The 72,089-nt window shown below is 47.0% G+C and overlaps 1 long non-coding RNA gene across 1 annotated transcript; it reads left to right on the top strand.

Annotated features, from left to right (window-relative positions):
* Positions 1–33,862: 33,862 nt before the first annotated feature.
* LOC139059033 (uncharacterized) lies at positions 33,863–65,006 on the top strand. The gene is made up of 3 exons (XR_011513819.1): positions 33,863–34,091; positions 62,636–62,736; positions 64,904–65,006. It is a non-coding gene; the product is annotated as an uncharacterized lncRNA (long non-coding RNA).
* Positions 65,007–72,089: the final 7,083 nt, after the last annotated feature.

Here is a 72,089-nt window from a genome sequence, read left to right as displayed (position 1 = left end):
TCTGCGAGTACGTGAACAAATGTAGAGCATCTTTCGTAACATCCGCGAGAAGCATCCTACAGTTGCAAGTCTGCTCAGGTTTCCTGCTTTCGCCGTAATCAGCGAAAATTTCGCGCACTGCTTCTTTACACAGGTCGCAAAGTAACATGGGCAAAAAAATAAAAAGCAAGTGCAATAGACACAGTAAATGAAGTTCTCGTGAAGCGTGTTTTGTGGGTGCCTCGCGCTCTCTCTCGAAGCCACACGGCAAAGCCCACTTTGCTACGCTTTCAGCAACTTCAGCTTTTGTGTCGTTCGTACCGCGTTCCTCAAAACAATGGCCGCTCGGGAAAACGCACACTTAGCAATATTTCACACGCAGTGGCGACTCTTCCTCACCTAGAGAGTCGTCGCTGCGCTGTTGGACGTGACATGTTTTATTCAGACAGTCGGCCAGCGCCGGAGAGCTCTGAGCCGGCTGCCACCGTTCCAGGCCGTTTTCCCGCAGTGGCCGTTCAGCACGCCGCCCACGGGGAGGCAAAGTCTATCGCGCACCTTCCATTGAAATATTGAAGTGCTCGGCCGTTCAACACTGGAGTTTCACCACAATGCGGCTACAGGTCCCCCAGCGTCTGCGACTTCGAATGGCGAAGCTTAACGCACAAAGGACCCCTGGTCCGAAGGACCTTCAGCCGAAGATGCTGCTAAAAGTATGGGAGTCGCTTTTCTTGTGACCGAGTGTTGCAACGACAGACGATGGTGCTTACGTTAGAAAAAAGACAGAATGTAGAGAAAAGAAATAAAGAACACCTCGTCTTCTCTACATTGTGCTTCTTCTTTAACGTAGATGATGTCATCGCCGTTATGAGGTTGATGTAGAAATATGGACGCTTTATATATGTATGAAAGGACTTCTGGGGATATGCCTCACTCCTCTGTGACGTGTGATGCTTGTCCCGGGCACTGCATGGTGATTTTGGTACTGATGCCCGTCCCTCCTTGTGTGATCATTAATATTTCGTGTGTGAGTGCTGTTTGCTGATAATTTTTCTCGCCTTTGTCGTGTTTCTTGCTTGGGTAACGAAAGTATAATTTGGGACAACCGACTATAAGGAAGCCTACCTTTACATTTTCGCACATCCTAAATAAAAATAAATAAATACAAGAATTGATTATTTGTTTGCAGTGGCACTAAGAGAATGCCAGGAGGGGTCTATATGAGCGAATGATACATGTTCGAGAAAACACTGAAAGACATAGAAGCTTCCTGAGTCCGGAAGGACCAACACGAACTAGGAAGAGTTACTTCCCGTAACATTGAAGGCAGGTGAGAAATCTAAAAGGCTTTCGTATAGAGCGCTATTTTCGACGTGCAAGTTAATCTGGCTTTCATAATCATGCCTACAAAGCACCTCCAAGACATTGAAGGTAATCAGTTGCACGCTATAGGCACCGGGCGCCCGTCGTAAGGCGCCAACAGCGCGACGGCGTACAGCGCCCCGAGCGGCAGCAGTAAGAGCATTGGCATTGATGCAGATGACGTGGCGAAGGCGCACATGGTGATTACAGTGGTTTTGAACTGCTGTTTGTAAGGCCTGATCAACTGAAAAACGCATTTTTGTACTTGTACTCTTGAGAAAGGCAGCCGCCTGTACGAAGCAGTTCACTCAAAGAAGAAATCAAGCTTATATACATTGGCGCATGTGTGTAATAGCGTTCTCAATTAGTCGTCCAGATACTTGAGAAGCTTATAAGCTATAAGCAACACCTTTCGATTATCGGGGACATGACGGGCCATTACAGTGCGGAAACAAATAAACAGCATGTTACCAGGTGCCCGTGCATTGTTGTGTTCGCTGCAGAAGAAAAATACGATATTACAGAATCGCTTATTGCCTTGGATGCAAATATGATCCGGCTGACCTAATAATGAATCGTGTAAGGAGGAAAATGCGGCTTTTGTGTTTTCGCTGGCTCCTTGGGAAAAACAACGACGACGATGACCTGTGCACTGTTCGCGAGACATCTTGTGCTGTTCGCCGACACTGTATGCGTCCTTCAGTGATTATCACAGTTGTAATTAAAACGCATTATTGTATGAACAAAACTAGTATATAGGCTTCGTCAGCAAAGGTATTCACCGCTGCTGTCGCCTCGGGCACGAGCTGCACTTATGCTCTTCTTGAGGTGATGGAAAGCGGGTGAACGAAGCCTCAAGGAAGGCAAGTTCTCACGTCCAAGGCTATATATAGCTTGCCTTGAATGCCGAAGGTTGGTCTCCTCCGAGTCTCCATCCTCCAGGGAACCTCTTGTCCTTTATATTATGTTCCTTTTGTCACTTTGGCCGCCAATTTCGCGGTTCTGCCTGCATACGTTCTTTACCCGAACGTTGTCTTTCCCATGTGGTTGCCGGCACTTGTCAGTTATTTTCGCCTGTGGCACTCTCTACGACATCTATGAGGAGGCGAAAATATCACACAGAGAAAGAAAAAAATGATGAGGTGAAGGAGAGAGAGAGAGAGAGAGAGAGAGAGAGAGAGAGAGAGAGAGAGAGAGAGAGAGAGAGAGAGAGCAAAGTTTGCCAAGCGTCTGCCTGGAGGGCAAACTCGGTCCGAAAACGCCGCACTCTTTCGCCTCGCAGCAGGCTCGAGGTAAACATTTTTTTTTTCTGCGTGGGTGTGCTATGAAGCGAATAAACACTAAATACGTGATTAAAGCGGGACCACCCGCCGTGGTTGCTCCGTGGCTATGGTGTTAGGCTGCTGAGCACAAGGTCACGGGATCGAATTCCGGCCACGGCGGCCGCATTTCGATGTGTGCGAAACGCGAAAACACCCGTGGACTTAGATTTAGGTGCAGGTTAAAGAACTCCAGGTGGTCGAAATTTCCGGAGTCCGCTACTACGGCGTGCCTCATAATCAGAAAGTGGTCTTGGCACGTAAAACCCCATAATCTAAAGCGCGACTGGTTAGCTGAATTTTTCGATGTGGATATCACTGACTTGTTATTTGGATGTGAAATTTCATATAACGTTAAATTATTACGTGTTAATTGTTTCTTATGCTTTTTACAATTCTTGCAAATTATATCGTTGAATCTTTGGGGAAAAAGAATCCACCATTGCTACCGGCCGACTGCAGCCGCTGAATAAGCCGAATGCATAGGCCGCTAACAAAAATGACTGCCATGCTCTACGCTTCAATGAAAAGACAAGTGAAAAAAAAAAGAAAGACGCTTATTGAGGGCATATTCAGTGAAGGCCATGAAGCAAATCACTAAGGTTGCGGACTTGGCACTTCCTTCCTCTTTCTCTCTCTTGGTGTTATACGGCCGGCCTCTGAGCAAGATACACTTAAAAAAAATGATTGTAATACCTCTCTAACTTTGACTCGGTGTAGCTCTTAGATCAGTCACTGAGTTCATTTGCGGCTGTGCTCGTAGCTCAGTCATTGTGACAGCCGTATTGCTGCGAGTTATAGACAGACTATATTTGCTTGATCATATTTTACAGTTATAATCATATAATAGCTGTGAAACACATGATATGGTCCTATAGAAATCATCTCCTATATATGAACTTCAGCTCGAACCATGCTCAACTGCTAAAGAATTATAACAATCTTTAGAATTATTAGATGTTGCAAGTACTTGTAACACTCGCTTGCCTCGTGTACTTACACGAGGCGAGCGAGCCAAGGTAGAGCCGCTTATCAGGTCACCGTCAAATATTCATTGTCCTCACTGAAGCATCTGATCATGCATTCATTAGTGACGTTAATTAGTTTTCTCAGCGTCCAAAACAGTTTCCTACAGAAGAGGCATGATATCGCTTTCTTTTTTCTTTAAGGACTCTCTCGCGCTCTCGATCGTTATACGCTTCTCCCACTCCAATAGAGTGGCTGCCGTAGGTGCCCTGTCTGCAATGCGACACAACGCGGTCAAAATGGCACTGAAGACTGTGCCGACGTAAGCCTGTACTGCGAAGTTATTTGTCCGTGGTGTGGCGACAGCAGGGAGACAGGGGAGGTCTGAATGTCGCGTGGTCCTCGGAGATAAAGTACCGTAGTTTCCGCCCTACAGTCTTCGTACACGATCCATAAACGTGGAAGTTTGAAAGAAAAAAAGAAAACTTTTTGTTTGTCCCCTGAGAAATCTGCCCGTGCTGACTACAAAAGAATTTGTTAATTATCGGCAGTTAACGGCAGTTAACGGCAGCTTGTCCACGTAATTTTGACGTATTTATATAGCTTGCATACTGCCTTCAGCAAGACAGGAAAATACAAGTAAGCGATTGATTTTCCACGCCCGAACACCTCCCCCTCACACACACACCTGCTTTCCTTGTCTTAATTATCTGTTGGTTTCATGAAGTTTTGTTTAACAAAATCGGGCCGCCAGGCTTCCCCTCCTGTTTATTTCATTGCGAGGATCTCAAATCCGAGAGGTTTGGTGCATTCAGGTAGCGTGCGAGTGCTTATTAGTCAGCTGCTTGCTCAGAAAATTCACATACTACGTGGCGCAGTCGGTCAGAAGGATGTTCCATATTCACCGCGGTGGCCTGAGTAGTGCTGGCTAACATCCCCAGGCTTAAACACGCAAATACCCAAGAATGTGGGCGTTGCAACTGTCGCCGCCGTAGCACAATCGGCAGTACATCGCAATCGTGATGCGAAGGTTGTGGGTGCGGTTCTCACCGGCTGCCAGTTGTCTTTTTTTCCACCTTCATTTCGCTTTAGTTTATGATCTATACCTTTCAACTGAAACTACAAATAACTTCGCCTTTTATTACCTCTACTCATTTCCCTTTCACAGGGTATAGCCAACCACCGGTTGTTACACTGGCTAACCTCCATGTATGTCACTTGTTTCCTCCTTTTCTACTCCTTCTTTCCCTACGCTTCCGTTCGCTTCATGTGACTCTATATATATCGTACTTTTCCAATTTACTACCGTGGACAAAACAGAGGGGGCTGCGGACTGTAGAGAAGAAATTACGGTAAATGTTCAATAATGCTCTGCCCTGCGGCAGTCGTCGGGCGTGTTTTGGACAGCATCAAATTGACAAGCGTGAAAATACTCGAGTATACCAGTACGAGGCTGAAGTGGCAACTCGTCCAAGATTGCCGACAGCGCCAAAATGTCCTCAGGAACTGGCAATCGTAATATGGCGTACCATCGCTTTAACACACAGATAAAATAGTTCTACGTTCTCTCGTGGTGTTACCACCCTGTATTAAACGGATATTCGCACCGTGTGCATTGCTCGTTTTTTGGACGAATATTTAAGTCACATTGCCGTATTGCGATGATGGTGAAGAAACGGTGAGTGTCGACAGGCTGTAAGTCACAAATCTAACTGCCTTTTTTAGGGAACATTTGTACAGCAATACAAGTAACATTCGGAGCACAATGATAGCGGTGAGCACGTCTGCCAGTCGTCAAAACCCGATTCATGGATCAAGTGCGCTAGCTATTTGTAAACAACATGTGTACATCAGAGCGTGAGTTCCATAATGTACGTCAATATTCGCATCGCACGCCTAATCTGATTAGACAAGATTCTTTCGTATAGAGGATCGATGACGACATTCGGGAATATTCTTATATATGCAGGTGCGTCTTCCGCCGAGCGATAACCTTGTAAGAGTGGTTAGTCCATGAAAAGCAGTCCACCGAATAGCGCCAAACAGTGTTACGCGTGGTAACATGACTATTCAGCCCATTATTACGTATTATTAGTCATGATTATGTTTCTTTTTTCTTTTTCAATAGCGCTGCGGATATGGCATTACGTGAACGAGTTTTAAGTCTCGGCTGGAATCTCACCCACTGTGATCACATTAAACCAAACCACTGTATTTCCAACGCAGAAAATGCGCATGCAGGGTGGAACTAGGGGGTGGGGGTAGGATGTCGTGCTGGATGGCACGGCATCCAGATGGATGGAAGGATGGCTGAACGCCTGGAACACACACACACACACACGCACACACACGCACGCACACACATACACGCGCACACACACGTGTGCACACGCACGCGCGCACACACACACGCAAACACACACACGCGTGCACACGCACACAAACACACGCACACACACACACACGCACACACACACGCACACACGCACACACACACGCACGCCGCACACACACATACGCACACACACGCGTGTACACGCACACGCACACACACACACACACACACGCACGCACACACACACACATGCACACACGCACACACACACACGCATCCACGCGCGCGCACACGCACGCAGACACACACACACACAAGCACACACACACACGCACGCACACACACTCACGCACACACGCACACACACAAATACACACACGCACACGCACGCACAAGCAGACACACACACACACACACACACACACACGCACACACACGCACGCGCGCACGCATGCAAGCACTCGGTTCCTCATGCCTTTCCTATTCTGTGTACCATTGCATTGCACCATTGCACTTTAACACTATTGAAACCCGAGTAGACGGTAATGCCAGAACTGTTGCCCGAATAGTTATGCTAAAGCGTGAACCCTTGCTGAGCCTCGAACACCCTAGGATCTTCAAAAGACATTTTTGTCGAACAGCCCTGCGCTTCTGGTGGCAGAGCTTCCAAAGTCACGTGTGTTGCTGCTGTGGAAGGCCTTACTGCGCGAATGAGAACTTACGCGTATCCTCTTCGAGTGTCGACGCCGCAGAACTATGAGCCTCATAAATCTTAGGTTTGCTCTGAGAGCGGGCTCGGCTCGTAATTATGAAACAACCTACTCAGCCTCATCATTTATTTATAGTAAGGTGAAACATTTTGCGCCTTTCATTTTGCGAAGCGGCTGCAGTGTCCGTGCACCGCTGTGGCACAGATCACACAAGTTCGAAAGTCTCTCGTGTGATCCATTCCTCGACTTCCTGCGTAAAGGCATGAAGCATCGGCCGAAAGAAAGAAAAAGAAAAAAAAAACGGAGACAGGATACTGCGCCTGGTTTGTCCAATATGCGTCGATTCTCTTAGACATCTTTCTTTTTTCAGACTTAAGGAATTTCAATCTCATTTGTCACGCAGATAAGGTAAGCTTCTGAAAACAACTTTTAAAAAACTATTGTATCTTGCCTCATTTGTCGCAGTGTGCCTTGTAGACGCCTGAATTCATTAAATACAGTTAAATAAATTGAAAAACTCGGTTAGTGACTTTCATACAGCACACAAACAGAAGCTAATGAACTCGGATATAAGTTCCTTGCGTTTTCACCGCGTCTCCGGGCGTTTAACACAGTTTTGCTAAAGCACTCGGGAGCTATGCGTAGCTCTCACGAACGGCCTCCACAGATTTAGCCCGCACGTTCATCTAGCCGTGTACAAAGATTTCGGAGTCCTAAGCTTTGTGCCGAAGGCGTGGCAAATTCTCTAAAAAGATGCGTGACGCAAAACACTATTTTCAACGAAGTCTACGGCAAGCTTTCAAGACCAATTAGACTAAATTAAGACTGATTATGCAATTAGGCGGAATGCAGAAAAATTATCTCAGTATTTAAAAGCGACGCCAAACGACATTGCGTTGGTTTTCTCCAGCTGCGTGGCATTTGCATATCTTAAAATTCTGGTCTGTGATGGGTGGGACACCCTGCATAATGGGATGATGCGCCATGCCATTTCGACGGCGTCTCGATGGAAAGGCGCACGGTGAGCCATTTTAATCATTCAATCGTGCGCGTCTCGTTCTCGCGCCGGTTCGACGGCGTACGTTCACTCTGCACGTGTTTTCCGCATGCGCCTGGAGCACGCGCTTCTCGTTCTGCGGCGGCGAAGAGGCTGAAGTGCAAAGTAACGCGCCGAAATCACGAGCGTTGAATATCATAACGTCATTTCGAATGCTGTTAATATGCTTCAAGATGGGGATTTTTTGGTTGTATCTTAACGCTCCTCTAATATTGCGCAATGGGCGATGTGATATTGTCAAATAAATAAACAAGCAAATAAATAAAAGAACGTCACGCATACATTCCTGGACACTTCTGTAAAACACGCAGTGCGTAATAGCCTAATGTGAGCAATGCGTATTTGAAACAATCTTCTGCAAGATAGCTGCAGACGGGAGAGCACGTTGGCTGCGCCAAAATGTTGTCATCAAGCTGCTTCTGTTTGAAAGAGGTGTGTTTTGTTTGTTTGCCTTTCTCCCCAACTTGCGGAGAACTGGTCGTCTTGTGGAGTAAACGCGGTGAGAATTCTGAAAGAAGCTGTCGCATAATAGGACAAATTATGGGGCCAACGGTAGGATTTGTAGATTTAAACAAGGTTTTCCCAAAACAATAACCTTATGCTCTACTAACTAGGCATTGGCGACATTAATGAATACACAATCTCGACCTTACCACTCGCTTTTCCACGCAACGTTTAACAGCCTTCGGTATCGGCCCACGTCGCAGCTGAACTGGTTTTAGCATTTCTTTGTCGGAATACATAAATATGTTGTCATAGGAATTTCGCCAGCATAGTCGTCGTAGGCCACCGTAGAAGTGGTGGCGTAGCCTTGCCGCAGTTGCCACGCACACGCTCGCTTCACGCTCAGAGTTGTTCGGCTCTTACGCAAATGTAGTACCATCTGGCAACACTTCGCGAAATTCCCAGACGACGCTGTAGACAATCATCTGTACCTTCAAAACGCATTGCAAAGCGTTGTTTCCCCACAATCTCTATGATGCAAATTTCTAGAATGACTGGGAGTTCTCACAGTGACGGGCTCGACTTTGTTTCTTGCGTAAATTTTTGCGCAGCTCTCACGTTGAGTCGAGTACCCAGTCAAGCTCACCGAAGGAATTCAGAAATGCCGAGGTCTATTCTATTGTCTCCTTATTAGTGCTGAAGAGGCGACGACTGTGCTAACACTTTTCCAAACGTAATCATTTGGTGTCTGGTGACGACATTGCGGATTTCTAGGAAACTGGATATATATTTTACAGTATATGCGCTACATCAAGATCATCCCAAGTAGTTTCGGCACCAACATAGCTGTCGTGAGATAGAAGCTGCGTGAGCATCTTCTAGCTAACGAAAACTCCATTTATTGTGGTATTTGTTTGCGACGCTACGGCACTCAGTTGTTGGGTGCTTCCCAGAAAACAACGAACTGCGCTTAGACTACATGTGGCACGGAGACGTGGTCATTAAGCTTCGGTCTGTGAATATTACTGCATTTCTTGAACCGCTTGAAAGTTTGATAGAACGGTTGCATTTTCTCCCCTACTTATGTTAGCATTTAACGAGTTCAGGCGCCTGCTCAAATAAGGAAAAACGCGCATATATAGATGTTCTTACGTAAAGGGAACACAATGTTTTACCATTTACAGGGCGTATTCACACTGGGATGCGAAGCTCACAGCCAAACGGTGGACAGCTCACCCACAGAACGACACCACTCTCCTTGTAGTCTTCGCTACAGCGATGGCTCTCTCCTTTCGACATCAAAAGTCGCATAGTACTACCACCCGGTGGTGCAAGCGTCATCTCGGTTCAGCTAAACATGTTGGTCAGTGGCATAGCGGTGGGCCTTGAGCTTGCGACCACTGAACGTGATCGGAGAGGGCGTAGTCGGCGAGATGGAAATGACCTTGCAGTTGAATTACTTGACTACACGCACGACATAGTTAAGACCAATTTACCGGGATAGCCGCTTCTCTGGCAGACCCACACGACGGAAAGAGCACCACAGGAGAGCCAAGCGACCGGTTGAGAAGTGGATGTCTCGGTGCCGGTTCTCATACGGGCGCTTCTGGTAGACATGCGAGGCCGACAGCCGAGGGCAAGCGATTTGCCGGGTGTGGTTGGCATGAGCGATGTTATCATGTGCATGCTCGCTGGTAGGCGTTGCCGCAGCAGTAAAGTAGTTTGTCCAGTGGTAACGCAAGTGTACGGCCAAAAAGCTTGTAGAAAGGCGATTCTCCAGCGATGTCGTGGGGTGATGAATTACAGGCAAACCTCACGTAGGGTAGAGCAAGGTCCTAGTCAGGGTGGTCTGATAAAACGTACATAGAGAGTATGTAAGCGAGGGTGGTAACTAAGCGCACGGTAAGACCGCTTGATAAGTGGTAGTCAACTTGTGGCGCGTTGAGAAGGGACGAAAGATGTCCTCGGTGTCTAGGGACAAAAAGGTGCGACCGCAGCAGTTTGTGAGAAACTGCTGTGGGGTCCCACTGTGTAAAATAGCGCTGTGTCGGAGAAAAGCGCAATGTCCCTTAGCAGAGCTGGTAGGGAATGTTCGGGTGATCGTGTGTCTGGTCGCATATTCAGTGGCCATGGCAGCACACTTGTTGCCGGACGCTGATTAGGAAAAAAATCCAGAAGGTCCAAGCGAACACGAAAAAAGGGTTCGGTCGGTATGGCGATCAGCTGAAGGGGTCCAGCAGAGAGCGTGGTGGGTCGTTTCCGGTGTGCGTTTAGCGCAAGTGGTGACGTCACGTCGAACGCACCAGGTGAGACGGCACCAGCAAAAGCGCCGCCGTACCCGGTCGTACGTGCCAGATACGCCGAGGTGCCCAGCGGGTGGTTGGTCGTGAAGATGATGTATAACAGTCCAATGCAGATGTTTAGGTATGACGAGACGTAAATCAGGGCCGCCGGGCAGGATATTACGGAGGTGTGATGCGCTATCCAAGAGGACGAACATGCGTAGCGACGCGTCGTTAGGCGCAGATTCGAGGCGTTCGATATCGCACGGAAGCATCCGGGCGTTGGGCGTTGGAAGGACAGTAGAAATAAATCCTACGCCGTTGTAAACTGTCTTGCGCTGATCCGTACTGCTGGGCGGAGATGTGCTACGGGCGGCCTTATTGGCGTGAGTAGAAGTTTCTTTGGTGCCGATGGCAGCCCGTCATAACTAAGCGAAGTATGCACCCTGAAGATAATCGGTTGAGCTCTCAGGTCGGGCAAAAAGATCGGCAGATAAGCGCGCACAAGGAAGCAGACCGCTCAAGGCCGTAAAGGAAACTCGTCGGTGAACAGCTGCGGATGTCCCATGCTGACTCAGAACATCGGCGCCGTTAGAGCTTGAATCTGCTTTACTGCTATCTTCGGAATCATAAATAGAGTCCTCATCCCTAAATTCAAGTGCGAGTGCTGCATAGTTTCGAGCAGGACACTTTTGTCGTGGCGCAGCCGCGCCGGATGACGCCACGGGAGCGACTTTCGATAACTGCGCAGAGACCCCGGACGCGCCCCTTGCCGGGATTTAACGAGAGAAGCGTTACCGAAACTCTTGGAAACTGGTTGCAAAAGCCGGGTATACATGTTGGACATGCGGCGGACCTTCAGAAATACCCTTTAGTGGAATCAAACGAATCGGACTCCAAACCAAAGCTCACTAGTGAATAGGTGGCGTCATTTTCGGTTAATTATTACCGCTCAGCACTGTCCGGTAGCAAAGCCGGCGATATAATTTAATTGTTCCCTTGCTGGGAGTCATTTGATTACTAAATTTCGATGCTAGTGCAGCGTAATCGGCAGCGGCATGTTTTTTTTCTCGAGCGCGGCAGAAGGGGACAGCCACGCCTGTTGTCACTAAAACATACGCACATTAGTTCGCAATAAGGTCTGTCAAAAATCTCAACATCACCGGAGTGCGAAAATTTAAACTGATTCTGAAAGTTCAGTGCCTGTAATAACTAGATGGCCTTAAGTGGATAAGAAACGGCTCCAGCATGCCGAAGTCGGTGATATAAAGCATAGATCACCGGTGATTGATTTGAATGGGCATGGTGACGAAAGAGTTAAAGATCCCACTGATGGGGGGCATCATGTAAGGGGTGGGTGTACAAAGGTGTCAGGTTGGCCATATAAAGATGAGTAATAAGGTCGCTGAGATTGAATGAAAGTATGCACGTTGGTGAAAGCAACGATGTGGTAGGGAAGACCGTTCCAGTCTACAGCGCTGAGTGGGAAAGAAGAGAAAAGCTGACCGTACTTGTTTGAGGGCGAGCGAAAGTATGACCTGTGCGAACTGATTACGAACTGGTGGTAAGATGTAAGGTACCTGACTGAGAGAACTGCGGTATGTTTTTTATGAAATAGAGATAGGCTGGCGATCCGATGGCGACAACAAAGGGGGATAAAACCGGTCTCTGCCAGTAATGATGATATGATCAGGTTGTATGTATACAATGAGTGGACGAACCTAGTAGCTAGATTGTGCACCGACTATAGAGCATTTATAAGATAAATTTGATTACGTTTGCTGACTCCGCATGCATATTCAAGTTTAAGGCAAATTAGAGGCTTGTATGCAATCAGTTTAACATGGAGAGGGGAATTTCGTAGGTGACATCTTAAGATACCTAAGGTATTGCTGCTAGATGAGACGGATTAGATACATGCTGAAGCCAGTTAGGATCTTGAGAGATAGTCACACCTAGCTATATGATGGAACTGACCGCTTCAATAGTATTGTTAGCAGTTTTGTACGGGATGAAGAGGGGATTACGACAACCAGTAACCGACATTGTTTTACATTTAGGGGGATTTAAAGCAATTAGCCAGGGATAGCAACAGGTTAGGATATTGGTTATGTTGTTCTGCAGTGTGACCTGGTCGTAAGCATTTGGTAATTGATTGGTAAATAACGCAATCATCTGGAAACATTCGAATTGGGCAAGAAACCTGTAATGGTAGATCATTAATGTATACAGGGTATCCCAACTATTGGGCACCGATATTTAAAAAATATGCAATTGCCACGTAACTGGGCAGAACCAAGGTAAAGTTGTTTGCCATCGCTTGGAGATACTCAGATTACATGTTCTTGAATTCCGCCTAGTTACATAATTAGTCTTAATTAGTGAACTTCTCAAATATTATAATTAGATGTAAAGTGTAAATGAAAAAATGTAGAGCAACATAAACAATTCCCGATACATATTTATTTTTCGCAATATGTGCTACATAAAAAGCATTTTTGCGAGCGTGAAAGAAGCCCGCGAATGCACGCAAAGTCCCTCGAGCGGCCAGTCACGCGGCAGTTTTGCGTGCATTCGGTCTGCAAGACTCTTGGACAACGCCTTTCCGCAGCATTTATTGAACTTTCTCGTCGATTACTTTTCGTTCTGCAGGATATACATGGTACGGCTTTTGCCGAATACCCTGTAAAATAATTTACACCCTCAAAAGTGAAAAAGGGTGTAATTGTGTCTATAACTCACACCCTTGTTATCTATACAACTGACACCCTAAGCGTGTGAATTAGACACATTTACACCCTTTTTCACTTTTTAGGGTGTAAATTATTTTACAGTATAGGCGTCGCTTGGCCCGTGTTTATGCGATGTTGCGTTCGTGAGTCAGGAAGCGAAATCGGACGCTCGTCTTGCGCGAAATCGAATACTGGCGCATAGCGGAAGAGCCCCTTTTGCAATTCTTCCCGCTGTGAAGAGGATAGCGACTTTTTCGTCATGCGGTAGGATTCCAGGGTGTAGTCGCGATTTGCTGCCCTCGCGTCGGCATATAGAAGCATCAACGGCATCAATACTGACAATCGTTTCTGAGTCAAAGGTTGCCAGTTTAAGTACTGTCGGCAGTAAAACTTGCTCCAAGGACGTGCTCACCGTCCACACGTGAGCACGGCCATATACAAATTCTATAAGGGATCAAGAAACCAGCAAATTCTTCCTCAACATGGTTGGGCAGTAGGGAGCAATTAAACCATGGCAGTGATGCGGAGGGTAATCCGCGAAAGTCACCGGAACAAATACCGCAGTCTGAGCCTGTGAAACGACACCATGGGACAAAAATATATACTCTCTGCTTGCCCCATTAGATACTGCTGGTATGGGTGTCATCAGCTGACTTCGAAGAGAAATTTCCCCAGGCCCACATTCTAACGTTGAACTACATTCACCAAGAAAGTAAATCCCAAGGATGATGTTGTGAGCGGTGTGTTACAAAAGAACAAAGACTCACTATAGCAGAGCAAGCACCAATGGGCCTCAGAGGTTAGTCCCCAACTCCACGAAAAGTAGACTTTTGGTCCCACGCAAACATATGTTTGTGTACAAGACCATATTTAAACAAAACACCAATTAGCGAAACTGTAGCACAGGTATCCACCAAGGCATCAGTATTTGAACCATCAACACAGACCTACATTTTATTTCCGAGCTCCGCAACATGTACAGGACTACGGGATCGCCCGCGACCTGACCTCCATCGGTCGCACCAGTTGGTTTTTCATTTTGGATGGTGGTAAACGTGAGCACCGGCGTAGCGATGGCGAACGGCGATAGCTAGACGGAGGTGGAATAAGAGTGCGCTCGGAAGCTGGAGACTCTCCCCAGGATACACGTTCAAGCGGATGTCGTCAAACAGGCGCAACGGTCTGTCACGACGCGCTCTCTTGGCCTCCAGATTGGTAATCGGGGATGACCGAAATTTGCTGCTGCCGTCGGCGACAATACCTGGCGATATGTTAATGGACTCCGCAGCTAAAGCAAATAGGTGGCTCGCGGTACACAAGGTAGTCATAAAAGGCGGCTGAGGCTGGTTGTGTCGGGGAGGAAGGCATTGAGTTGGTGTGGCCTGACGGCGTTCGAAGGTACGCGAAGGGGGCTGGAACTCAGCCGTGTCGACGCGGACGCGTTCTTCATGCAAAGACCGAATTTCGCTGTTAGTTTGCAATAAGCAAAGTACCGGCTGTCCGTGACAGCGCACGTCAAGTGCGCATTGATGACACTCCCGTCCTGCGTCCCTTCCTCCACCTTGTGCTTCAAAGTGCGCCAATTCTTCTTTAACGAGTTGGCGTACTAACAAGGCGATGCCGTGGGAGGTGGAGATGTCCACGCTTGCGACCGTGGTCACGTTGTCAAGTTTGCCAAACTTTGGGCAGTACTCGTCACTTCTTCGGCGCCTCAAAAGCACGGCAGTGACGTATTAAATGAGATGCAGGTCTTCCTTTGATATAAGAAAATTGGAAGCATCTTCAGCGATGCCCTTCCGGAGATGTCCAACCTCATCTTCATCTGACATGCCCGTGTTCAAAGTTCTGCATAGTTTCAATACTTCTTCAATGTAAGTTGCACATGTTTCCCCGGGCAACTGTGCTCCGTGCGAAAGCGTATGCTCAGCCATTTTTCATGTTGAAAGTGAGTCCACGAAGCAGTATTTATTTTCTCAACGAGCTTTTCCCATTTTGTCATCGTGCTCGTAATTATCAAACCAGAAAAGTACGGTTCCGGTGAAAAAGAAAACGACGCTGGCAAGTCGCGACGTTGAGTTCCAACCATTGTGACCGCGTTCCCTTTGATAATACTTCAGCCAGTAGTCGACATCCTCATCAACTTTGCCGAAAAAGGAGTGCGGTTCTTTCTGAGGTACCCAGCAGATGACTTGCCCAACGCGCTCACTGTTGTCTTGCCTGCTTGTGTCATGGCTGCCGCCAATTGCTTGCGGTTCGTTCATGTCCATGTCTTCAGGCGGTAGTCCGACCAAGCGCCGGCTTCGTCGAAGGGTGTGCAGGAGATGGTTGTCCAGAGTGATTACCCATCAGCTCCCCCAAAGTTGCTACGGATGAAGGTGGTTTATTTACACGATGATCGAGGGGCTGTAGAGGCGAGATTGCAGGCAATCAGGCATTTCATCTTCTTGCTCTTCTCTTATTCGGTTCCGCCGTGTAACGTAACAATAGCATTACCTACTTTGACAGACATTTCTTATCTAATTGGCTGAAAAGAAGCGAGGAGTGCACAGAAGTGTAGAGAGTTTCGTCGGGGCCGAGCTAGCGCAGTGAAAGTAGATTACTTGATGCGGAGGGTGGCACCGGCGTCTCCCACTGGCCTGCTTCCGCGCTTGCTTAGCTTGCGGTGGTTGGCCAAAAATTGCGGCAGTATGCAACGGTTGGTTAAAAATGCCACTAAGACGGATCTTCAGTGAAGCTTCTTCACTGAAGATCGAAAGGCCTCCTGAATGTTGTACTGACACATACAAAATTTTTACTACAGGCACCGGGCGGCCGTCATAAAGCACCGACGGCGCGTCAGCGACGTGCTGGCGAACAGCGCCGCGAACGGCAGAAGTCAAAGCACGGGCATGCGGGTTTTAAGATCCGACGTACTGGAAAACGCATTTTCGTGTGATTTTCAGAAAGGTCGCCACTTGTAAGGGGCAGGCCGTATTCACGGCACCATGTAATGCATAATGCAGAAGGTCAGTGCAAATTGCGATGCACATGCTGCCCACCAGCAGAGCTCGCGGCGGTAAGCTAAGACGTGGAGCACCAGCATTAAAATTCCAGATGCTATTTTGCTGTTCACGTTAACATTGTCGAGTTCTTAATCATGTAAATAGGGGAAGACCAAAAAATAAGAAATCACCGACGATGTGTGAAAATTGTTTATAATACATATCACCGGGTATGTATCCATGGGGCTGCTGGCTGTGTGCCACTGGGTAAGTGCCACTGGGTAAGTGCCCCATGCAGGGGCCAACGGGCGCCTGCAACTCTTGAATAAACCTTTTTGGACGTCAACTTGAATCACTGCAAGTGTCCCAACGTCATCCCACATACGTGGTGGCATTCAAGTAATGCTATTTTCCTTGCAAATGAGGGTCGACGTCGATTGTGTGTTTTTTTTTTCAGCTCCCAAAAAGCGCGTTCTTGCCAAACATAACCTTGAACATCGCGTTTGTGCCTTTTGGGGGCTTTACGTAGGAGATATTGAGCTAAGAGACTTTTTCTGCTACCGAAGGTGTCCATGAAGGCTGCTCGGATTTTCTCGTTAATCATATATTGACGCAGTATTTGTTAGGAGACCAGAAAGGTTACCAGAGCGACTGCGGTGATTACGAGGGATAAGGTGTAGGCTTGCGCGAGTAACGATCGGCGGCATTACCCGTGCCAGAACTGCATGGTCCTCTTAAGCACCGCTGCACGATATTCAAACCGTACGCGAAACTGCAGTCGAGCACGTGTTGAACGAACGCGTCTAGCGTGCAATGTCTCTGCCCCTGTTACTGTGCAAGCTGTGCGCTGCGCGACCTGTACAACGAAGGATTCCGGAGGTCCAAAGTACTTCGTTATAAAGGTGTTCGACTGTATTACACTTCTTTGACACGATGGACACGTATACATCAAGTCCAACATAGCACGAGCTAGAACACTTGTGTGCGCTTTAGTTTCCATTCGGACAATATAATCAATTACTTTCTAACTTGTGTCACGAGCGGGAGCATGTCAATTTCTCCCATTCTCGCCTCGTGACAGATAATGCTTGGGGACGCTGTTTTAAACTCGACCCCCGCCTTAGGAGTCGGCTCCCATTCCCCACTCATTTCCACGTAGCACAACGCTACGAAAATGCCGCGGGATATTGTACCACGTTTGGGGTCGGCCCAGGTAGTACCGTTTCTTTCTGTAGTAAAAAAAAAATCACCGACGATTACGATACTCCCTAATGCGAAATATATACGTGTTTTCACTTCGCGATATATTGGCTGGTGTGGATAATCTCTCTCGTGCGTACATTGCAAAGGGAGCGAAGCTTAGCACGGCGACCCCGCTAATCGGTATGTCGCGAGAGGCAACGAATGGGTGGCGTGTGGGCGTGATTCACATAAGGCGCAGCAGACAGACCTCTGCTCATGCAATGCTTTGTTTCCATATATGGTATCGGTGGATGCACTCTCCGAATTCCTCTCGAATCGATCACCACCAAATCACCTACCACCAAATCTCTCACCGCCTCAAAAAGGTGGCTTAAAAATGTAAAGCACCGGTGGTTTTCACGGCGCCCAAGAAACTGGCGGGCATGTGCAACATTGTGCAGGGAAAGGAAAAAGGAAATGAATGTGGTATCAAGCACGTTGACAGGTTCGTCCCATGCAGGATAGGGGTAGTGTACCAGATAACCCTCTCTTGTGGCAAGAGCTACATAGGGCAGATGGGACGGTGTCTAAACGTCAGACTGCAGGAGCACCGCGTAGGGATAGAAGGATTGGCGGGGGGTGGCAAATTGGCTGACCATTGTCGCAACTGTCGTAATTGCACGCCTAGGTTTCGCGACACTAAAGTCTTGAAGATGCTTGCGTCACTACTTAGCCGAGAAATCTATGAAGCTTACTGTATAAAAATGCAGTCTGGAACGTGCGTAAGCAGCTCTTCAGGGTCACTGAGTGAAAAAGAGTTTAAATATTTACATGCAAATTTGTGCCACTCACGCCCGCATGCCAACGTCGAGTGATGGTTGTCTGATGATTAGCAAGTGTGATTATGATACATGTACAAATGTGGGATTTCCCGTAGTAAATCCCAGTTGAAGTTCCGCGCCTGTCCTGTGTGTTTCCTTCTTTGTCCTTTCTTGTTTGCGTGGTTACATGATGCATTTCAATACCGACCACCAACTAGCCCACCTATCCCTGTTAAGTATTAGTGTTCAATGTATTATAACTCACTGTTTTTTCTAATAGCTTCGTTCTTTGTTTTATCGTCCCTTTTTCCTTGTCTTTCTACAAGCTGAAACTTGTGAGCTTTGTCTATTATTATCATGCTTTCAATCCGAGTATGAAACTTACACCTGCGTGAATCATTGCACTTCAGTACTAGAGCTATTACTAGCCTTTGGCTACTGGTCCAAACAGTTCATCAAAATTAACCGTACGGGCTTTATCAAATAAAACTCAATTTAATTCAATTTATTTGTTCAATTTATATTTAATTGCTGTATATTAGCGCATCTCTTACGCTGCATTTTGTTGCATATGTATTCACATATGCATTGTAGTTATTGTATATTATAATTTTCTCAAGGACTGCTGCTGACGAGGGCTAAATACCTTCGTGTAATTATAATAACCCTAATAGGACTACTTCCGAAAGAACAAAAAAAAGAGAAAGGAAACGGCCCAGAAGGCTATACTACGAGAGCTATGACTGATAATTTTCTATATATATAAGTATTCATCTCATCTATGGGATCGCATGCGCGCGTTGTTGCTTTGTCTCTGCGTGTATTAGTGAAGAGAGCCAGTTTAAGGGCGGAGAAGAATGAAGGAAAGGAAAGCAATATTGCAGCGCCGTGGTTTTAAAGCGCACCCGTGGTAGAGAAACGGAAGGCGATATAAGCGTGCGTGGCTATTATACGCACACGATAGCACAGCAATCAGCACTCGAATATAATTAAAACTCTAATAATAATTGTAAATATTCATCTCATCTATGGGCTCTAATGCGCGCGCTGTTGCGTTGTCTCTGCGTGTAGTAGTTAAGAGAGCCAGTTTAAGGGCGGAGAAGAATGAAGGAAAGGAAAGCAAAATTGCAGCGCCGTGGTTTTAAAGCACACCCGTGGTAGAGAAACGGAAGGCGATATAAGCGTGCGTGGCTATGATAAGCACAAGGAAAACTGCCCTAAAATATTCCTCGTCAGCAGCAGTCCTTGAGATAGCTATTCTGGTGGCTAGCTTCCCACGCTATGCGTGCCGCCCTCGCACCTGTTTAAGCTTTTCCTAGACGCTAGAGCTATAATACTATGTCCGCGCAACCTTGAGCGATCGGAAAACGCGTTTTCTCCTCTTAGCCAGCGGAGAAGGGAGGCTTCGTTCCGGCCGCGAAGCTCCCCACATCTCAGTAAGGTGCCTGGTGGTGGTATCGTGCTGACGATGCCCTCTCTCGGTGAGCGCATATTTCCCCCCCCCTCATCTTTCCCCCTCCCCATTTTCCCAAGAAATTATGCCTGTTGCGGACAATATGACTGTTGCGGACAACATCAGTCCCTTTCCACGTAAGTATGAGGCTCGGAGCAAGAGCTATGGCACTTGAAAGTAACCTGGGGCCTGACGAACCAACCGACAGCTATCTTTCCGGGCAACATCCAAGAGTCATTAGTTCAAATCACCTGTCATGTTACTTCCCCCCCCCTTTTTTTCTTTCTTTTTAATGTCTGTTCTTTCATTTTATGACTGTACGGGAACCCTCCTAAAAAAATTATATACATCCTCAATTAGGTATGACGACACATGTGCAAGTCATAAATACCAGGTTCTCTAGCTGAGTGCCATCCGTGCGGTATAACCGAGCTCAGATTGGTCCACCTTGACTGATCAAATAGGGCACCACTGTAGGTTAAATGAGGCATACCACTCCTGCGGGACCCGCCGTGGTTGCTCAGTGGCTATGGTGTTAGACTGCTGAGCACGAGGGCGCGGGATCGGATCCCGGCCACGGCGGCCGCATTTCGATGGGGGCGAAATGCGAAAACACCCGTGTACTTAGAATTAGGTGCACGTTAAGAACCCAGGTGGTAAGAACCCCAGGTGGTCGAAATTTTCGGAGTCCCCCACTACGGCGTGCCTCATAATCAGAAAGTGGTTTTGTCACGTAAAACCCCATAATATAATTTTTTAATTTAACTACTGCGGGGACGGTAGAGTATCTGTCTCCCGTGCAAGAGGACCGTGGTTCAAATACCAGTGCCGCGCAATTCTCCACCGGAAAATAAAAAACAAACCGTGTGTTGAGAAAATTGCACAAACAGGCCTGGAGTGCGGCCTGATCCCGGCGACCAGAACCGGTAACGCACTCTCTCACCAGAGCAGGATTGGCCACCCTGGTGCAGTATATGGCCACAACCTCCCATATGAATACAACAATCAAACCCCGGCCCTCGGTCCCCAGCAGCCGCGAAGCAACTGACCACGGCGGCGGTCAGATCTGTGACGCTGCAGAGGGTGCTAAGAATACCTGGCTCCGGACAGGCCGCCATTGGAATCTGAACCTGGCAACGTTTAACGTTGGAACGTTATCTAGTGAGGCGAGTCTAGCAGTGTTATTGGAGGAATTAGAGGGTAGTAAATGGGATATAATAGGGCTCAGTGAGGTTAGGAGGACAGAAGAAGCATATACAGTGCTAAAAAGCGGGCACGTACTGTGCTACCGGGGCTTAGTGGAGAGACGAGAACTAGGAGTCGGATTCCTGATTAATAAGGAAATAGCTGGTAACATACAGGAATTCTATAGCATTAACGAGAGGGTGGCAGGTCTTGTTGTGAAACTTAATAAGAGGTACAAATTGAAGGTGGTACAAGTCTATGCCCCTACATGCAGTCATGATGACCAGGAAGTCGAAAGCTTTTATGAAGACGTGGAATCGGCGATGGGTAAAGTCAAAACAAAATACGCTATATTGATGGGCGACTTCAATGCCAGGGTAGGCAAGAAGCAGGCTGGAGACAAGTCAGTGCGGGAGTATGGCATAGGCTCTAGGAATAGCAGAGGAGAGTTATTAGTAGAGTTTGCAGAACAGAATAATATGTGGATAATGAATACCTTTTTCTGCAAGCGGGTTAGTTGAAAGTGGACGTGGAGGAGCTCGAATGGTGAGACTAGAAATGAAATCGACTTCATACTCTGCGCGAACCCTGGCATCATACAAGATGTAGACGTGCTCGGCAAGGTACGCTGCAGTGACCATAGGATGGTAAGAACTTGAATTAGCCTAGACTTGAGGAGGGAACGGAAGAAACTGGTACACAAGAAGCCAATCAATGAGTTAGCGGTAAGAGGGAAACTAGAGGAATTCCGGATCAAGCTACAGAACAGCTATTCGGCTTTAACTCAGAAAGAGGACCTTAGTGTTGAAGCAATGAATGACAATCTCATGGGCATCATTAAGGAGTGCGCAATAGAAGTCGGTGTTAACGCCGTTAGACAGGAAACCAGTAAGCTGTCGCAGGAGACAAAAGATCTGATCAAGAAACGCCAATGTATGAAAGCCTCTAACCCTACAGCTAGAATAGAACTGACAGAATTTTCTAAGTTAATCAAGAAGCGTAAGACAGCGGACATCAGGAACTATAATATGGATAGAATTGAACAGGCTCTCAGGAACGGAGGAAGCCTAAAAACAGTAAAGAAGAAACTAGGAATAGGCAAGAATCAGATGTGTGCGTTGAGAGACAAAGCCGGCAATATCGTTACTAATATGGATGAGATAGTTCAAGTGGCTGAGGAGTTCTACAGAGATTTATATAGTACCAGTGGCACCCACGACGATCGTGGAAGAGAGAATAGCCTAGAGGAATTCGAAATCACGCAAGTAACGCCAGAAGAAGTAAAGAAAGCCTTAGGAGCTACGCAAAGGGGGAAGGCAGCTGGGAAGGATCAGGTAACATCAGATTTGTTGAAGGATGGTGGTCAGATTGTTCTAGAGAAACTGGCCACCCTGTTCTGATCCTAATCCATAAGAACGGGGACGCCAAAGGCTTGAAAAATTATAGACCGATCAGCTTACTGTCCGTTGCCTACAAAGTATTTACTAAGGTAATCGCAAATAGAATCAGGAACACCTTAGACTTCTGTCAACCAAAGGACCAGGCAGGATTCCGTAAAGGCTACTCAACAATAGGCCATATTCACACTATCAATCAGGTGATAGAAAAATGTGCAGAATATAACCAACCCTTATATATAGCTTTCGTTGATTACGAGAAAGCGTCTGATTCAGTCGAAACCTCAGCAGTCATGGAGGCATTACGGAATCAGGGTGTAGATGAGCCATATGTAAAAATACTGGAAGATATCTATAGCGGCTCGAGAGCCACCGTAGTCCTCCACAAAGAAAGCAACAAAATCCCAATAAAGAAAGGCGTCAGACAGGGAGATACGATCTCTCCAATGCTATTCACCGCATGTTTACAGGAGGTATTCAGAGACCTGGAGTGGGAAGAATGGGGGATAAAAGTTGATGGAGAATACCTTAGCAACTTGCGATTCGCTGATGATATTGCCTTGCTTAGTAACTCAGGAGACCAATTGCAATGCATGCTCACTGACCTGAAGAGGCAAAGCAGAAGGGTGGGTCTGAAAATTAATCTACAGAAAACTAAAGTAATGTTTAACAGTTTCGGAAGAGAACAGCAGTTTACGATAGGTAGCGAGGCACTGGAAGGGGTAAGGGAATTCATCTACTTAGGGCAGGTAGTGACCACGGATCCGGATCATGAGACTGAAATAACCAGAAGAATAAGAATGGGCTGGGGTGCGTTTGGCAGGCATTCTCAAATCATGAACAGCAGGTTGCCACTATCCCTCAAAAGGAAAGTGTATAACAGCTGTGTGTTACCAGTACTCACATATGGGGCAGAAACCTGGAGGCTTACGAAAAGGGTTGTGCTGAAATTGAGGACGACGCAACGAGCTATGGAAAGAAGAATGATCGGTATAACGTTAAGGGATAAGAAAAGAGCAGATTGGGTGAGGCAACAAACGCGGGTAAATGACATCTTAGTTGAAATCAAGAAAAAGAAATGGGCATGGGCCGGACATGTAATGAGGAGGGAAGATAATCGATGGTCATTAAGGGTTACGAACTGGATTCCAAGGGAAGGGAAGCGTAGCAGGGGGCGGCAGAAAGTTAGGTGGGCGGATGACATTAAGACGTTTGCAGGGACAACATGGCCACAATTAGTACATGACCGGGGCAGTTGGATAAGTATGGGAGAGGCCTTTGCGCTGCAGTGGGCGTAACTAGGCTGATGATGATGATGATAATTTTGAGGGTACGGTCCCCCCTTACACAATGGCTGTAATGTACCTTTACATAAAATAATTCAGCTATGCGTTCGACGCAACTAGGGTCTAGAGATGGCGTGAAGACACGCGACAGCGAGCCCGAGTGATATTGAACCCCTTTGACCACGACGGAACCTGTTCGTCGCTATAGGGAACACAAGCGGTGGAGCGTTCTCCATCTACGAGTATACAGCGGTACAGCAGGCTTCAGGGGCCTTGCCAGGGGAGGGGCTCATGGGGTTCTTGCACATCCCCCCGCCCCCGCGAATTTCTTTTGTCGAGTCATGCGCAGCCGACCAAAACAACCCCCGGCGCGGGAAATCACTGGATTTTGTCTAAAATGTGTTTCTCACGCCCGAAAAGACATTTCTGCGCGAACATCGCGAACTGGGGCCTAATATCGTGGCAACGCCCGTGCAACTGGAGTCGCATAACGCCAAGGAGACCCATCCGAGCACAAAGTTTCAAGGGCGTTTCGATGGCGGGCGGGCTCGTCGCGACATCTTGCGGAGACCGCTGAATCTACGGAGCGCACGGATTTCAATTCGGAAAGTTTATGGACATAAAGTTGTCATAAACTTTTGATGCGAAAGGTACACTGACGTTCCCAAAATCGCGCTTTAGATTTTCAATTCCGTAACTTCGTGGCGCTTAATGTTACTATAAAGATTTGACGCCAAAGGTGCATTGACTTTTCTAAAGTCGTACATCGGACCATACAACGAGACAAGCCACATCAACACGCTGTCAGAGAAGTTGACAAAGCACGCAGCGAGGTTCGACGAGAAGAAGCGTTGGGGTGGTTCATTTGTGCCATCATGTCACAGAAAATAATATCGAAATTTTTTTTCACCTGCGCCAAAGCATCCATGTCAAGAAAGTAATGCCAGCAAAGACAACTACGTTCTTATTTATTTTCTTTACTTTGAGTTTTATTTGCGAGGACACATTGATCCCCTTCAATTTTCTTGTTTTTGCTACCTGCGGGTTGCCAGAGCCAGCCAGAGCGCATGCGTTTTTCTCGTGTTGCCCCGACCACCGCGCAGCGCACATCAGCGCGCGTTCGTTTATCTATGGCAGAGTTCTGGACACTTTCTGGCTAGCATACGACAAAAAGCAACAATGGTCTCTCGCCACCATCACTGTGGAAACTCGATGGACTGCAACGTGTTCGCTTAAGGGCATCACCTTGCCTTCGACGTTATCGCAGCCTTTCCGGAAAGTATTTGTCTCGCCGGTGTAGGATACCGAACAGTATGCGTATGATTCTCTGTGGACCAAGGGTCTCACGTTTTCTTCGATATTCCTCCGGCAGCCGCATTAGGTGCCCAAAGTAGGTATTCGTTTGGGCCCAACATGGTTTCCGTTGCGTTTTTTCATTTCGATCCCCCGCCCAACAAAAGAAAAAAAAATGACATTGTTGCGGCGCAACGACTTGTTTCATGGTTACAGCTCGGTTTTGTTACTCCTGCTTCGTTTGCGGAAAGTAATGGGCCATGGGATTGTTACGTTGTTGCGATAGCAATTATATAGGCATTCCAGGCGCATTCCTGCCGTGGTCGTCGCCGTGATGTTCCGTATAAAGTCCATGGGCGCTAACGTCATCACCATGTGCCGCATGCTGTATGTGCGAGAGAAAAAGTAAGGAAGGGGGGAATAGGTGAGCTCACGATGGTGGCCTAGTCTTGTGTGCGCAAGGGAAAAAAGCGGCGAGGAAGCGCGCCGCTTTCCGTCACGCGTGATACAAAGGGGGGGGGGGAGTGGAGGGAGGAGGGGCAGGCCTTAGGATTCTGTGATCTGTCAACCTGTGATTGCGCAACATGTTTATTTGCCTTGTTTGACGGATTATATATATAGTGACTTTTGCTTAGATATTATTCGAGACTTATATTTAAATATCTTGTTGCGAGGGTTTGTGTACACATGCAGTGAACTTTGTTTCCAGTGACACTTTTTTTGCGCTTTATCAAGTTGTACTAATTTGTGCATTCCACTGTATGTTCGCATTTTTAATGTATATTTTGCAGAACTCCTGCTTTTGATATGTGCTCTCTGTTGCGACTATAATTTCGGGGCAAATACTGACAATACGCGACCGGTGACAGCTGCTCCTGCGCGATCCACTGGAACGAAGGACAGCGTCATTGAGATTTTTCCCTGGCCATTGCATGTGTACAAAAATGTAAACAAGGCTTCTTGTACGACAAAGCTTCAAAAAAAAAATATTTGTCTTCAACTTGATGATTTCATCGACTTTACGTTTTCATATCAGCGGCATGCACTGCTTTGCTGGTTTCGAATTGATATAGATCTCATGGTCGTGTGATATTTTTATTACTTAATAAACAGAAAGAAAACGTGGAAGCATTGATAACAGTTATTTATGGCACAATTTTTGCGACGCACGACTATATTACTTTATCAAAAAATACATATTGTACTTCTCTTGACAGTGCGTAGCATTCAATTTTCCATAGAATAAGCGCCAAAAAGTGACAGCACACAAGAAGAAAAACAGACAGGACAAGGCGCTACTTGCAACTGTTTATTAAAAAGCGGTGGTGATTCCATATTCTCCTAAAGTGGCGCATAATCTGAAACAAGTCGCCGCGAAATACAAAATTCATGTTGTTTTTTCCGGGCCGCGAAAGCTTGCTACTTTGTGCCGCCTGATTGGTCCGGATGACTCTAAAAAAGTAGGGTGTTCTATTGAACATACAAACCCTTTTGTTAAATGTGAAGAAGGGGTAGTATACCACATTCCATTGAAGTGTGGAAAAGAGTATATCGGCCAAACTGGCCGATGTATCAGCGTTGCCAGATTGGAAAGTCGGCACGACACCAGAAACTTGCTAAAATTTCCCCAGATTTCACCAGAAAATAAAATTGCCTTAAAATGCAGAAAAATGACCAAGAATTAACATTCGTCTAGCACTCATCTTATTATTTATATAAAATCACGATGAGAAGCCTTTAATCATCCCTTGGAGCATCGTAGATGCCTGAACGAAACCTGCGTAGCATATCGTCTGTGATAGTGAACTTCGCGCAACACCCCTCTCTGGAGGTCAACGTTGTGCGAATTCGTACAATGGAATCCAAAGTTTTCAGCGACATTTTGTTCCTGTACTTGGTCTTAACATGCGTGACCTTACTGAAGACACGCTCCACCACTGCATTCGACACTAGGCAAGATAGACATGCCAGTGCATACAATGCAAGTTCCTGGTAGAGCTTTTCCCCCATGGCATTTTTAAACTTGAAAATTCTAGCCCAGAGTGTTGCAGAATCCTCAGGAAGTTTCCCGTCGAAGACGGCCCGCGCAAGAGGTTTTTGTGACAGCGAAACGAGCGGAGCGTCAGCACGTGTGTTGGCTGGCCACTTGACGCATTGCCGGTGGCCCGACGTTGCTCTTCCCATGCTTCCCACGGTAAATTCATTCCTCCACTAGACAGCCGGTGCCGTCTATTGAAACGACTTATAACTATATGTGCGTTGAAACCTAGCGCTAGCATCACACGCTAGCACAAACCTTAGCTGCAGTAAGCTTTATATAGTTCACTGTACGCTAGCAGTAGCACAGCAACACAGGGATTTCATGAGGAATAAACAAATACAACCTGCGGGAGCATATACAGGAACACTAAATCGTGGCGGCCGCAGGCGCTACCTAGTGTTAAATGTTTGGATGAGCAGCGCGGGTAGACGGTAATTTCGGTAGAGTGGTTTTCCCCAGATATCCCCAGATTTTGTCTGGTGTAGTAGTTTGTTGGCCTGGTCACCAGGAGCACTACATTTTCACCACATTTCCGAAATCTGGTGGCCAATTTCACCAGATGGCAACGCTGCGATGTATTAATGAACGCCTGCGCGAGCATAAGCTTTCATTGAAAAATGGATATGGTACTAACTTGCCGCTGCATTGCAAGGCCTGCGGAAATGAGGATGAGCGGGTATGTGAAGCAAGGCTTCATGATACGACAATCATGTATAAAAGTAAAGATTCTGTTGCGCGTGAATTGTTGGAGGCCAACGAGATTAGGAAAAGAGGGGACAACTGTGTCAGTACCCCGTCTTTGAATATATACACGAATGAAAGCATGTTTTTAGATAAGTTTTATATTTAGATTAAGCGTGATTTCCTATATCTTTAGTGTTCTCGCACGTGCGCATTCAGATATTCAGTGTCCCTCTTTTTTCATTCTCCTCTCCTCATGGCTATATAATCAGCCACTTGTCATTTCAATAAACAGTTGCAAGTAGCGCCTTGTCCTGTCTGTTTTTCTTCTTGTGTGCTGTCTCTTTTTGGCGCTTATTCTATTGAAAGCTATGCACCAACTAGCCCCACAACGTGTTTTACTGTAGCATTCAAGAATTCTCTTGCAGTATCTTTGGCATGACAATGCAGGTATTATTCATGTTTTAGATTCCTCGACAAATTATATAAGGAGGAGGCCGAGCTGCAGTGTGAGCCCCCCCTTCGAATGAAATTGCTGGCTACACCACAAGCTCGAGTGGCGCAGGGCAGTTTCGGGTGCTCCTAGTAGCGTTGTCATTTCTATAGCCTGTTGCCCAACACCCTCTGAAAAACTAATTGAGCCTGCCATGGAGGCCGCACGGGAGGAGCTGCTCCCTGTGGCCATATAGGCGGCCCCAGGCTCGGGCCTCCCTTTCGCCGGATTCCATATAAAGTTAACTTGCTCGCTCGCTCTACGAATAGGGAGTAGGTGTGATTCCAAAATTAAACCATAAGACCCCTGTACTAGCTGTAACATAAGTTAAGCATATACAGTAAGCTTTCTAATACGCGAATAAAAGGAACCTACGTACTTAGTTACGTCATTTGTGTATCCCCTTGTGCCCATGCACCGTCTGCAGCACACACAAGAAGTTTCGCGTACCCCACTGAGGCTCTATTGCCGATACAGCCCACGCAATATTTTCTTTTTTGATACTTTATTTCATAAACCTTTTCTCAGAGCATCAGCGGCTCCGTCAAGAACCACAAAGGGATGCTAGTTGTTAGAAGCTTACCTGAGTCGGTGCTTGCTATTGCCTCGATGGGAGCGAGAAATTAGGAAATCGGAGGCACAGTAGGATGATCAAATTATAGAATTTAACGCCTCAAAACAATTTGCGGGCATGCACAGGCGCCGCATCTTGGGTACTATTCGCATTACCATTTTATCTTAGAGCTCTCTACGAGATTTAGTAGGGGAATACTCGAAGAGGTTCGCATCGTAGATAGACAGGTAAAGGGGTGACGCGAGCCTCCTCAATTGTTCCGTAGGTTGAGGTGCAACGTGGAACACCGAGACATGTTTTCAGCATCTGCGCCTGGGCACTTTCCAGCGTACGCAAACATGACGGGCTCATACTTGATAAAACTGGCAGGCTATACCGAATGTATCCGACGTAGAGAGCCTGGTACAGCCGGAGTAGCGAATGCTCAGATGGACCCCATTTCATACCGGCCAGAAAGCGAAAAACTTGAGCAAGCCCAGTTAATTTTTTCTTCAACATTGCCACATGTTTCGACCATGAAACACCGCGGTCAATGACAACGCCGAGGTATTTGTGGTGGGTGACATATGGGATGGCATTTCCATTGATCATAATTGGATACGAACACATAAGCTTCCGTGTGAACGCTATCGCAGCGCACTTGTCTGGGGCCAGTTGCAGTCCTTGGCACTGCAGGTACTGAGACGTTAAAGAAACAGCTCGCTGCAATCTGGCACGAATTTGTGGTCGCGTGACTGCGGATGCCCATATGCATATGTCGTCTGCGTAGGTACTGATGCGTACTGTACCATCCTGCGACTGCTTTGCCGTCACGGACGTCATCCCTTATCGAAACTACCCGATACACGGCCGGACTCCACTTTTTCAAGAGCCGTTAAATGCCAAGCATCTGCCATACCAGCATACTTTGCCCCGGCTGACCTTCCACATATGCCCCCATGGGTAATGTCCAAAATACCGGTACGTCTATCTATTCCCGGAATCTCTAAAAAATCGCGAATACCTACCGTCGGCCTCAGACATTTCTCACTTGAATATATGTCGAAAGAATATGACTCCGCGGTGAGCGTGTATACAGACGGCTCGGTCTCGTCGTATGCGTCTGGTGCGGCTTTCGTCGTGCCTGCGCATCAAGTCATTCGACGGTTTCGTCTGCATAACAAGACGACTTCAACATCTACGGAATTAGTGGCAATAAGAGAGGCCGTTAAATATATTGTGCGACAGCCTCCTCAAATATGGACAGTTTTCAGTGACGCAAAATCGGCTCTTCAACTACTTAGAGTGGCGTTGAAAGAAAGCGCTTATAGAGTGTTGGCTCTTCAAACTGCCGAGCTCTACACTTTAGCGCAAGAAAACGGCCACCACATCACATTTCAGTGGATCCCTAGTCACTGTGGTATACAGGGCAACGAACTGGCCGACGCCGAAGCGAAGAAAGCACTCGAAGAACGAGAGTCCCTGCTTTCAATTCCCTTTTCAAGAGCGGACGCCAACTGTCTCCTCTCCAGTGTCATCCGCAAATTGACAGCAAAGCACTGGGACAATCCAGATAATCGCCACAGACGACTCCAGAGATTGGACCCCACCATGAATTTTAGGCTACCACCGAAAATTCAACGAAGCGATGCCAGTCTTCTGCACAGACTAAGGCTGGGGGTAGCGTTTACGCGCGGATACGTGCACCTCATGCGACGCACCGAGTCTCCACACTGTGAGGTGTGCAATGTGACTGAAACTATAGGTCATGTGCTTTGTGACTGCCCTAAGTTCGTGGAAGAGCGTGATAGGTTGGTCAAGGACCTTACGCGTCTCGACAGTGCACCGTTGTCGGAGGATATTATTTTAGGCTCTTGGCCAGACGCTCAGTCGAGTTTTAAGGCCATCAAGGCATTACTGAACTTTTTAAAAATTACAGGCCTGGACTGCAGACTTTGAGCATGCCCAATTGCTTGCCATATTTTCTACATCTTCCTTCTATCGTCATCGTCACCCATCATGCACCTCTTTCTTCCCTCTTTCTTTCCCACTTCCCCTTCCCCCAATGCCGAGTAGCTGGCTAGAGGAATATACCTCAGGCCGACCTCTCGGCATTTCGTGTCATTAAACTTCTTTCTCTCTCTCTTAGTAGGGGGAAGTGGCTCTAGTGTCTACTGGAACCTCAAGTATACGAAGATTTGGTAGTTTATTAGTTTGCCTGAAATTTGTTTCCCTCTGGCTCGAAACGACTTAACTTTTCTATATTGGGTCATTTTGAACAAAATATTGCATCGTAAGTGCAACAGTTAGCTATGATTGCGCACGTATGCAGAAACGCAAGCCTTCGGGCGTTTATAAAGGTATCATATACATGGAAATGTGCAAGGAAAGGTAAAGCGCAAAATAATTTAAACGACAAGAACGTCTGAAGCCAGGAGCACGAATGCTTTACAGGTACACGTGTTCCCAATCTTTGCCATCCTATTGAGAATGACCGCAGCACGAGATTTTCTCTCAGAATAACTGAATACTGGCGAAAAAAAAGATAGGCTACGTGTTTAACCACCTGGTGATCTGTAAATACTAGCCAATGCAAGGTACATGAGTACTCACTTTTATTGTCAAGCGAGCACTCGAAAGATGATTAACGGCTATTAAGGCACTATGCTATGGCTTGTTACGGATATGTTATGGATTGTCAATCACCCCGTCCTGGCGTTCCTTTATCGTTTGTCTTTTCGTTGCGATTTAGAAGTCTTGAAGATGAACGCTATCTCTTCGTGGTGGACTAGTTGGTTCTGGATCGTGGTGATCGTTCAACAGCGTTAACAGCCGAAGGACAATACGACTTGAGGACGCTCGTCTGTTCGTCTTGCCTTTAGTCTGTCCGTGCTGCTAAGCATTCACGGTGATCTAAGACGTTAATTACGAACGTAGTCTGGCTTTGCCGTGTGCGTATCACGGTTGAAAGTAAAAACGCACAAATAAAAAAAGAAGGTCAACTGTCATCGCAAAATATTTGGAAAGTTCTTTCTAGAAAACATCAAATGAGTATTGTGCTCGAGAGAAGTCAAGTTGCTATCGGACACGACGTCCAGACAATTCAGTTTGCCACTCGGGAATGATAATGTGGAAAGGTATATAAGGCGTGAACAGTCGATGAGCTGCTTTTTGTGAGACGCACAGGGCACTATAGGCAAGTTTGATTCGAATAATAATGCATAACATGACTTCTGCTTTCTTCCTGAAGCCTACGTGGAAACTGTAAATGGTTTTAGTAAAAGATGTATGATATAAATGACTTCGCTGTGGGAAAAATAAAGAGTAATAATTTACCAGGCGTCCTTCACATGCACGCTCTAGCGCATTCTCTTAAATACTTCGCAATTATCTAATGCTCGCTGCCAAGGCACTATTGAATAATGAGGACAATAATCAAACGGGAGTGCATCTTTTCTAAATGCTTTTACATTCATTCGCAATTTACTTAGCACGACAGAGAAGCTGAAATGATGAGGTAGCGAATCCATGAAGAAGACTAAAGAATTGGGCGCTTGCTACTGCGTAAGAAGCACAAAAAATGAAATCATTTGTTTTGTACTTACGTCGAAGGAACATGTATGCTTAAACAAGCTATTGCATGGCATATGAAGCAAAAAGATATCGCGGGAAAATGGGAAACAAGGCCGGTGGACGTGCATGTCCAGGTAGATAATAATTTGTCGTAGAAAATGGCGAAGGCAGAGCATCAGATGACGTGGCGGAGAGGGAATGCTACGACAGTCATTTTGTTGTTGGAGGGCGGTTCATTATTCATCCCAACGATCCGTACATAATGCACACACGCATATGCCGAGATCTCTCGTGCCAGATACGAGAATTTCCATAGCAACAGGGCTCGCATCAGCAGCTGCATATTAGCAGAAGCTGTTCTCCCCGTTACTCAGTGACGCTAGGCATTTATCATTGCCGGAAGGCGGGAAAACCCCCTTGTCACATTTGTAACGAGAAGCTTGAAAGTACGCCGAATGAAGGAGGGACTGCAGTGCGATGTATGAGAGAGTGGTACATAGGCGTTGTAGCTGATTGTGCGGTAGCGGATAATGCCTTCAGAGTGCTACGATGTTTCTATCCACTTCCACGGGCATGTTAGTAAAGAACGTAGTCAAGCGATGCCGCTGTCGCTTTCGCATCACCTTCTCCATGAGGTGGCCCAACGATTACGAAACAATTCTTGGTCAGTTCGCTAATGCACTGTGTCGATAGGTTTATCATAAGTTTACCATACAAGCGAGAGTTAAGTTCTCGGGCAACCGCTCATGTCCTTACACAAAGGTTCTTTCTCTAGCATTCGAATTCCAGCGAGTCCTGATGCTGGACGCATAATTAGCGAAAGCGGCCGGACAATGCTAAACATCATTTACGATGCGTAAACATCACTTACGGAAAGGTCTGTGAATTGAGTCCCTGGAGGGCTATGCATGATGCCGCCGAGTTTCTCGCTCGCCCGAGTTTGCTCGGCGGTGGTCAGTGAACACAGGTGGTACGGAACGCGCGAAGGCAGCGCATAATAATTTATCGAAATAAAGCTGCACATGTCAACGTGAGCGTACCCTGCGCGCACTGCTTCCTCGTTTCGATCAAAGAAGACCGGACAATTTTACGCACCAGCGCTGCCTATTGTTATCAACGCAGTATCGCAATACCGTAAAATACAGTGACTGTCCGGGTGTACGAATTATAGGTGCAAGCCGCTTGCCATGCCTTTCTGGTGAGGGTCACGGGTGTGTCTCCTATTTCGGACATTTATCTCTTTCCACCGTCGAACGCGAACAGTGCAGACATGGTGCATTCTTTCGCCAACTCTTTGGTTCCATTAGAAATTTTGCACTATAACTTGCTTGCACTGGGTGGAACGATAAACAAATAAAAGAAGGCACCGGCAGCTTGACCACGTGTCTTATTCTTCAGACACCCACACATGAGGTAACGGCGAAGCGCACATCGTAATAATCCTAGAGTGAATCTAGATAAGCCAACGAAACTGGAGGCGTGCCGAGGTTTCAATATTTAAGTCCCTCCATTAGCAAACATTAGCAACCCTCGGAAGGCGAGTGCTAGTTTCTGTTTTCGGTTTCAAGGAACATACGTGCTCCAAGTGGTCGCCGGACATCCTAACCACATCCTTATTATTTTTTTTCTCATATTGCGAATTTTAAATCGGGCGAAGCGCAGGAAGTGGTTGCCTTCGTGCGTCCGTCGAGCTTACCTCCGCTCACGCTTGCCACTCGCTCAGCGATATCAAAAGTCGGATCGCGCTTGGTCATCTGCTTCTGTTGTCGTCCCAAGTATGAAGATGGGAAAGATAAGGCAGAGAAGCTTGATCGGACGTGCAAAGAACGGAAGACGCAGGGAACCAGGTCAACCAAGCATTAGACGAAGGCAGCTAAACGGGGCACCGGATGTGTTGCGCGGCTCTGTGGTGTTTCGTGGTGTGGAATTCCAGTTCTGCGAAGCTTTTCAGGTTTTCTAATGACAGCAGGTAAGCGCAAGTATTCGACTTTATTTTCTGGGCAGGTATTTGTTTTGCATGAGTAAGCCAATTCTGTGCAAGCCTCAGTGGTCTGACAAAGGAGCAATGTTCGCTCGACCGATTCGTCAAGACAGCAGCCCATCTGCTGTCGGTGAAGTACACTCGCTCACAAAATATTGCGTGTTGCGCGAACGCGTGGCGAAACTACCCTTCTCCCCTGCTAGCGGGGAACCCCTGGTGTTGAGACCGACGCCTGCGAGCCCCTCCGAGACTGCAAGCGAGCATGTTTCCGCGCTTCCTCCTTGCGCGCCGACGATATCCGAATGCAACCACGAGGTGCCCCTCTTGCCTTCGGCGCTGTGGTGGCTTCGACGGGCACAACTATGTGAAGCGTGTTTAGAAGCGTGAGCTTGCGCGCGCCGCTGCGGCCGCTTTTTGTCGAGTCACGAGCGCTGACGCATAGGGCCCGGTGGCGAACGTAACAAGTCATTTCTTGTCTGTGCTGCACCTTTTCGTGGCCAATCTTCGTTGTTTCTTTCTTTCTACGAACGAGGCGTTCTCCCGCAGAAGATCGTGGCCGAAAGTGAGCTCTGTAGAAGGAGACAGGCAAGACGCAAATGAACTTTTGATTCCCGTCGTCTAAACGAAGTTTTTCCCGTCGAAGCCGCCACAGCGCCAAAGGCAAGAGGGGCATCTCGCGGTTGCATTCGGATATCACCGGCGCGCAAGGAGTCAGCGCGGAAACATGCCCGCTTGCAGTCTCGGAGGGGCGCGCAGGTGTCGGTCTCGACACCAGGGGTTCCCCGCTAGCAGGGCAGGAGGGTCGTTTCCCACGCGCTCGCGCATCCCGCAATATTTTGTGGGCGAGTGTACCTGTACTGAGGGGCTTGAGTGCGTGTTTGTTGGCCTATACATTTTGTGCACTCTTTACTTTGTCGACACATACAGCCAAGGCTAAAGAAAAAAGAAACAGCTATGTTGTTTTATCAAATTTCTAGACCAATGGTGGCAAAAAGATGCGCGCACGTAATTTATTGTTGCGTTTTGATGCACCATTACTAAGATATCGTACTGCAGAAAGTAGAATCTCGCTATTTTATCTGAATTTTGGAGCGTAGACGGTACCGTATACGCTCAGTTACCTTGCTTTAGGCACAGCTTCGGTGTGTGCAAGTTTTTGAGCACCTGTATTATAGACGAGGCGCAGTGTTATTTGTTTTGCCGGCAAAATGTATTTAATAATAGCAGAAATACAAGCATAGACTATATAATGCAAATTAAGTACGAACTGGTAATCCCCCTTGCGATGAACGGCGCTATGAGGTTTTTTTTATGATTGGTTGGTTGCTTGCGTTGCTGTTGTGTCAATGTAGTGTCATAATACTCGCCGTGCTTTTCTGTATATATGAATACGCCGCAATGTATGACGACTTTACTTGTGTTAAGTTTTGGCTGACTGAGAAGTCGGCCAGCTTTAGCCGATGAGTCTGAGCTTTAGCCGAGGTGAGTCTGAGTGAGTTCCGTTAACTTGCCGACCTAGAAGGTCGTGTGCGATTTAGGAAAAGTGCGTATTTATTAAAAACCTGCAGGCATTTCCTGCCTGTGTTTCTCCCCTGAAAAGCATAATGCCGGAAATACTTCTAGCGCTTTCGCCGCTGTTGTCGAAAAAAAAAATGGCGTGAGGTGTTGTGTATTATTTATTTTATGCGTCAAAATCGCAATGTAGTGCAACGTTTGTCGTGTCGAGATAACTGGTCACCAGCTGTTAAGGGGCCTTCTTGCACGCGTTACTTCCACGAGCTTAATCTTAACCCTTTCTAAGCCCGCACACATACTTTCATGTACAGCTTATTTCCCCGCACAATAGAACTATGGAATTCCTAACCTGGCTGCCTTCATTCACTCCCGATAAGCGAATTCGTAAGTGCTCTCTATGGAAACCAGTATGTGCAACTACTTAAATTAGGTTTAGTTTATGCTTTATGTGTGCATATCGTTGTGTCGTTTGCTTTTTAAGAATCGACGAAAACGATTTGTAAGATGTTGTAAACGACTGTAATGATGTTGTAAGAGTCATTGTTGATTTCACTTTATTTTTGTTCACCACTGTTTTTAACCACTTCTGCAGTAGCCCTGCTATGGGGCTGCAGTATGTACAAATAAAATAAAAAATACATAAATAATGCGCACTTTTTTACGTAGAAAACGGCAACAAAGATTTACTCGGTGCACGCAGACATGAAACCAAAACGGTGTATGCAACCACTGTTAGAGCCAACGTAATTTGTCACTGCTTCACAAGAGGGCGACAGAACAAGTTCTCAGGTACGATGGCGATGATGACGACAACGCGACGCTTTCTGTCCGATTACAGAAGCTCATTCAAAGGAAGTGAACTTACATGCTATATAAAACTGTACGCTGTCAAGCACATTCATGCATCTGTGTCTCTGTTCTTGTCTTAGCTCTGTTGTCGGTGCTGCATCTTATTGCGTCAGTGGAATGAGCGTTCCACTTGAGGTCCGCGCTATAAGCAAGAGGGAAAGAGAGCAAAAAATTATTTAAGAAATGGCGGTGAGGTCAGCCTTAAAAGATGATTGATCACGGACTGAAAAGTAACGCAGCGCTCGAAACAGGTATAGCCCAGCAACGAACATTCGCCCTGAAACTGACTCCTCTAGACTGCTGCCGAGCACCAGAATAAAATTAAGGGGATAGAAATAAGGTTATGAGCGGCGGCGATGTGGATTGAAGGAAGGGATAAATAGTCTGTCAGACGCACCTTTCACAACTGCGAGTCGAGCACAGTGCTGTGTAGGAATGCGAGCAATGCACCAGCTGCTCTGCGACCAAAGTTGCAGCCTGGCCAATGTTCCAGCAGCACGTCTTCCGTGAGCGGTGGATTCACGACGTTGTGTAGCGAATCAGCCAGCGCCCGCCTTTCAAGGCTATACTTCGTACGTGGTTCACTGCTTCCGGTATGAGACAACAATCACTGTTGGCAGACTCGGGACTAAAAGTAGTTGCACAGAAGATATTAATGAGCACGAAACGAACACGAAAACGCAGGTAGAAACACCTAGCCAGGATGGACTCTCGCGTTCATCTTGTTTAGACGTTTAGTTACCTTTGCTTTCCTTTTCATTTCTCACTCATTAGTCTTTTCACTGGACACATACCAATTAGCCCAGCAAGGAGAAATCTTGCAAAGTATAGATGTGTGTATTGTCTGGTGAATGTCATAGCTCTATAGTTGTGTAGTCCTTCAACAACACAAACAAGATTTCCCTGCAGCCCATGCGCACCATTCTCAACGACGTAGTATACGCGCATGCGCTCGCACGTGCGGAGCTTCGGCTCCTGTGTTACTACGCCAAGTTATATATATATAGTGGAGATTTTTTTCTGGCAGTTTATAGGACAAGGAAGACCAGATGTGGATACCAGAAAGCCAGGAAACTAGGAACAGCAAGAAACCGACATAATTTTAATTGCTATGAGGCAAATCTTGAAAAAAAGAAATGAACATGATAAGTGGTATTGTTTGTTTTACAGTACGTACCTTACAGTTGCTTACATCCGCTGAATACATGCAGACACGTCGTAAAAAAATAAAATATGTGTGATTCGGCTCCGTTGCTTTCCCTGCGCTGCCATAAAAAGGTTGTCGCCGGGCGTAGATGAGGCGCCTGCGTTCAGGTGGGAGCCTGTTGCTACCACAGGCCATGGAGCGGCCGGCACCCTCGCGCCCCGGCCTCCATCTTGCATCTCCCGTCGTGTCTTCCACGATCGCCGGCTCGTCTTGGAATGCCCTTCGCTTCTTCATCTCCTACTCCTCGTGGAAGCTGCGGATTGGTTCCTCATTCTCAGTAGCCTCGTGTTTTAGCTTCGTGCCAACTTCTTGCAAAACACATTATAGTTTGTTCGCGCGCGCGACCATCCTGCGCCGTCGTCTTCATAGTGTCGACACCGCATTGACCCGCGCACATCAAGACATGCAGGCACACATACCGATAAGTGTTTCGTTAGCTTTTAGAACAGTTTCTTCAGCGCCATGACATTGTGTATTGCTGTCCTAAAATGTTGCTGAAATAACACAAAACAACAACAACAATAACAACAACAACAACAACAACAACAACATAGTACACATGCCACCTTTACGTTCCACGTGGAGGCAGAGTTCCTGTACAGGCTCATTGCGTTTGAGACATGCTTACTAGCCAACTTTATGGTCTCCAATTATTGCGGATGCACAATGGACGAATCATGAACACATAAATGTCTGGCAAACACGTGCCCGACAACACACGATCCACCGACGGCACTCTCTAAATCTGCGACTGAACTACGCCATTATATGAGCAATCAACTCTCTAAACGTTGAAGGTTTTGGCAGAACATAAGCTGGCGGGGGAATCTCCGCGCTCGCGGCGTTCTCCCACAGACTCTGCACAAACTTTTCCAGCAACCATTTTTCAATGCAGTATTATTCGTCCGTCGAGTACACGCAGGGAAGGACGCGCCTGCCGTAACTGCTACCTGCCACCGCTTTCCAGATCTCCCCCGTACTGTCAGCGCCTGCCGCACACGCGGTAGCGTGGCTTCGCAGGAACCGCTTCAGTGAAATCGTCGAGCGTTATTTGTTTCGTCGGCCGAGCCGCTGTCTCGCAGCGGCACCCGCGTACGCGACGAGGGCAGAGCAATATGCAGACGGTTGCATTTCGCCCCGCCTGACTGGAACCTCAGTGCTCTTCGCACGATACCGCCAGAGGGCGCCACGCATAGCTAGAGCTCCCGGATCTGGCGCGCTACGTCGGAAACTCGCCGCGAAGCGGCTGTCGCCGGGCCGGGAGGAAAAGGATGCAGCATCACTCGATCACCGTTGCGTAAGCTGGCGGTACGCGGTAGGAAGGCTGCCTCCCTCGATGTCTCTCTTTCTGTGAACGGAAACAGGATGTCGCCGGAGCCAGTTCACCGCTCTCATCCCCAGGAGTGGCTGCACTAAATTACGCTCTGCGACGATAGAACGAACGGCGTGAACACGCGTGCGGTAGTCGGGAGGACACTTCTGAATGGCAGTCGAGCGAGAATTGAGCTGCATCGCGGATAGTTGTGGCCTTTGGTGCTTCTTAATAAGCAGGTATGTTTGTTTTAAAAGAATACCCGTTGGAGGCGCTATCACTTAACGCATAAAAACGACGCAACTTCCCTGTATTGCTTAAGCGTGGTTGTCTGAATCATAAGCCTCTGGTTTAAATCAAGTTTGTAAACAGGGATGAAGTGCCTCAGACAAGCTGGCCAACGTTTCGATAGGAGGACCTATCTTCGTCAAAGGTGGCCTCGTCATCCTCGGCGTGTTAGTTTTAAAGCGTTAGTGCAGTGAAGTCACGTGCGGGTGTTGCCGCTGGCGGCTGGTTTTAAAGAGAGAGATTACAAGAGGAAACAAGCGCTGTCGTCCGACGTCTGTGAGCTTCATTCTCAAGACGAGAGGACAAGAGAGAGGACTAGAGGACTAGTGAGAGTGGGCACGCGGGGAGAAAAAAAAAGAAATAGAAGCAGAAAAAGAGGAAAAAAAAGAAAAAAAAGGGGGGGGGGGGCGGGGAAAGCAAGGGCGGCGCCAAGACAGGCAAAAAAGGAGGGAAGTGAAAGAAAAAGAAAGAGAAAAATGAAATCTTTAAGAAATACGGGGGCTTGGGAGCGTGTTGGGGATGCGAAAGGTTAGGAGGTGTTCAGGGGGAGTCGTTGGCGGCATGTTTTTGAGGCATTAAAACGGCCGGTCAAGCGGTCAGCGCGCGAGTAACACAAAAGACAAAAAAAGGGGGAGAGAAAGGAGAAAACCCAGACACACACACACAAAAAAAACATAAGTTGAAAGTTACTTGAGTAGCATAGTAGTAATACGTCGAGTAATTTTGAAATAGTTAAGGTGGTGACGAGGAGTCTGCGGTGCAATGTATGGGGTGACTGAAAGGCAGTCACCGGCAGGCGCCGATCAAGGCATATTGACTTCGGAATGTGTTGTCGAGGGGATTGCAAGAAAAAAAAGATTCCGAAGTCAATATGCCTTTTTCGGCGCCTCAACCCAGAGTATCGCCATCTCTGGATGCCGCCGTAACGACACCTACGTTAAGCGCGTGGGGCAGTGCCCCTTGAAAGACCATGCCGCTGCCTTTCAGTCACCCCATACATTGCACCGCAGACTCCTCGTCGCCACCATAACTATTTCAAAATTACTCGACGTATTACTACTATGCTACTCAAGTCACTTTCAACTCATGTTTTTTTGTGTGTGTGTGTCTGGGTTTTCTCCTTTCTCTGCCCTTTTTTTTGTCTTTTGTGTTACTCGCGCGCTGACCGCTTGACCGGCAATTTTAATGCCTCAAAAACATGCCGCCAACGACTCCCCCTGAACATCTCCTAACCTTTCGCATCCCCAACATGCTCCCAAGCCCCCGTATTTCTTAATTGCATTTTCTCTTTCTTTTTCTTTCACTCCCCCCCTTTTTTGCCTGTCTTGGCGCCACCCTTGCTTTGCCCACCCTCCCTTTTTTTCTTTGTTTTCTATTTTTTTTCTGCTTCTATTTCTTTTCTTTTCTCCCCGCGTGCCCACTCTCACGCTCTTGTCCCCTCGTCTTGAGAATGAAGCTCACAGACGTCGGACGACAGCACTTGTTTCCTCTTGTAATCTCTCTCTTTAAAACCAGCCGCCAGCGACAACACCCGCACGTGACGTCACTGCACTAACCCTTTAAAAATAACACGCCGAGGATGACGAGGCCGCCTTTGACGAAGATAGGTCCTCCTATCGAAACGTTGGCCAGCCTGTCTGAGGCACTTCATCCCTATTTACAAACTTTATACCACAGTGTGCTCTTCCATCTGTCAGCCCCTTTCTTGTTTTTGGGTTTAAATCAAAGCATTCAATGGCAATCTAGCCGAAGCTTGCACACACGATCTTAAAAACAATCCACACAAGACGGAGGTTTATCTGAAGATGGAGACTAAATAAATGTTCGATAGTGGTCGAACAAGCGATGACTCGGGAGTCAACGTTTCGATATGGGACTTCTCAGTTGGCTCCTGAGACATTTCTTGTTCGATCACCATTGATCGTTAAAACAGTCGAGTAGCATTAGTTCTCTTGTTCCAGCAGCAGTATTCGCTATATATGTTGAACTTGACATGCAAGGAGGCTTTCGGAGGTCTAGTGCCGAGCACTTATCTTTTTCCCTTTGACGCATGCTTAAGGCAGCCTCTTATAATTTGATTTGAAGTGTTGTCGACCCATGTCTTGTGGCAAATATTCGTTTATTAGTAACGTGTTTAATACATCTGGAAGGCATCAAATAAGTTACTTCGACAGAGCGTGGTTGTTGGCGCAAATAGCAAATATGAAAATCAAAGAAGAGATTAATCATGTTGTCTGGAAACGACGAAGCCTTCAGGTTCACAATCAATTTTACAGGGAAGCTGTAAGCGTCTCGGTGGTCGGCATTTTTCGTGTCCGCGTCGGTCAGCAAAAATGCGGGCCGATCCCGGCTGCAATGCAGGGCCAGGAGCAGTGGCTCGTACCCCCGTAAGACAGAGGCTTCAAGCAGCGAGCCCATTGAAGCGAACACTGCATACATTCTTTGGAATCACGCGTACAACATACCGTTTCAATAAGGAACAAGCAAATAATAATAATCCGAACCACATATTTGATGGCAAGGTGCTCATCATAACAATGCGAAGCACGTAGCGCTCCCCGCATACGTTTCCCGATATGGACTACTGCTGCGCCAGCTGCCGCGGCGACGGCGGCTTGCGAGGTGGGGAGTGACGTCACTAGCCTTTCGTATATCAGCGAAGAAGCCTAGCAACTGATTTCAATCTTGTTGCAGCACCGTTATAGGGGGCGGCATGCTTTCAAAATTATTATTACTCCCTTTACTACTATTGCTCTAAATTACTATTACTACAATTACTATATAAAGCGTTGCGTACACCCCTCAGCAGTTGCAGTGGTGGTTTTCAACTGCTTCGCCGGACATCCACTTTCCCAGGGCCCGGATGGCGAGTCAATTCTTTGATAATATATTATAATACATTTAGGTATGAAATATGTACAGAATAAATATATGCTACCATCCAGTTATCGAAATACTGCAGATTAATTGTCGACATTCAGATACATTAAAGGCAGAGCAGACCTGACGATGTCGGAGTGCCACGTAAAAAGGATGTGCAAGACCCTACTGTTAAGGGCAAAATTTTTACTGGCAGTTTTTCACAACTCGCAAGAGGCCGAACGGGCAAATAAGAAATACGCCTTCAGGTCAGTGTAAGCGTCCAAATGCAAACATACACTTCTACCCGGAAATGTCAGAAAAACTGAAATGCAACGCAATTTCGATATTGTCTTTTTTCCCCTCCTCTTACGTAGCTCCTCCCCCGAACTGTCGCCTTTGGTTAGGAGTTGCCTTCACAAAGGCATACTCTACATTATTTGGAGTGACCGACAGTGCAGCATGCGAGGTATGCGGCACTGAAGAAAATATCGACCACCTGCTGTGCCACTGTCCACGATATGCCACAGAAAGACAAGAACTTACTAACACTCTCCAAAAACTGGACAGTCGGCCGCTTTCTGTGCAGGTGCTGCTGGAACACCGCCCCCATCGCTCGTCGGCCAATAAAGCGGTGAAGGAGCCTTTGTGCTTCTTGAGTACGACGGGCTTCTGCGAATGTCTGTGACTATTAATGCACTTTCTATAAGACCGCACGCGTCAGCGAACTCACCGCTAATTTCCTTCTTTCCTTCCCTCCTCTCTCTCCCTGTTATCTTTGTTTTCCCCTTTCCCATTCCGCAGGTGCAAGGTATCCAACCGGACGTTATTATGGTGAACCTCCCTGCCTTCTGGTTTTCTCCCCCCCCCCCCCCCACCCCTCAACTGTAACTTAGTAGGAAGCTTGTTTCGTTTACCACTGAAGTCTCATTTTATTTTAGCTCAAACTCTTTGGTGCACTATAAGACTCTTATTTTTCTGCATAGTTACAATAATTCGCAAAAAAAAAACAGCAATCAACTTAGCTCTTTGACCAAAAGCAAGCTTTTTTGAGAAGGACTCGCGTTGCTTACTCTCATGAAACGGGTTTGGCGCAGTACGCGCGCTATAGCTATCGTAAGTCCTAAGTTAGGAATGCAGCGTTTCGTTCGAAGGACAGAAAACCCGACGACTCTATCTTGCGGACCTTTTACCCAGCACAGCGCACTCAGGAAGAACGCAGCTTTCTTTTTCTTCTTCTTACTTTTCTTTTCTCGTGCGCGCAATCCGCTTCCCGCATCCCGAAAAAGAGGATTTCCTCAAAATCCCCTCTTCTGGATTTCTCCTATCCGACATGTGCAAGGCACTAACGCGAGCGCGCCTTCGTTACGCTCCGCTGCTTGCCAGATTTTCTCTTTCCTTACGCAATGCGTATTTCACATGCGCCTTCCCTCTTCGGTACGCGAGTCAGCTGTGTCATCTCCCGCTAGCGACGACGAAGAGATATATACGACAAACTTGTTCCCTGGCATTTTTTTCTTCTCTTTCTCTTGCGCCTATACATACGAGCTACCAGACCTGTTACGTTAGCTTGAACAGAAGTGCAGTCTTATGTTATTTTTCTGCCCTTGGCTTGCCATTTTACAAATGCTCCTACGCTCACACTAACGTTGTATAACACCCTTGTAGTTGCGGGCGCATATTTTATAGCAAGTGCGTGCTTGTTTGTCCGATGCTTAACACCCTCACGTTTTGAGTGATGAGATGAAATGCCTTATGTAAACACATTAAGCTCTTTCTGTCAACATTTTGCGGAAAGTAAGCACGATAACAACTGCGACATACCGCACCAAAGCTGCTTGCAGCAAACTTTAATACGGCCCGCGCTGTGAAGCCCTCGCATCGGATATTCTGGCGCGCACCAAGTGGTAAAAATTAATCGTTTTTTTTTAATTAAAAGTGAAGCTTGCCTTTGCGAACATCGGCGGGTTTTTGTGACCGTAAGGGCTGCGTCGTGGCGGCAGTTCTCTAGTCCGAATGGGCCAACCAATCACAGCGGAGGACGCCCGCACCCGACGTCACCGCCGCTGGGTTCCTTGCACGACCGCAAGATGGCGCTTGCCTCCGCGCATCCGCGTCGGCGTCGGCGGCGTCCCTCTGCTACGGAAGGAAAAAAAATGATCAGGACAATGCCAGGACTCCATGCGATTGGTATGAAGCGCGTGTCTCGCGTTTGCGACGGTCTGCTCAAATGGGCTGTTTGCCCGCGCCGTCTGCTTTGTCAGTGGAGGCCGTGGTTCCCAAGACAGATGTGAACGTGCTTGCCGCCCTAAACAATGGCAGCAAACAAACACCGTGTTTCGACTCTTTATAAACTCGCACAAACCTTCGCTTTAAGTAGATTCCTTCTCGTTGGATCTACCGCTTTTTTCGAGTATCGTTTCTCGAATCGCAAGTATAATGGAGACTCGCTGCCGTGCAAAATAAACTTTTATACATCCTCAAGTTTAAGGAGGTTAGCCGTGGGAAAATCCAGCACCCGTTGTTCTATGCGAAGCGCCGCAGCGTAAGAGCATTCAGATGCTGATTTTGTAAATTACTGTACTGTGTTTCTCGACCTTTCTCTTCTTACACTCTAGTAATTGTTAACACTCGCTCATTGCTACTCAATGTATTGCGCACGTTCACCATAAGTGTCGCGACGTTTCAAAACAGGCCGAAGGAATAAATAATAAAGTGAACATACTTTCCGTTTCCGGAAAGGATACCGATGAACACGAGTGCACTGATAAACCTTACTTGCCATTGAAGTGTTTACTTTCTTAGGTTCGACTAATTACTTTCCTTATTCCAATTCTTGGCCAATCCTTCATAATCGGTATGAGCCCTAACAGAGGAAACCAAACAATATTAAACTTGAAGTTACGTAGCAGCGCTTGGTGACAAACGCGCAAACAGCTCTCCCATCCTCGCATTTCCGCCGTTCGGAAAATGGGAAGGCTGAGCTCAATTCATTCGTTCATTCAACTATGTTCCGCAAAGGTGTATCGCAGTTGCACAGCTCTACTTATTGCTTACACACACAAGTCCCAATAAGGCTTCCGGTTTTGCCCTGGGAGCAAAGAGATAGCGCATCGTGCTGTCTACGTTTTCCCTCTGTCCTTGTTTGCCAGCACCAAAATGCTATCCAACTGGGTAACGAAAACAAAAATAATGAAATAGCCTGCACTGCAAACAAGTAGCGTCATCCAACTGGCATTAGTTTTGCTACACAGTAAAAAAAATTACCGACGATTACGTTACTTCCTAATGCGAAATTTGAGCGCAGCAAATAAGCTGTTTCACCTTTTCGATAGATTGAGGCAAAGAAATCGAGCAACACATGTATGCGCTATCACAGAATTTTTTTTTATTTTTCACACGTATTCCTTTAACAAAGACTCCACTAACAGTTCTTGACAGTCATGAAGGAAGCTTTGTGGTCGGAGAAATAGACTGATATATGTTTGACTTGGTACACCAATGCTTGATTCTCAAAGACGAGATCTATACAAGTGCCTCGCGAGGTTGTCACAGCCGTGGGACGCGTTACGAGCGAGAGGAACGGGATGTTCTCCGGCATAAGTGTTAGGAAATTGCTGTTTGTCTTTATGTCAACATTAAAGTCCCCACTACTAACATCGGTGTGGATCGATGGACGGTTAATGCGAGTTGCAGGAAGTGCACGACGTCTTTCGTGAGTGCGGTAGCGGACTCACGAAAGCGGTATCAGTCAGTCGCTGCTAGCGCTGGGGGGATGAAAGGGGGGCGGAGCTGGTTATGAGGCCGACGATAACGCCGACGACGACGCGAAACCCAGGAACGGACGCCAAAGAGCCATTTGTGTAGCCAGCCCTCCTCCACAGTCTCTCCTCCTCCCTTCCATCATGCTCCCTCGCCCGGAGAGCCGACAGCGCGCATGCGCGGCGGCGCAGCAGATTCGTCGGCGAGCTACGACGCGAAACCCAGGAACGGACGCCAAAGAGCCATTTGTGTAGCCAGCCCTCCTCCACAGTCTCTCCTCCTCCCTTCCATCATCCTCCCTCGCCCGGAGAGCCGACAGCGCGCATGCGCGGCGGCGGAGCAGATTCGTCGGCGAGCTACGACGCGAAACCCAGGAACGGACGCCAAAGAGCCATTTGTGTAGCCAGCCCTCCTCCACAGTCTCTCCTCCACCCTTCCATCATCCTCCCTCGCCCGGAGAGCCGACAGCGCGCATGCGCGGCGGCGGAGCAGCAGATTCGTCGGCGAGCTGGTTACGAGGCCGACGACAACGCCGACAACGCCGACGACAACGCCGACAACGCCGACGACGACGACGACGACGACGCGAAACCCGGGAACGGACGCCAAAGAGCTGCGCTCTAAAACAACAACATTTTCTTCGCAAATAAATTTCATCGTGAAATGCGCAAGAAAGCTGCACACATCAGTTCGATGTGTCGGGCGTGTTTCTTGTAGTTGAAGTCAACAAGAGCCCGTGTATAGCCAGCTTCGGGATAAATCTTTCTTTCCTTGGCAAACTTCGGTGCGAAAAAAGAAAAAAGAAGCCCAACTGAAAGTTTTCTGAAAACACAGTGCTGCCCCACTGTGGATAAAAGGGTCTATAGAATTTGCAGCTACGACTACGAGCCATGCCCATAGTCTCACAGACTGCGTTAGGAACTATGCACCATGCAGGCCCACCGCGGAGGCTCTGTGGATACGGCGTTTTACTGCTGAGCAACCAGAGCCTGGATTCGAGTCCCGGCCGCGGTGGCCTCATTCCTGTGGGCACTTGTGTATCGTGCTTCGGGTGCGCGCTCAAAAAGAAAAAAAAACCTAGCAAAAAAAGAAAACCGAAACTCTCCACGAGCTCCATTTTCCAGATTCGGGACGTCAAACCCAGGATTTAGTTATTCTGAAGGCTGTGCCTGACACTGAGCAGACGACGACCTACGGTGGTACGCACGCTATTAGCATTCACGTGATAGCGCTCGAGGTCTGCGAGTACCACTTTGGCTTTGACTCCACTATACCGTGAAACAATGCACGGAAGCCGACTGCATGCAAGTTCGGCATGTTCGCGAAATACGAAATTCTAACACGTTGCCTAGCGCCGCACGTTTGTAGAGTTCGTGGTAAGTCGACTTTTCTTCAGAACGCACCCGCGCACCTCTTTGGATGATTTGTTTCAGCAAATGTGGGGCGACTTTTGCATAGTTTTGAACCACCCAACGTTCAGTGTTTACGTAGCATACCACGAGAATTGCGTGAAATATGGCTGCAGTAAGCTTTCCTGTACATTTGGTGTTCTCAGATACGAGACCGCTCATCGGTGTTGACTTGTTGTATATTACCTGCGACGCTATTGGAAGCTGGGCCGACTAAAGAAATCGCTACCCCGAACTCGTACCTAAAGATAACATAAATACACTTATAGCTTGCAAATACACTTGTAGCTTGCATATATCTGTAAATAATTGTAGCGCGAAGAAAGGTACAGACTATGACGAGACAGAAAGACCAGTGCTAACTTCCAACTAAGATGTATTATAAAAAACACGAATATAATCCGCTCAACAACAACAACAACAACAACAACAACAACAACAACAACAACAACAACAACAACAACAACAACAACAACAACAACAACAACAACAACAACAACAACAACAACAACAACAACAACAACAACAACAACAACAACAACAACAACAACAACAACAACAACAACAACAACAACAACAACAACAACAACAACAACAACAACAACAACAACAACAACAACAACAACAACAACAACAACAACAACAACAACGACAACGACAACGACAACGACGACGACGACGACGACGACGACGACGACGACGACGACGACGACGACGACGACGACGACGACGACGACGACGACGACGACGACGACGACGACGACGACGACGACGACGACGACGACGACGACGACGACGACGACGACGACAACGACAACGACAACGACAACGACAACGACGACAACGACGACAACGACGACAACGACGACAACGACAACGACAACGACAACAACGGCAACAACAACAACGACGGCAACAACGGCAACAACAACAACGACGGCAACAACAACGACGGCAACAACAACGACGGCAACAACAACGACAACAACAACGACAACAACGACAACACTGAACTAAAAGACAAAGCAAAATTCGGCAGAGACGCGTAAGCAGACTGCTTACGTGTGGGAATGCGAAAGCATTATGCTGTTTGTAGACCTCGTCCATTGGCTGCGCCGTAACGAGCCCAATGACACGCGCATTATTGCCACACCTTAAGTCAGCCAGGAACAATGTTTGTAGATACTTTTTATAGACACGCTTGCCAGAACCGTGGAGTCTCCGTGGCGTCGGGGAAGCGTGTTCATTTCGCATCTCGGAGGCCCGGGCTCTATTCCCACCCCGACCAAAATTTACCAAACTTACTTTTTAAAGCCGTTAACTTGCTTTGTTCACAGGAACCTCCCTGAGAAATTTGAGGTCCATCCAAGCATTTTTTTTACGTGCTTTTACTCTTTGCGCCGTCGACGAATTTTGGTACCATCTTTTGGTCGCGCTGACGCCGATGGATTTTCGCGTAATGGGTCAAACACTGCCTCAGCCTTAAAACTGTTTGTCGGTAGGTGAAGCGCCTGCTCATAGCATTAGTATAGCGTGTATCAGAACACCCCGTTTCAATCAATATCGATGTGTGCTGGTTAGTCTATAGTAATTGTGGCAATCACTGTCATTGCGGCAGTAGAACGAGTAGGCTTTTTCAAACACCACAAGAACACTCGCTAACTAGCGACACATAAACGATTCAGGTTAATACGCGACGCAGACATTGCACTATCGAGTCGGTTTCCCTGCAGCGCGTTCACTGGCATACATGCAAGGGGAAAGCTAGCGTGAATTTTAAATACCTTTCGTTGATCTAACATTCTGATTCCTTCGCACACACTTTGTTATTGTACATGCTCCGCTAGCTTTGCTAATGCTTGACTATATCAGTGCAGACCCCCTCATACTTTTCTTTTTCTTTTTTGAAAGAAAGAACATGGAAGTCGGGCGCCAACGTCCACGCAAAATATCGTAGAAGCTGCGTGAAACCATCACGAATGCTGACAAATCGAAGGTGCAACGAATGTTTGGTTTGATACGTGCCATGATAACGAAAGCGTGAATAAAGCTTTTAATTGAATGTTGATATTATTCTCATCTATTAAAACACCGATTTTTCTATCGTTTATTTTTGTGCATTTAAAACTGGAGACGATGAAAGCGGCAAGATACAATAGAAATCGGCACACTACGAAAGGAGACCATGACCTCCGAAATTTAGAGCCGCGCTTGTGATTCTGTCCCCAATCGATGATAAAAAATGACTTACAGTGCGAAGGACAAGGACTGCGAGAGACGAAATACAAGATGCAACATAATATTGCTGCACAGGTTGATAGCCTTTCTTGGGTTGGCTACCCTTTGGCCTTAAGTTCAGTCATAGCGGAACAGCTTCTGAGGCGCACAAAACGTGATGAGCCCGCTCAGTCAAGGAACCAGCCGGTTGAAAGATGCAGGTTTGCATTGCTACCGTATGTGCATGATGTATCCCATAGGCTAAAAAAAATTGGGCAATGTGCAGGAATCTCATTCGTTTTCTGAGCTCCGGAGAGGCTCGCAAGGCTCTGTAAGCGTGGAAATGCACCTAAATCACGTCAGAGTTGTTGCTCTGTCAGGCACAGAAAACGTTTTGCGACATGCGCAATGAATGTGGTTTACCAAATTTCCCTGTTTTGCGGCAGTACATATGTTGGACAGACAGGCAGGTGCTCGAACGACGTTTAAGAGAGCACTATAACAACGTGCATACCACTGTTTAAGGCCACTTGGGCACCCATTGGCGTGACTGCGGCTGCGTGCCCCTCTTTGAAGATACGGAAGTTTTAGCGAGACACAGCTAACAGCTCACCCGGTAAATTATAGAAGCTGATTTCGTTAGAAAACTGGGTAGTGTGTGCGTTGGTGCCCCCTCTATCGCACTGACCTTTGGTGTAAGTCATGTATCTCAACAGATAGAAATCGTAATGTTAATTTTTCTGAAGTGACCATGTTCTGTGTACAATGGCTCACTGTTAGAACACCCCTTGTGAATGCCTTTCATTTTCTGCGCATGCCCCCTCTATATACACACGACGTGGCAACGCAGTAAAACGTTGTTGGAAGTCAGCGAAGTGTATGTCGTCTCTCGCAGTCCTTGTCCTTCGCGCTGTAAGTCATTTTTACCATGAATTACCAACTATCCCAATCAACCACCCTAGTTGCCATTCGATGACTTCATAACGGTGAAAGAAAAAAAGGTAAGCATGTGCTGTTTTATTAGAAACACACATTGTGACATACCCCATATGGTTCCCAAAACGTTTTTTCCAAGGACACTAGACACACACAATAAATAGAGCTAAACTGATCAGGTATTTATTCAAAACTGTATGTTCGCTAATTTTGCAATAATCTGTTCATTACAGCAAAAGTAATTGAACATAAAAGTTTCATTTTTGTTTTTAATTTCGTGCGTACACGTCAAGGCCGGTACGTGAGTGTGACGTCAAGAATTTCAAATATTTCGTATTTGGGGTGCATTGGCAGACGAGTCCTTGGTTTCCGTGAAAATAATGTAATAACGCTTTTGCTTTTGGTCCGTGCACACCCTAGCCGAGGTTAATGTGCTACTTCACTAAACATCGACACATTCACGAGCTGAAGATATCCGTTCAATGCGCGCTATAGTCTGACCAAACCAACCCGATCAGCGTACAAGTAGACCATGCAGCAAACTCGCCCATGTGCCAGTTGCCGGGGTATCTTTCTTGCACTGCTTGAAGTCTCATGAACGCAGCGAGCTATAATAAAGAGAGGATCAAAAAAAAGGAAAAGAGCAGAGAGACGACACGGTATGCGAGTTGGATGTACAAGCCCATGCGGGCACAAGTATCGTCTGAAGCGGCGTTATAATGCAATGCTGCTCGACAAGCGAAAGGCGAGGCACTGTATACTGTGCCACTCTGAGCTGGAGGCATCGTAGCTGGTGCTTTCGCGAATGATCCGTATAAACACGCTCCCCTGTTGATCGCATTTGCTACCCCGGCGAGATATCCGAGATTCAAGCCACGTCTTACGGCGCGTGGCGGTGATTCTCGCATACTGACCAGTAAGCGTGACTTGCGTTCGCTGCTGGCAGATGGTTACTTTCATCATAGCAGTGCAGCCAAAGTGCACCTCAAGCGTACCTGATGAGGCAACGCTTCCGCAAAGTCTCTGCTACCGCCATTCCACGTCTCCAGTACTCCATAGCGGCGTCAGGAATTGTGTGGCGCGGCGTAAATCCTACATTTCTCGAATGTCATCAGCGCAGACGTACGACGCGCACTTCTGTTTTATTACGGACAAAACGTGCAAGTGATGCAGTCGGCATTAAAATGCGCTTACCGCAAAACGCCACGTCAAGACTAAATTTGACCACGAACGAGCCATCAGTTCAGGCAAAAGCATTAGGGTACTCCAGCTAACATCAACCAAATCATTCAAGTAGAAAATTACACTTTACAATTTTTTTTTTCTAAGCTTGCAACCGGTCTCTCACAACCCTGAGAAACCCGATGTTTCGTCAAACGGTGTCTACATGTAGACAGGCTCTTATGGACGTAACAAAAGTTGGCATCTCACAAGATTACGAAGATTACCTTTTGTTCACCTAACACTTTATGCGGAGCCATCAAATCGCGTGGTTATTCATTGCACCATATCTTTAAATTCTGGACTGCAGTGTTGTACGTGGCATTTGCAATGCGCCTCACGACCTTTTCAGGTCGAATACATGATAAAATTGTGCCACACAAAGTATACTGTAAGTTTTCTCGAAAACCCAGTGGTAAAAAAAAATGGTGCCGTTTTCATATGTCGCTGCATGCACACTTCAAACATACTGGACATTATAAATCACGCATAATTATTCTTCCAGGATCTACAGTGATTGAATTTCCTCGAGCGTGAGTGTGGGGCTTCGGGGGTTGGGGGGGGGGGGGGGGCGGTGGCTACAGATGCATTTCTAACTTACTATAACGACACTAACACTGCCAGAGCGCCGAGAGGGCCCGAATCGAAGAAGCCACGGGTCAAACGTGACTCAATTCGGTACGCGTTTTCCGCTCACCTGACGGCTACTCTCGTGCACATTTTCACGCGCGTATTTTTTGTTTGGGACACAATAAATCTGAGCCCCTCCTGTCTCGGATGCCTGAGGAAACACCAAAGCTGCAAACGTTGTTTCTAAAACAAGCAAGAAACCATAGACTCGTAAGTATGACAGAAGTAGTTGCGGTATGCCGCCCTCCACATCTGAACATACAGCACGCTGATATCGCTTGGCTTTGGCGTAAATGCGATCGGAATTTAACTTTCTTCGTCTGTAAAATGCACCCGTTTTTGAGCCATTATCACCCCACAAATGTTTACCTTACATGGGTAAAACATAACTTTTCAAATTTCACGACGCGATAGACTTTCGGGACCAAGAGTGTAATGTAATGTAATGTAACAGTATTTTGGTAAAGAACATAATGGAGCTATAGACTTGCAACACTGCATACGTAAAAAAAAAAATTAGAAAGGTGCCTTGGGAGGGCCTTCAAGAGACATGGGGCCTAATCTATTCTAACCTAACTGGCCCTACGCCCTTAAGAGGAAGCTTTAGCTCGCGCCCAACTCCGTCGCAGCCTATTCAAATACATGTAAAACGAAAAAAACGTTTTTCTGAGATAACCCCTGCACCGACTTTAATGAAATTTATCGCATTTGATAGACGAAGTTAAGTTCTAGTGACTATTGGCAGCGGAATTTCGATTTAGGGCTTCAATATTGTTAGAACAATTCTCAAATATTCGACAGTCTGAAAAAAATAGAAGTATGAAGTTTAGAAATTCATAGCTCTGCATCAAGAACAGATATGGTGGTTCTGTAAACGGCATCTATTAGATCATTCAAAGCGGACAAATTCGATTTGTCAATTTACATCTTACGTGATTTTGTTTCGTTGTTTACAGGTGTTCAGCGAAAGCTGAAAACGTTGGGGGGAGGAAGAAGTCGCCAGTGGGAGAGGAAGCTTCTCGGCTCTATCGCTTTATGAGTGTTTCCGCAGTTTTTTTGAGTCCTACATCCGAAAGCGGCACATCATCTGAAAGATCAAGCCATCACGAACCCAGGGATACGAACTTTTTGCGTGAGCTTTGCGAGTTTTTACGGCACGAAAATCGCACGAGTCCCGTGTGAGCGCGGCCAGGCCTAACGACGGTTGGGCCTGGCGCATCCTTCGTTGAACTCGGGGATTGAACGAAATACCACCGAGATGGATATAGACGAGGCAGGAACTGGGGAGACCCCGGACAATGGACCCAACGACGCAAAACGCGTTTCCGTGGGAGAAGACGCTGAAGGCGTTGCGGACGGTTGGATCGAAGTTACACACAGAAGAAGGCACCGCACGAACGCTACCCAGATCGCGGGAAAGGACGACACCCGCTCGCGAAGCCCGATGCCCCGAGGCGGCCGAAGCGTAGTGAACAAAGTTCTACGAGCAGGTAGGATGCCCAGACTACCCAGGGATGATATCAAGATAATTGTTCGACCGAAAGACGGGCTGAATATAAGGAACACGTGCGGAACGAGTCTCGACGAGGCGATACGCAAAGAAGCGGTAGTGGGCGACGACGAGATGATCACGATCTGTCCCATTGCCATGCAAAATATCCTGGTGAAAAGCACACCAGACGAGACAACTGCGACGAAAATCGCTAAGATCAAGGTTTTGACGATCAACGGAAAGAGGCACGAGACCAACGCGTACGTTTCGGCGCCCGAGCAAATGGTAAAAGGCATTATCCGCAACATTACCCTGAAGTATACGCAAGACCAGCTCATGCACGCTCTGGTGAACTCGAGAAACCACTCTTTAACATACGCCAAGCGGCTCGGCAGTACGACCACCGTGATATTGCTGTATGAGGGAAACAGAGTCCCCACATGGGCTTACTTCAATAGCATCATGATAAGAGTGTCATTGTACCGGAAACAGATTGACTTTTGCAAAGAGTGCGGCAAGGTCGGCCACCGACCCGACGTATGCCCAAGACCGGAGACCAAATTATGCCCGGCCTGCGGATCGAGGAACCCGAGCATCGAACACGAGTGCACGCCCAAGTGCCGGATCTGCGGCGAGGCGCACCCCATGGCCAACCGAATGTGCAAGGCAAAATATAAGTTGCCGCACATAGTGAAGGAGAGAAGGTGGCGGGCGAGAAGCAGAGGAGAAAGGGAACACACATTGGAAGAAGGAAAGACGACCCTTTAGCGGACCCCATCACCATCGGGGTACAGTATGGCGCAGGGAAAAGGCCAATGTCGCTCGATATCCGGATCCCTCTCGCCGATAAGAAGTTGTAGCCGAAGTCGTAACAGACCTGAGAACAGAAGTCGAAGTGCCGCCCATATCGGCCGTTTGTCAGCGCACTATGGGAGAGTTTGAAAGTTTGCGCTGGACGTTTACCACACTCCCAGACCAGTGTATACGGTGTGCTTTTCCCACAGCTTCTCACCGGAAACGCTGCATTGTCCGCTTGCGCACCTTTCACGTCAGCAGTGGAAAGCAGCATACTGACACGGAGACGCCACAGAGCCGTTAGAGCTTAGAGCGTGATGGTGCGTCCCAATTAAACCTCCGTGAACGGGCCGCGCATTCACCGTCGATACAGTGATAGCGCGACAACGGCGACGGTGGCGGTGATGGCATACGAGCGCGCCTCGAATTGCCGTATTAGTCGCTGTCGTTGTAAACGAATAGAAGTGCCGATGGCAAGCGTGTGGGTGGGCTTGCGAAATCACCGGCTACAATGTAGCGAGTAGCAAATGTGCCCTGCAGTAGCTAGCCAAACATTCTTCATTAGAGACATCTTGTTAAATAGTTATATTGCGTCAGTGTATCCGCATATCACGAAATCCAACACTGCCCCCCCCCCCCCTCGATTATCGCAGTTGCATAGATCACAGCACTCAAAGTTGGACCAGCTTCTATGTGCTGTAGGGAGAACTTATGTTCCTCCGCGCTAGCTAACCCAGCATATCGGCTCACTTCGGAAACAGCGCGAGCTCAACAGCACATGTTCTTTAACTCGACGTGTGGCCCATATCCAAGTGATTGAGTCGACGGATATGGCCATCCACGAATCAAATAAAGATTACACAACAAAAATAATTTTGAAAACGATCGCAAAATAAACGGCATTTCCCGGTTTTCGGTAGAGAACGCTTCGGGTTTTGATCCCGGCAGCGACCATGCCGCCCAAAGCTGGTGATTCGACAGTATATGCATGCACTCTTCTTCAAACGTGGTAATATTTTCGTAAGGGGCGCACATTCTCAACTTTCAAAGATAATCCACGCACTTAACTCTAGATAATGGTAATGATAGCGCGAGTATGAATGTTTCTCCTTTCTCGTCTGCGCTAAAGCTGACAAGTGCGGCGCCAGGGATCACGTTTTCAGCATGCAGAAATTACGTCCCGCGTTTCTTGTGTCCCCATTTTGTAAACGCCCATCCTACTTTCAGACACAACAAGAACATCATACACAGCGCTGGCTTTACAATTATTTAACGTAAACGAATAGGGGTCAGTTATTGCTGAAAATGTGCAGATTAAAAATATTATTCACCGTGTCTACATCGGGCTAATCCACAACTATGGTGCGAATCATTGTGATAGGGCAGCCATATTTTGTAAATGAAAAAGAAAGGGTAGATTGAGCCTCATTGTCGCACACATAGACACGAGCCATTGGGCGTCTCTGTGCGAAGTTTTCGTATTTACCGAGACGCGCAACCGATTAAAAAAAAAAAAACTGCTAGTCGCGACTACCGTAGTTGTTCCCTAAAAAGACAAGTTGTTCGGCGTATTGGCTCATCGTAATAAATAACATTAAATACTGATGAAATTGAAGACACGGATATAACAGAGCTACTTTGCTGTTCCCTCTACTCAGAAGCAACGGCAATTGCTTTTGCTTCTGAGTGGTTGATAAATTCGACTTCGCCTGCTATCTGCTAGCCGCCTGGTTAGCTCAGATGGTAGAGCGGCTGCCCCGGAAAGGCGGTGGTCCCGGGTTCGACTCCCGGACCAGGGCGAACTTTTCTTCAAATGGAAGGCTTTTCTTTTGAAGAACCTGTATGGATTTCCTTTGTAGCACTTAGCTACGTTTGGGTGGATGTAGGACTTTCCCGTTATTGATTACTTCTCTCTACCTTGCCGGTTTCCGCAGAACTGTTGCGTCAGTTTTGAAGGTTTCGAACGAAACAACAACAAAAAATCTTGTGTCCGAAACCAAATCGCACGTCTTTGTGGTAACATCCTCCCCCCCCCCCCCCCAAAATCCAGCCTACGGCTACATATTTCTCAGTTTCCTGTGAATGCACTTAACCCTCTGCCAACCACAGCCTCCCTCCGTCCCCGCCTTCTCCGTCTGTTTCACCCGGAACTACCCGGCCTGTGGTATAGCAGAAAGAGCCGCCAACCAGATTTATCTGCACGTCCACTTTCCCAGGCCTAACAAATCTGCATTCTCTAGTACGATAGCACCTCATAAATAAAAGCGACAGCTATGGGCCGCGAGCATAAAGTCATGAAAGACGGTCGCTGGTTCCATTCAAAAACATGCTTCGGAAGAAGATCTCACCAGCTATATGGACTCGCATCCGCTTTGATATACGCATGTTGACTATAAGATTTGATGGGTGACGTCGAATCCGGCCATATCCACAGGAAAAGGTTGGAGACAGATTTATGTGCCGGGGCTCAATTTCGCTGTGATCAACTCACACACGCAAAAAGAAAGTCGGCACTGTGTTTTTCGGTGCGGCAAAAGGACCGCAAGAATTTGAACACCGAAGTGATCAAGAGCTAGCATTTTGCGATTTGGACTTCTTGCCATGTAATCACGAAGGCATTTAATGTAGCGCAACTAGAACTACATTGAGAAAGGAAAAGCAGAGAACACACAGTGCTAACTTCCGGCAATGTTTTCCGGAAGCTAAACGCTCTTGGAAGTTAGCGCTAAGTGCGTGGTTCCCTGTTCTTCGTTTGTGTCGCTGTTCGAGTTGCGCTAGACTGGAAAACTTCACAATGAACTTGGGAGCCTCAGCCCCGAGCTGCCGCTTAGTCCTACAATTCTTTGTGGAAATTCTGGCCTTGCTAAGTACGAGATTGGAGATTTTGGCAGTTTTTGTTGAGATCTCTGTTGAATGGGCTTAAAGGGCCGACAACCGATGGATATAGTAGCTTTAGTAAAGCTAAGAACGTTTTTTGGCTCTTTCGCTCGTTTTCGTGGCGGTCGATGGTCATCGTCAGACTTTTAGCGCCGACACAATGGCGCCAATAAAAATGGCCCGTGCCTTCGCGCAACCTCCCTATAAACCACGAACGTTGCCTTGAGGTACATTAGATGTACCAGTTGGAGATTCAAGACCTCCAATAGAGGTGGATATTGCCCTAGTTTACGTGTCAATAACGTTGGTGTTACTGTCAAAAGCCATCTTTCTTTACGTTGAAAAGATGGTATACAAATGTCTCTGCTGGATGATTGTTACATTTTTTTCGGATATTAGTGTAAGGCTGGAATGCGCTATAACCGTGTTACGAAGATGAAATTTTGTAGGTTTACTTTGTAAATTTTGTAGGTAATATTTTACCAGTTGCACAAACACTTATTCTTCAACTATATATATATATACATATATATATATATATATATATATATATATATATATATATATATATATATATATATATATATATATATATATATATATATATATATGTGTGTGTGTGTGTGTGTGTGTGTGTGTGTGTGTGTGGCAGAACTTTAGATGACACTGTTAAAACCGTGTGCACCACCACTGCATGTACACCTACCAATTGGTGCTCAAATTATATCCTATGTACATCCGCAGTACGTAGTCTGGTAGCCTAATAATCATGTAGATAGTACCTCCTATATAGAGCTACGCTTCATATAAAAACCGCGCGTATTCCAGACGTAACATGTACGTGGCTTCAAGAAGTTGACGTCAGGATCATTTATAGACGTTGAAGAGACGTTCGTGGTTCACAGGCAAATAGCCATTAACTTCAGAGCTCTGCGGCTCACGAAGGTTTGGATGCCCGGATAGAGCGCTCGGGAAGTACAGCCCTCCTCTTCCTGCTCCCTCTCCCCTTGTAGGGGAAACAGGAGAGGAGGACGGCCGTCGCATTCCGCAGATGTGCTCGCGCTGCTGGAGACGACACACGCAACGAAGCAGCGTATTTGTATAGGCACATGTACTACCACCGCTGCCGTTATACCGGTGATTGGACGTGTTCTCTGCGGAATTACGCAATGAAAGAATAAACGCTGCGTAAATATCCTCACTGCAACGAATATGCGTCACCAAGCGCATCATTCCTTTAATAAAGCGAGTGCCTGTCTAGACGTTTTCGGATGTTGTTTCCATTGACAAACCATGGTCGATGGTTTTTGCACATTTTCTTTTTTCGCGATAGCGATTGGGCCCCGGCTTCGGGGAGAAAGCGGCAAGTGCGGTCCCAGCCAGAAGAAATCATTTATGTTTATCAAAAGCATGCGCCACGCCACCGGTACTTTGGGATCTGATGAATTATTCACACCACAAGATATACGCGTCCCTTCTTTTTTCTAATTTCTCTCGAATTTTCTTTTCTGACGCTGCCACTGTTATAAGTCAAGGTAAGGCAGAATTTCCTAGTATAGCTTTCTGGCTGGGTCGACAGAGAAGCTTCCAGCATGGCGCACTACGCAACGATTTTTGTGCCTCGCTAGGAGAACATTAAGCACCACAGCGCGAACAAGTGCGAGGAAGGGCGTGTCTCTTATGCACGCTCAAGTGCCAGAGCACTTATCCGTGTCGTCATACAACAAAAAACGCCGGAAATCGCCGCTCTCAGCCGTGCATTATTTGCCGCGACACTGCAGCTCCCCTTCAAAGCATTAACTTTCCTTACCTCGTATTAAAGAGAGCCTAATGGCATCTTAAGCGTAACAGATGCGATGTGACAGAATAATAAAAGTGCATCTAATAGAAGCTGACTTACGTACACCACTTAGCGATCAAGTGAGGCGATCATGTGTCGTATGTTATAGTAGCAAAGTGTCGCCGCTAACATCCTTTTATATGTTCTCGATATATAGCGGAATGCGATTTTAACGACAATCTCAAGCAATGGTTGTCAGTATCTCCATGCCTCTATTTCCAGACTCTATTTTCATGCGAGAGCAGCGAATAACTCGAAACTTCGCTTGCTTTGATGGTCCGATGTTCTTTTTTCTTTTTTTTTTCTTTCAACAACATGCTGAAGCGACTAGGGCAAGAGTGGACACGGTACACTAAAAAGGCGACAAGGACAAGCGCAAACTTCCAACTGGTGTTTACTACAAAAGGTATGCATATATGTTCTCGCGCACTTGATCATAATCAGTTACAATCGTGCAAGTCAACATGATCATCACAAATAAACAAAAGGGCGCCATGGCGGCGCCATGGCTGCGCCACGGCCTAAGGCGGCCTCCCACATACAGACCCCAGGAATGCAAATTATTTAGCAGTCAATGCTATAGGGGATGATTTGCTAACGCAGTTGCCTTCTGTGATGGCCGCTGCCTGAGTGATGAGCCTAGTGTTTTCTTGCGCCTTGCCTGCTATTATTTCGGTTATTCCAAAGAGAAGAAGACATTTGTGATCACCATGTTGACTTGCACGATTGTAACTGATTACGATCAAGTGCACGAGCGTATATATACATACCTTATTGCGATAAACACCAGTTGGCAGTTTGCGCTTGTCGTTGTCGCCTTTTTAGTGTCCCGCGTCCACTCTCGCGCTAATCACTTCAGCATGGAATGCCAACTAGCCCGGTCTCACACCCTGTTTCAACAACAGGGTGTTGAAAGTCAGCGCTTATTGTGATGTCGTCTTCTCGTCTCGTGTCCCTTCAATGTTTTGCGCTGTTAACACCAAGATTGAAAACAAACAAGCCCAAGCTACTATTCTAATGAATTTTAGTGCCGACTGCTAGGACCTAGTAAATTATTTCAGCAACAATGAACTGCATTGTGCTCTAAAAGAAGCACAGACCAAACTTAGGAAGCACTTATGAAGTTTCAAGAACTCTCACTGAACCACAATGACCGAAATGCAAAAAAAAAGTACTTTGCAATTTGTGACACTCACAAGCTGGTCCTGAAGTTCCGGCGAAAGAAGTGAAAGTTCTGCCAGCATTTCTTAAATAAATAATCTATTACCGTAAAATTAATGAAAGTAGAGTGCTTCACGAATACTTATTTTAAACTGATTTACTGTTTTTCTTTAGTGTCTCTTTAAGGCAAAGCGGTAGTGGACGAGAACGACATTGTGGGCATCGCGAAAAAAATTTCTCTTGTCAATTAGGCTCGCTGTGCGAGCGTGCCAAAGAAGTTTAAGAAATCAATCATTTTTAGAGCGCGCTGCCTTAGCGGTTAGTAAATTCGGCACCAGAAAAATTGCCGAAGTTGACCGATTTTCTCTTTTTGCCATTGCAACGAGCGTATGGGTCCCAAATTGAGCATATTTCACGGCTGCACCGTTACCTAAGCGGCACATATGTGCCGTCTGCCAGAGGCAGTTTCATCCTTCAGAAAAGTTATTCGTAAAGAGAAACGGGACAGGCGGTACATGTGCGAAGTCTCCGGGTTGGTCATTTCGTACGTGCAACGCAACCCGCCTACGAGTCTATATAGGGAATAAAGCTCTCAACAAGCCGTGCAATCGTGACGTCATGGTGCTGTGGCTCTACGTTCGCCGGCAGGTCTCCGAGATGCTGTTCGCTGCCCAGCGTCCTTTTTTAGGGCAGACAGATTCCCCGGGAATATTACGGCCGCGGGCGTACATTTACGGGTGGCAGGAGTAATATTGACAGGTGTAGGCCGGGTATACGCGCTATAGTCCCAAAGGCCACGGTGATGTCGTCGCGCACGATCCGACGACGACGACGACGACGACGACGACGACGACGACGACGACGGCGGCGGCGGCGGCGGCGGCGGCGGCAGCAGCAGCAGCAGCAGCAGCAGCAGCAGCACGACATTGGCACACCGGCTTTTTTGCTCGTTGCTTGTGAACGCAGGCTCCTTCTCAACCTGCGGCTGTCAGCGCGACGCGCGCCGCGACCCGGGTCGTGCGAGGAGGAAGGCGCAAACAAAAAATAAAGGGAGGAAAGAAGGGTAAACCTTGCAACTCTTACTCTCTTGTCATTTTTGTACTTGAGAAAAAAAAACCCTCCAAGCTCTAGCAAATATCATTATTAATAAAGCCAAAGAGCGGCATCTACTCAGGGTATCAACGATGTCTTCCCCTAATGCAACTGACCGACAAAACTGCAACGACTGGTTGCTACGAAGAAAGAAAAACTAAAGAATGAGGCACGCTAAAAATCTTCGTGTCTCTAACCGGGGGCCTTCGAAAGCGAGATGCCACGAAATAAGCGCGCTGATTGAAAGTGCCAGTACAGGTGATAAATTTCGCAAGCTGGACGCCTCCCAAATAAGGGGGAGGTTATGGCTGCACTAGCAACAGAGAGAAAAAAAACGTCTGGCTCACCTCGTAACCCATTCTCCCCACGTGACGCGACTGTGTTCGCAGTTGACCTATGAGAAGACTCTGCGTGAAAGGTCTATAGGGGGAACACCGGGAAGCTGTCCCGACAAAGCGCCGAAGTCTGGAGCGAAACGTGCTTGGGGCGGCACGCAGAGCTGTGTGTCAAGCCCGACCGAAGTAGTCAGGCTGCTAGGCTGGTAGCTGCTAGGCTACCAGCCTAGCAGCCTGACTAGGCTGCCAGTCAAGTAGCTGCTAGGCTGGTAGCGAGAGACGGCAGAGAGAAGGCACTGGGGAGATGATGGAAGGACGTCGTTCTGAAGACCATCGGGAGCTGCAAATGGCGATATCCGAATTGTTGTTCTTGTTCCCAAGTGAAATGGCGCAACCCACGCTTGGGGATTGGTCATGAATCGGGCGCTGAAGTGTTAGCATTTATTTTCTGAATAAGTTAGGGTGAAAAGAAGTACGTATCTTGTAATTTGGATTTAATCTATCTACTGTCACAGGTATGAATCATTTTTTATCTAGATATTCTTGTGAATTTTGTGAACATTATAACAATTTTGAAGAATTCTAACATGGAATTCACTTTCACTCCCCATTCCCCTCCCCACGTGTAGGGTAGCAAACTGGACTCAGTCTGGTTAACCTCCCTGCCTTTCCTCTTTTCCCTTCGCGCTCTCTCTCTCTCTCTCTCTAACCTGCAATTCGTTTTGTCTCGCACAGAAATTCAACCAGTGGGTGCTTGAGTCGCGAGCTGGGGCCAGACGAGAGACGCGAGACCACGCGCCGCGACGCTGCTGCTGCTGCTGCTGCTGCTGCTGATGGTATTCATACTGCGGCGCATGCCCATTGCGCAATAATTAGGCGGTGCGTCTAACATGAAATAAGAATAAATCATTAAATAAAGAGCAATAAACGAGTTAACGAAAAGAAACAGAAGATAAACTTTGTATGATTGCTTGAATGTGAATGAGAAGGGAAAAAAGAAAACTCAGAATTTGGTTTAGAATTTCTTGGAATAACAAAAAGGGGTTCTGTAAGATTAGCGCTGTCAACTCTTTGTGTTGCAAATAAAATTTCACTCGTTGCATAGCAAACGTCTACGTGGCTGAAGCTCAGCTCAGAGGTCCCAATAGAAAGGCTAGTTGGCGAAATCACTAGAAATCTAAGTTGGCGAAACGGAGCCTCGAGAAGTACTTCTTTATTTTGGGCGAGAATCGACAACAGAACAAAGGGGAAATAATCAATTGTCTCCGTTTCATTACGCAAATAACAGGGAGGACATTGCGTCAGACGAGCCCTGTGCAAATGAGAATTTAAATTCCGAATGCGACATTGCATAATTCTGAATGTGACTTTGCATTACCTTGAGGGACACCATTGATGATTCCAGGAGAGCTGCAGATGCTACAAGTATGAATTCGATAGTATAGTTTGTTTAGAAATAGAATGAATAAAACGCAGGTTTCTGCACCTTCATGAAGAGACGTACACCGTAACCGGCAAGAAAGAATTTTTACTGGGTCATGCAGGGATGTTTCGGCAAGTGTACCTGCCATTTTATTTAGCTGTAATGAGCAGTGACCCGGCACCCACGTTAAGTGAAATGTCTGTAAATGTGGAGGGACCAGAATAAAATGCCCGCAATAGCCTCTTGTCGCAGTAAACACTGAGCACACGGACAGTAAGTCTGGGTAGACAGGAGACGTCGTCACATTTGATGGCAGCCTGTGCAGGACTAGAAAGATGACCATCAAATGGGCCTTAAATACAGGTGCAAAACTACCAAGACTACGCGAGAAAGACCAGCCAAGGTGCGGAGAGAATATGGTCACTGCTGCTCTGTTTTCGCGCATGAAAAAGCAAATGCAAGAAGCTGGCAATGCGCCTTCGAGGGCACTCGAGTCTTCCAGATCTTGACGCACGATGCGAAATGTAAGACAATTCAGATGTAGCCCGCGTGCAAACCTTAGTTTATACAATGGTGTGGCTGGAACTTGCTCATTGTGCCATTCTTATTAGGTGTTAAAATTGCGCGAATCGAGGTGCAAAAAAAGGCGGTAAGAAAGAAGGAAAGAAGCTATGCTAGCGTGATTAGCATCAACTAAGAAAAGGTGAATTAAGCCGAGCAGTCTGTCAAGTACACATTGCTGATGAATAATCGTCATGCTTCGATTTCGATGGGGGCTGTGTCACCTCTTCCGCTACGTGATTGCCCGGGTTTCTTTACTGCGATTGGGATTCTTAGGATATTTCGGGCAGTTTCCGATGTCTCCCTTCATTTCAGTTTGTCTAACTTTAGAACTATACAAGGGAGCTATAACGTAAAGCTACCCAAACTTTTCTATTCCAATTTTGCCATAAGCCCTCCACGATTGATAAAAAAATGCTCGAGCCACCACGCACTGCGCCTGTCTGTCACGCGACGTCGCAAAAACCGCGAAAACGCCCCTTCTGGTATGATATGTGCGCAGTGATTATGTATGATTACGCTGAACAAAAAAAATAACTATTTCTGATTCGAAGCCTTTTTCACCATTACCGAAACGGGGTGTAGTTTGACGAATTGCTATTGGTCATGCTAATGGTCATGGAATTGGTAATGTCAAACGTTTTCGGGTTACACCCACTTTGACTGTCTTTCACGCGACGTCACAAAATCCGGAAAACTCCCTACGTCAAAGTGACGTGTACCCGTTAAAGACGCATTAATATGCCGAACAAAGCTGAAAGTGTTTTCTGAATAGCCCGTCACTGCCCCGTCCCAAAGGAATAGAAGATGGCTCCCCACCGATGGCTGTGGCACTGGTAAGTCGGAGCTGCTGGGGAGCATGCATTTCTTTGCTTATAATAAAATATTTGGCGGGAAGCATAAGGTTATCGAGACCTTTCGCACCTAAACGATATCACTCTGCCAATCCTACTTTGTGGAGGATCCGTTTTAACAGCACTTTTAACCTTTCGTTGCACGCCGCCGCGATTTTCGACCAGTCACCGCAAGACAAGTAAGGGGAAGCGAACTAATTGCAGACACCGGCACCACCCTCCTCATCCGGCTATCTACTTTTACTGCGCTAGCTCGGCCCCATCGAACCTCTCTCCACTTGAGCGTGCTTCTCGCTTCTTCTGAGCCTTCGGAGCAAGAAGCACTTGTGATTGGACTTGTCAAACAAGCTGTGGGTTACCGCCTGATGCTTGCGTCACTGGTTACGTAAGTTTGACGTCAGGAAATTGGAATAAAAGAGATTGGAATAGTTTTACGTTATAGGGCCCACGGACACAGAGAAAAACAAATACCACAGAACAAGCGCTTGTTGTGTTATATTTGTCTGTGTTCCTTTTTCAGCCACACTGTTATAACATAGTTCTAAAGATGAACCAGCTAGCCCTCACCAAGAAGTTACTAATGTTTTTCTAACCGCTTGCCGGCCAAGTTGGGTCCCTTGGTAGGCGATGCTCTGGTGGGGGCATTCTGCTGCTGTGCTGAGGGAACCGCGTTTGAAACCAACTGTGTGACAAGCTTGGGTTAATATGGTAGTGTCACTAGGCATGTTGCCGGTCCTGAATTAACATTTCTTCATGCAAACTCGGGTCACTCCGGTGCAGGGTGAAATCAAACCCGCATCGTACGTACCCTTACAATCTTGTCTGAATATATATTCACACACGCGTCAAGCGCGAAGTTCGCGCCGCCCCCACTAGATGGCACAACATGTCCAGAGGAAAGCGTGACGGAGGAGCCATGCTGCACGCACGTCTCATACAAAACATCTCTCTTAGGCAGCAACACGGCGTATCACTACGCTTCAATGCTAATCGCATTAACGTAGACAGACGTCCTGTGATGGCTTCTGCCAGAATATTTATTTGATCAGCAATCTTAGGGTACTTCATGCAGTTTCCTGTATATATATATATATATATATATATATCCCTTACCGTTTATTATTATTATTATTATTTATTATTATTATTGTTTTGAAAACATATATGGATTTGACAGGAAAGGGAAAGCGAGGAGCAGCCTGGCAACTGCCACCGGAAGGGGCACAATGCCTGCCTACTCTTCAGAAAGGAGGAGACAGAAACATTGAAGTAGAAGATGGGAAGGAGGGGAGGAAAGAGGAAAGAAAGAGGAAGATGACAAATCTTGAAGAATAAAGTAGGACACACAGTACTAGTCCTACACATTAGGACTGGTCACTGCAGGTCACGCTGCTAAAGAATGTTAAATAGAAGAAATAGTGTCTGAATTACAAACGTGGACCTAAGTTAGTTAATTCTAGAAAAGTAAGGAGAGCACGAAGAGCGAGAACGCTCACTGTCTGTACAGTAACGGCACGATAAACGAAACAAAGAATGTACGTTGCACACACAGCAACGAATGAAGCACACCAATAGACGTCATCTAGGTTGGCTATTCTACCACAGATAGCAACGCGATGAGATCAAACTTGAGAAGACGAAAGCGCCTCACACAGGACTACAGTAGTCTTGCGGTAAGCTCTCTGACGAAGTACACTTCATACGATGTGCAGGCTCCAAGCCGAGCTGCGCCGAAGAAGTTCACAAAATCGTCTTAAGCAACGGAGTCCAAAGTTGTCAGATCTCTTTCTTGCTAAAAATAGCTTCCCAGAAGCGAGCGGCGATTTACGTTAAGCTTAGCGGCCACCATACGCTAAGGAATTAACTTTTTCTACGTTATCACACAGGGTGATGTACTGCCTGTCACTGGCCACGGAATAACCCATGCACGTTGGCAGCCTACCGATGGTTGCTGAAGCTCTGACTCTGCATTAACGTGACGAGCTCGCTAACGATCCAGTGACGGGAACGGTTCGGTGATATTAGGCTGTGTAGTAATTAGCGGAAACGAGACGTACAGCCTGAGCTGGCACCTCGGTTGCTCCTCCTGACGTTGACCAGGCGTCTCGGTGAGTCTGAGGCCGTAAATATAGCGCGCCTCATTACGGCATCTGCGAAGGTGCGTCCGAAAAAAGAAACAAAAAAAAGAGGAAGAAAAAAACGATAAAGAAGCAACATGTCAGATTTATACCCTCAGGGTCTTGGCTGCTGAATTAAGTCTGCAGTACACACTTCACCTCCGAATGAGCTGCAACGTGCTCCAAAAACAGCAGGATAATTATCGAACAGTTGGTGGCTTTACGATTTCATCTAGGTCATCCACTTGGACGCACAGGTAATCGAAGGTGCCGCGTGTCAGGTGGGCGGACGCCTCTGACAGATTACTTGGCTCGCCACCCGCCGGCTAAACGACAGCGATCATATCGACCACTCACGATCGCTCTTGCGCGTCATTACGTGGCTTGATAGCAAATTATATTTTTATTTTCCTATGGAATTCTAATATAAGAGGCCAGAATATTTACGCTCAGTGGTACCTTCCAAAATCCCTAGAACAAAATTTAGAGTGGCTTGTGCGCATAATCGTGCCGTTCTGTTCTTGTTCAGATAACTCTTAAGGGCGTTAAGAGACTTAAGAGACCTTAAGCGACTTAAGGCCATAGCCGAAATCAACGATAGACTTGTATGCGCAGTACTGCACTCGAAGAATCATTATTCCGGGACAACGCTAGCGAACTCCAGGGCAGAGCTACAGCACTCAATTAAAACGGGCACCAAATAAATTTTGGAACTGCCCGAATGAAAGAAAAAAAAAAGAAATCATTTCGCAGTCTGCCTAATGATAACTAGGAAACGGCGGACACGAGCGCAATCAACAAAACGGACTTGTACAAGTGCATTCGCAATAGCACTATTGCAATGCACCTGTGGAAGACAGTTTTGTTGATTGCGCTCGTGTCTGTCGCTTCCTAGTCCTCGTTTCGAGTGGTGGGCAAATAACATTTATCATGCATTGTTACCACCTAGCCTAAACCAGTACCTCACTGTCTAATGGAGTCGTTATGACATACCAAAGCGACATCGCGAAATAATTTAGCATTTATTTTATTAGTGCTTTTCTGTGCTCCTACTACTTACAATAGGCCTCTGCGGAGGGCGCTGCACGTATGAATTTCATCTGGGTAACACTCCAAGGGTTATTTCTAGTAGTAAAACATAAATAACAAAGGAAGTGGATGGGAAAACAGCGCAGCGGTTGCTCAATTTGTTAGAGCATGGCACGTGTAATGCAAAGAGGGGGGGATCGTTCCCCACCTGCGGTAAATTTTGTTCACATTCCCGTTCATTGCCATTAATTTATCTTTCTTTTTAACTTCAATTAGTAAGTACAAATAATTTCCCCTATGTTGTCCTTGGTGTCTTTGTTGGCTTCTCACGAAACGATTAAAAAAATCAGGCCCCTTGGTTAACCCCCTTTCTTCTCGTTAAATAAGAGTTTGTTGTTGCGATGCCCCGTAACCAAAAGAGGCTCATTGAAGTGTGGCACACACCAAGTGGCGCATACACGAGTTCGTGCCGGAGAGGTCATTGAAAAACGGCACATGCACCACCCAGTGACCACTGGCACATCGGCCTACATTTGCAGACTGCTCTGTTTTCAGGATCCACCTACGACACCGGCCAGATACCGGCCAGGTAGTGGTTACAAAAAATTGGTTTGTACTCAACGAAAATGCTTGGCTCCAAAATAATCGCCTTTCGACCTACGTGATAATGTGTATATTGCTCTCATCTTAAGCACTCAAGCTCAGGCGTACGTCTCAGCGCATAGAGATGGTCTTATACCAAAGCTGTCATTGCGAGTAGAAGTGACGGCTCCTACATTGTAGCAGTGAGAAAATTTGGAAGATATGCACTAATGCTTGGCACTGTCAATCCTCCCGCTTTTACACGCTGGACGACTAATATGCGCCCTACCTGTACTGTGTAAGGAAATGTGGACGATCACTACACGCTGGCCCTGAATCTGTCACAGTTCCCTCACAGGTACCTGTCACAGGTACGAATCTGTCACGGTTTAGCCCGAAAGTTGAAGAATCGGCCGCGATAGCAAAGTAGTAGACTATTACATGAATTACTACTCGTAGATTTAGGAGCAGTGTAAGCTGTTGTGAAGATTGGCTAAGTAAACAAATGCGGGGTTAGGCGCACAAATGTACGCATGAACAGATTCCACTCGATCACCGCGAGCACTGGTGGTCGCAAGCCTGGCGTGCTACCGGCACATATCGTCATGCGTGATACCGGAACGGGCTTTGCGGTTCCTGACTACCACTGCTATAAGCACACAAGTTGTAGAGCTATTTATTTTTTTATCGGCTCAAGAAAGAAGTCTTTTTGTACTGTGTAAGTTCTATCCCCTTATGTAGGCTCCAATATTGTCGGGACCACTTGCAATGTGTTTTCGTAAATGGTTGGCAATTAGCTTCACAAAGGTAAATCTCAATGATGCTTGAGAAATTATTTCTCAATGACCTCAAGTATATTGAGCTGCATCCTGAAAAGAAAAAAAAAACTTTCTCGCTTATACGCCAATATTTTGTCTTTTTGTCTAAGAAATTGCGTACGAACAGCGCAGCTTAGTAAATTCGCGCCCTGGTGTTTTCGGGGAAGTATACGAGCCGCGTTGTTTATATTGGAAATAGATGGTGGGTTGTGGGTGACATTTAGGGAAATTTTGAGGCGTGTGAGTTAATGAAGGCTTTTGCAGCCAATTACGTACGCAGGTGATCCAGGGCCTTACAGGTGTGCTTTAAGAAAGGTGTATGCATTACCTATAGCCTATAGCTGAACTGAAAAAAAATGAACACGGCCACAGCGATGAATTTCGGCGAAAATATTAGCGGGTAAAATATGATTTATGTGCCTGCGAAATTAAGGACGTGTAGAAGTGTGGGTATATGACCTCCACTGAAAATTTGTTTTGGCAGTTATCGTGGCTTCTCTGGGTCATGGTCTGGGTATAGACTTTCGGTGGTGCCGGATTTATTCTTCTCAGGAATCGTTATATTTAGAGGAAAGTTCACCTTACACTTAGCGGGTGGCGGCATGTGTTCGAAAGCGTTGCATGCGGACAACGTTTCAAGGTGTGATTCACATACAAGCAATTTTGTGCTTGTTTTATTTGCGTTTTGATTAAACCGGCAACTGACATTCCTGATGCAACAGTTCAAAAGAAACAGCGCTGCCAGAAACAAGGTCCCTGCACGGTTCTGCAAGCTCGCACAAGTCTGCTCTCTCTCTCTCTCTCTACAATTCTGCTCTCTCTTTCTATTTTTTTTTGACAGCATAGCTGTTATGGGGACTTCCATAGCGTTTCTCGTGGGACGGCTGTCGAAGCTGGCGGCGGTGTATGGTTGGTGGTTGGCATCGAATATCAGATAACAGCCAGCAACGCAGCCTGCATTGGAGTCACGTGCACTGTAAAATAACTGATACCGTTATTTATTTTTAAGAGCGTAAGTTATTTTACAGGATAGCGTCCGCAGACCAGGGCATTGGCGAGGAGGTGGAGACGGAAACTGGCACGTTGGTATTGGCGGCGAGGAGTTACGGAGTCGCCATCTATCGGAAGCGCCTCGCTGGCGTAGTATGAGGGATCACGTGGCGCACTCCTCATAGGTTTTGCTGTCAGCGCTCACTGAAAACACCACGCGCGAGCTCTCCCGGACATTTCTGTAAGTACTTTCGAAATGAGAGAAGTTTCTTACTCTCTAAATAATAATCTTGGGCAAACTGAAAGCACACAATCGTTTACAGACGCTATCTCTTTACCGAATACGTACAGTGAACGCCACTGCGCGCAGTCGCCGCGATGGAGTCTCCCGAACCGGCCTCTTGCGTGAAAGGTAGGTAAACGCTGAAAGCAAACTATGTGGAATGTGTTCTTATAGGGTTTGTATAACTAAATGCAGCGTCATAGAACGAATCCTCAAAGCAGCGATCGCGCAGATTCGCAGCGACCGACTGCGCGTCTGCATGCTTGTCCGTGCACTGTTTCGCTTTCTCCGCGCGCCCGTTTTCGCACCGTGCCATGAGGTTTAGGCCGCAGAATATGAGCATTTGACAATATACAAGCAACCATTGTTGCGTGGGCGCTATCAGAGCTGTTCAACAATAATTTCATCGTAGAGACTTCGACGCCTGTGATGTGCCGTCGCGATGATTCAATCTTTGTTTTCTTCTATGTTCTTTGATCTTTCAATACTATTTCTCGAGTTGCGTCGCGCTGTATGTTTATCGGTGGCCTCAGCGTGCAATTTCCCGCTGCTCCTTTTTTGTAATCCAGTGCATTAATTCATAACACAAACATGACCATATGCCATGCTTTTTTTAAAATGTGCTTCTTACCGCTGCCTTTCCACTCCACTCAACTTGCCAGTATCTATAGCATCGACAAGTTCATAGACCAAACCATCATGACATTAGTCGGGCAGCGGACTCGGGCGAGCGCCTCGATCAGTGCGCGCTTTCAGAACATCGCAGACCGGGCACCGTAGCAGAAGTCTTCCTCGCGTCGGTGCTTGCTGCATACCCGAGTTGTAGCCGATGACTGTTTGCCGGTTTTATGTTTCGCGAGCCAAGCTTCACGCAGCTTCTTGTCCTGCGGCTACGTGTGAATAAGGCTGACACCGGCCTCCGTTATGTGCGTCCGGCCCTGCGGCACCGAGCAGTAGCCTACCATGTTGCGCGCCTTCGAAGGCCGCCACTACCTATTGTAGTGCTTTCAGGCGTTGTAAAGGAGACACTCGAAGCGGGAAAATTTCGCCACTAAATGAGGACCGCAGCGTACGAGGGAATTTAAACTCGTTTTCAGCTCGATTCGGCGCCCCCGAAGCAGCCGACGCGGCCGCTATGTCCACGTGATCCCTCCTAGCACGTCATGCCGACGGTGGCGCCAACTTTTCCAGTGGTGGAGCTCGAGGCCAATACCGAGCCGGCGCAGCATGCGGTGTCATACGCCGGATATAATGGCTAATATAGGAGTACTAAGCTCGGATACAGCGAACTATTTGCACCGGGCCCAGTGAAAAGGGAGGCGGGGGCGTTTGCAAAGTCTTGGCTATATAGAATGCGGGTAGACTAAAGAGACTCGTAGGACTTCCGAAGGGTAGAGAACTCTTTCATTCGGCATCGCTGATTTTTATGTGTGAGTTACTCAGATTAATTTATCGTTTCTTTATTTCATTTATTAAGCTCAAGTAATTTCCCCTATGTTGCCCTTCGTGTCAGTGCTCGTTGGCTGCTTATG

The sequence above is a fragment of the Dermacentor albipictus genome, chromosome 1 (genome assembly GCF_038994185.2).
Source record: "Dermacentor albipictus isolate Rhodes 1998 colony chromosome 1, USDA_Dalb.pri_finalv2, whole genome shotgun sequence".
In the NCBI taxonomy this organism is placed as follows: Eukaryota; Metazoa; Arthropoda; class Arachnida; order Ixodida; family Ixodidae; genus Dermacentor; species Dermacentor albipictus.
Note: the sequence above shows the minus strand (reverse complement) of the source record. Positions and strands in the feature narration are given on the sequence as shown.